This window comes from Adiantum capillus-veneris, chromosome 8 (genome assembly GCF_014529385.1).
Source record: "Adiantum capillus-veneris isolate H3 chromosome 8, ASM1452938v2, whole genome shotgun sequence".
Lineage (NCBI taxonomy): Eukaryota > Viridiplantae > Streptophyta > Polypodiopsida > Polypodiales > Pteridaceae > Adiantum > Adiantum capillus-veneris.
The window spans coordinates 52,873,349-52,945,437 of record NC_140938.1 but is presented as its reverse complement, the minus strand read 5'-3'; positions in this window follow the sequence as shown (position 1 = coordinate 52,945,437).

Below are 72,089 nucleotides of genomic sequence, written 5' to 3'. Positions count from 1 at the left end.
GTCAGATACAGCTAAACGAAGTTGGGATCATTTGATGGGAAAAGGTTGACAGATGTTTTTCCTGGTTTTTGGCGGCCTCAGATAGCTAGCTCGGAGGAGTCAAAATACAGTGAGGCTCGCATGGCTCAAGGCTGACTCAATGAAGATTGGACCCAACTTGGCGGTCTAGAATTGTGACTATCCGGCAAAGCATAGGGGCCGGGTAAAGGCAAAGCCAAAAAGAGGTTTAAAAAAAAAAAAGGTTTATGGGGGTTTTTGAAAAGCCTCGAGGCCATGAACATGGAGCTGCCACATGTCCACTGAGTGGCCCCATATGCGCAGTAAGGCAGCTGTAATGTGCACTTTATAGGGTAGGCCGTGAGGCCTCATAAGGTATCACAAGGGGAAGCGAGAGCTTGGAGCTCCATGAGGCGTGAGCCATGGCGGAAGGCACCACCGGCGCTGCGCAGGTGGCGGTTTTAGGCGGCAACCGACAAGGCGGGGCGGCTCCGCCCGTGCGAAGTAGGTGATGACGTGGCGCCCGCCCATGGGGAAGTTGTTTCTCGCGGACAAATTCGGTCCAAAAAGTTTTTTGAAGGCAAGGTGAGCCCTTAGGGAGGCAACGACGGCGCCGTCGTTGCTCCCTAGAGGGTGCTTGTGTATAGAGTGAAGTACAAAGCCTCGGGATGAGCACAAAGCTAGTCAAAGTGAAACTGAGCCTCCCAAGGGGAGTGCCACATGTCAGCCTACCATGAAAAATGCCTAAAAAGCCAAAAAACGAGCCCAATAAGGGGCCAAATTTTTTTTGTAAAGAGGGAGTTGTGTTTTTGCACTGTACATGAGAGGAGAAGAGAGAGAAGCTCAGAGAAGGATTGTAATGGAGCTTGGAAGCCATTAATGCACACCCCTTTTGGTTTATGGTACTGTCTCGCATCCCCCTTCCCCCTATTTTCTTTGTCGTCTCGTCTGTTGCTAGTTGCGGTGCCGGTGAAGCGTGTGTACGCCCGGATCGTTGGTGCTTTGCAGAGAGAGAGAGAGAGAGAGAGAGAGAGAGAGAGAGAGAGAGAGAGAGAGAGAGAGAGAGAGAGAGAGAGAGAGAGAGAGAGAGAGAGAGAGAGAGACTAAGTGTATGTGTGGAGGGAGGCAGAGCAGGTGCAGTGAGTTGTCAGCTCCTTTTGCGATCCTGGATAGCGTGTGTGCGCTTGGGAACTGAGCAGGTGAAGTGGATTAGGTGTAAATTGTCATTTCGAAGGTGTTTTTCGAGTGGATTGGGGTGCTGTGTTGACCCTGAGCTATAGAGAGGCATTTCTGATCGTGCCGGGTGTCGTCCCCATCCTCCTCTCCAACGACACAAGCAATGTCGAAATCATCCAAAAAGTCGGTGGTGAGATCCTCTCCCTTCTTTCCACTGAACGTGGGAAAAGAAACACTTGCCATGGTAGTGACTCAGGAAATTACAAACCTCTTTTTTTCTTTTGTTTTTTTTTTTTACATTACATTAACAGTAGCAGCTCATAGCGGCTTTTTACAGGTCGTCGGCACATCCACAAGAGGTCGTCGCCTTTCATGGGCTCTACCTTTCCTTCGTTGCTCAGCACATACGGGGTGATGGCGACGCGTCTGACCACTCCCAGCCTCTTGGCTAACAACAATTGTAGGTAATTTCCGTAGTCGGAGTGCTCCATGAATTCTACTCCATTCAATTGCAACTCGTCCCCAGCCCACTGGGTTTCTCCCGTGGTAGAGAGATTCTTCAGGATAAGTTGTACAGGGAGAGGAGAAAGATCCTCCACTCACTTTCCAAAACAGCGAGAGCAGTAGCCAAACCACTCTTCTCTAGGACATGGGAATCTTCTTACTACTTCTTCTTTCGGATTGTCGAAGTGGATTGGTAGCACTCGCATGCGTCGTGCAAATCAGTAGGCGGCCTTCCACCGCTTAGCTTCGGATGACTTCCTCTTTGGCAAACTGGGTACAACCCGGCTTTCTGAGCTTGAAGCACTTGCTTGGCCAGATGGTTCTCCCTTCAGGGTCATGTGTTTCAAAACTGGCTTATCTTCTCCTTGCCTTTGGCTCGAGCAGCCCCTTTAGGCCACTTTGGAGTTATAACTTTGACTGTAGTTTATTTAGGGAAAAGAGGTCTCACCGTTTTCTTCCCTTCCTTGATGTGAATGACTTCTTTGCGATGAATGTCGATGTAGATGACTTCAGCCCTTTCGCTGCCTTCGTTTGCTGGCACTCATTGACAATGTGCCTTGGTTGACAACAGTGATGGCACTTCACCGACCTCTCAACTTATGGTTAGAACGAGCAGCACGAGATGGAGAATTTACCTCTTGAATGATGACGACACTTCAGCCTGGTAGTAGCACCTCAATGAAGGCGGCTAGTGCCTCCTTCGTCTCCTCTTCTTCCGTCCTCCAGTTAGAAAATTCCTTCAGCCATTCATCCATGATTGATAGTGGGCGTCACTTTCAGCATTGTGAATTGAAGGGTCTTAGAAAGCCCTCCTCCATGGGGGCACCAAATGATGGACGCAAAGCGGACCCCAAATCCCGACGGCCTATTAAACACCAAGGATCGAATGGCATGCCTCGAGCCTACGGTAAAGCGAACAGGGGGCACCACCTAGCTTTGAGCGGCTAGGATGCAAACCACGATGATATGAACACCGCAAACTTACACACACACACACACACACACACACACACACACACACACACACACACACACACACACACACACACACACACACAGAAAGAGAGATTTGCAAATGATGAAAACCCTCGGGGGTGTGAGGGAGAATTATTTCTGCATTATTTACAAATGGCACTCCGTGGTGGTAGAGAGGTAGGGAGAGGAGGTGGTGCAAACTACTTGGTGCGTTCTCTAAGACGACTCAATGATTGTGAAGCTTTCTACCAGGAGCGTGTATACGTGTGTGCATCGACCATTGGAGTCGAGACATGGACGTGGTTCCCTTCGCATGGTGCAATTCCCAAGGCAAACCCAACACACAAGCCCCCTCCCCGTGATGGTGATAGTGTCAACTCTTCCCACTACACTCTACCAAGTGTTGACTTTCCATGGACTGCCCCCCCCCCCCTCGATAGTGACCTCTCGTGCCAATTTATAGGTGTTGGCTGCTTGGATTATGGTAATCCCAGTGTGATTAGGGTAAGCTTAATCGGGGAGACAAAGCAAGTGGTGGGCCTAGTGTGGTTGACCCTTGCTTTGTTTTGGGAGGTTATTAAAAGATGAGAATCTCTAGGTGGGCCTTTGTGACCATCACCTAAAGAGAGGATATTTACAAAAAAATGGGAATTTTATAATGGCTCGGGTAAAAAGTGAAGAAATGATGAAAATAACCTATAAATTACTGGAATGACATCGTGGTTGCGTGTTGCCGGCAAATGGTGTGTTGCCGGTGCATCGGTGTCGAGCGTACTTCTTTTCAGGGTTGGCCGGGGCATGCCTTCGGCACATTTCCTCTTTTTGTTGTTTGCGGCGCGTGCTTTGGATCCTTCTTCTCTTTTTTTGTGGTCGTCGTAATTGTGGAGTCCTTCGTTTTCTTTGTATTTCTGGTGCGTATACACGTGTGTGTGTGTGTACGTATGTGCATGTGGGCGGATGTGTGTGTATATATATATATATATATATATATATATGTATATAGGTGTGTGTGCATGAGTGCGTGTGTGTATTTGTATGCGTGCGCAAGCGTGCGGTGGGAACGGGGAGCTTATGTACATAATGTATATATTATATATATGTTTTTTTTTTCCTGTTCGGCGGCCAACGACAGCTATGCATGCTTGGGGTGGGGGGGATGGTGTGTGTATGTGTGTGTGTGGTGTTGAGAGAGAGAGAGAGAGAGAGAGAGAGAGAGAGAGAGAGAGAGAGAAAGTGTGTTGCGCCTCTACAAGCCGAGAGGGAGATGGTGGCGGCTGCTGCCGAAACAGAGCGCGAGAGGGGGAGAGGGGATTGGGGTGTGTGTGTGTGAGTGTGAGGATGAGGGAGAGGGTGAGGATGAGGGGTGAGTGTGTGGTGTGGGAGAGCATGGGCTCCATGGCTCCGTGCGCTGCGCCTTCGAGCTAAAACGGAAGAGAGAGAGAGGATGAGGTGGCTGTAGAGGGAGGGGGAATCCCATAGGGCGGGTGCCCACCGTGGGGGGGGGGGGGGGGGGGGGGGGGGGGGGTTGTCTTATCCTCTGTCTTGCATGCTGTCTCAAGGATGAGAGGGGGGGGGTAGAAGTCAATGGTGTGGGGGGGAGAATGAGGGTGGGCATAGCGGGCCAAGGGGAGGGTGAGTGAAGCCGAGGGGAGGGTGAGGCGAGCGGGTGGGGAAGAGGAGGCGGGGGGGAGGAAAGTGTGAGAGAGGGGGGGGTGAGTGTAAGAATATTTGAGAGCAGGGGTTCCCATGCGGCTCGACACAGAGGGAGCACGAGAGAGGGGTCAGGGTGAGTGCTCGAGGCTTGCGCCTGGCCGAGGGTGGCCAGTAGGGGGGGAAGGTTTAGGAGAGAGAGAGAGAGAGAGGATATTAGAGAGAGGTATGTAGGGAAAATGAGAGAGAGAGAGAAACGGGGAGCGTTATTTCATCCAATGCCCGTCGGGGGGGGATAAACTACGGGGGGAGAGAAAGGGTATCTGAAATCGAGGGCGGCTGGCTAGGCTGGGGTATAGACAAGCGGGGGCCTGAGGGTGATAAGGCCGGCCAATCGAAAGAGGAGGGGGGGGGGGGGGGGGGGGGGGGGGGTGCCACGCCCGTAGAGGTGTTGTGAGGATTGACCAAGCAGTGCCGAGCCTTCCAATAGTGTCGCCAAGGTTCCAGCAGAGGAAAAATAAGTTTTTTTCTTTTTGTTTTCTTTGATTTTCAAAATCGGCCAGCACTAGCTCGACTCACACTACTTCAGAGACTCATTTATATGAGGAACAAATGAAAGAGCTTCAAAAGGAGTTAACCCTGTAGAAGCGGCAAAGACTGATGCTGGCCGAAGGGTCATTGGTGATGCAGAACTGCCTAGAAGAAGAAAATCAAGCCACAAAGAATGAGCTAGAAGCCATCAAGAGAAAGCTGGAGGAGGCGGAGAAAATAAATGCAGATCTAAATGACCTCCTAGTAAACATGGGAGAGCAAGCGGAAGAGGAGAAGAAAAAATTTTAGAAGTAGATAGAAGAGCTGAGAGGCCAGCAGCAAACCGAAGACCAACAGTTTAGCACTGGGCCAGTAGCCATGGAGGGAATAGAGATAGAGAATGTGGCAGATCCAATGGACACCACCATGCAAGAGAAAATCCTTGTGGGACCCTCACAAGAGCCACAAGATTTGACCCAAAAAGAAGAAGAGAAGCTGCAAAAGGCCATAGAAGCGGCAGTCAGAGACACAGCCAAAGAAGCCTTGGAATGGGAGCAGAGGGTCTTTAAATCAATGACTATTCAGAAGATAGATGCCAGTAACCTTCGGCGTGAATGGATAAACAAAGCGGATCAGAGAGGAGCCAACAATGCCATTGTACAAAGCAGACACTTCCAAACCTGAAGGGGTCAAGTTGATTTTCGACTCTCAGCCCAGGTGGAGAAAGGCATGGCTTACAAAATATCCCCAGTATCTAATCCATCTGGTAGAGGCTCCTAAAGCGATCAGAGACAACCTCAGTTTCTGCCCCCTACTAAGGATGAGGACATGGAAAGCCCACAAGTTGTTGCAGAGAAGCCAACCCACTTGGCTAAATTACCCGAAGTTGCCAGGCTCAAAGGCAGGCAAGAGAATAAGTGAGCAATACATGGTGAAAACCCTAATGGGCGCCATCAAATTCTTCACTAGCTCGCCTGACCTATCTTGCATCATGATGAGAAAGATTTATAAAACACTTTTGGCAGTCTTCGAGACCTTCAAACCAGGCTAGGTGACAGACAGTATCTTCTTCTTTCAAGATACATACAGATGTGCATACAATGTGTCTGGTCAGCCTTCTCACGAGGTGATACATGCATTGTATCAAAGGATTATGTTTTTACCATCTTATCACCTCGAGGCCTTTGAAGAAGCTTTCTACACCGGCTTCTTCACAATCAACACAGATATATTCAGCCCGATACTACTAGCTCAACATGCAAGATACTTCTCAAGATGAGAGAAAGCCTACGATGAAGAAGTAGCTCAACATCCATGTCCGGGACGACATGAATAAGGAGGGGAGGAGTGTTAGCAGCTGGACACACCCAACGGAGAATAACTGCTCGGCGGATTATTATTTTTTGTAATTATTCATTTATTGAGAAAACCCTACATTTCACCTTTGTAAATATTGGGGCTTACAGAAGTTTCCAGATTGTATCCCAGTTTTGACATTTAGATTGAGTAGATGGTTAAACTGGAACATTAGGGTTTGAAATTGTAACGTATTTATACCACTTTTTGACCTTAATGAAAAACCTTTGTCATTTTAAAAAAGTACTATCTGTGAGTGAGCGTACTATGCACGAGAGAGAGTGAGAGATTCATCTTGATGCTACGCGCGCACCGGTGGTCGGAATCGAGTGCGGAGAAGTGCAACGTGTTGCCCCCGACGAGAGCTACGCGCCGATACCTACATGGCGGGCGTACGGTCCGGTTTTGCGAGCTCGACCTACGAGCTTCATCTGGTGATTCGGTGAGCATACGTTATCCGTTTTTGCATTTCAGCATATCCACGCGTTCGCATTGAGTAGGCGGCTACACATTAGGCACTTTAGATTTCAGAAACGACGATCTGCAAATTTCGGCCAGACATCCTACGTGATTTTGCACCAGGTGTTTTGGGTTGGGATTTTGGTTCATGGACCTTAGGGAGAGTGACCTATTGGTGTTAGTAGGGTCTCCTTCAAGTTCTATGGCGTTTTGAGACCGTTTGATGGGTATTTGGCTCTTGGAAGCGTTGTAGGAAATCTCCTCTTATGCACTCCTGAAGGCTGTAGCTTAGACATTGGGTAGAGACCTCTGTAGGAATTAGTCGAGAGTCGGTCGAGTGTAGATTGACACCCTATGCTTGCTTCCACGCGCCTGGGGGTCGAGTTTCGTTGTTAGCTGACAAATCTTGTTAGGTGAGTTCTCGCTGTGCTGACATCCATCGCGGTGTATCCGCCAACACCAAGGCAAGAGAAAAGTTGAAGCCGAACCAAAGAAGGGTGAAGGAGGAGAGAGAAGACAGGCGTGAGCCGATAGAGGCAGTCAAAGATGAGCCAAATGAGGAGTGCAAAGTGGGCCTTCCCAAGGGTGGAAAAATAATGAAGGAAAGAAATAAAAAGAAGCCTAGGGGGCAATAGCGACCTCACTAATGCCGCCCCCCCAAGTGCAAAAAAGAGGAAAAATTGAGCAGATGAAGCAAGGCGGTGCCCCCTTCCAAAAGGTGCCAAATTGGGATGCCAGATGGTAAAAAATGAGAGCAGTTTCCAAAATTGAAGACCCCCTACAATAAAGATCAAAATTTTCATCAAATTAGGGGATTTTTTCTGGGCTTTTGTGTGTCGTTTGAAGCCTGCAAAGTGGAGCTCTCTGACAGAGGAGTATGCCTGTCAAAGCCCTTTGTATTTTCTCTTGAAAAATGGCCATGGTGAAGGCGTTGCTAGCCTGTGTACATGTTTTGTGAAGTGCAATCGAGCCACTGCTGCCCCATCTTGTTGTTGTTTCCCCTTCCCCCCTTCTCTTTCTCCTGCTCTGGTGTTTTCCCTCGGTGCCAGCAATGCGGATGCGTGTGCCCCCCCCCCGAACCGGCGGTGTTTTTTGTGTGAAAGTGAGATTGAGCGGCTGTGTGTGCGTGCAATGGTGGAGATAGACAGTGGAAGTAGGTGTGTGTTGTGTGGTGAATTTGCAGAGTGTGTGAGCAGTGGAAATTGGGCAAGCGGTGGTCTGCTGGTGTAAACTGTGTTTTTAAAGGTGTTTTTCGAGAGGATAGGGGTGCTATGGATACCCTGAGCTATAGAGAGGCCCTTGTGTTTGTGCCAGGTGTGTTCCCCCATTCCCTCTCTTCAACATTCAAAGTGATAGAGAATCAACGATGTGCTTCAGAGAGAGAGAGAGAGAGAGAGAGAGAGAGAGAGAGAGAGAGAGAGAGAGAGAGAGAGAGAGAGGGCTACCCCTAGCGACAATGGCTATGGCCTATCCCTTTGCTAGGGTCGTCTTGCCTCCATACCTGCCTTCTCCCAACTTTAGTGACCCTAACCTGCTACCTGAGTGTTGTCTTGCTTGCTGCTATGCTTGTGTTTGCGTAAGCGTCATAGTATGAGTGTGTGTGCGTGCACATGTGTGTGTTGATTAAGGGTTAGTTAGTGCATGTGCCTTTGTGTGTGTGTGTGTGCATACTTGTCTATTGTGACTTTGTGTGTGTGTATGTGTGTGCATGTTCTCTTTTCTATGTGGTTCTACTTCCTATTTTGTGTGTGGGTTTATGTGTTTGTCTACATGCGGATTGGTGTATTTGAATGTGTGTCAAGAATGTATGCCTACTTGTCTGGCTACCTGATGTGTTCATGTGTTGTGCATACATGCATGGCTTCATGGTGTGCTTCTGTTGCTTCTTCAAGCTAGAATTTCCCCAAGCTATTCGCATGGAGTTGACTCCCATTGCTTCACACGCTCTATTTCTTCAACAGTATGAGTTGTCTAGCAAAGTGCTTATCGAATTTGGCATCCGCGACATTGTTATTTTTTCCTCCGTTCTGTTACTAGTTGTTTGATAGTAGGCTTGCCAAACTATTTTCCGTCTCCTCTGTACCTCAATTTGTCTCAAACATTTAGTATTGTAGCAAGTCTTTGAGATGTCTATTGATGCTTCTTCTAGCCCATCCTCCTTCTTGACAGCTTAGTATTCTCATGGCGGCTTGGCAAAAATATGTAGCATAGGTACCCGCTTATCCCTTTCTTGCAGGACTCTTTGCTCGATAGCTACGAGGTGAGTGTCTTCCAGAGGCATCTATGGATACCTTCTCGGTTTGACTCTAGATCTCCACCTAGATCTTAGGGTACTTTTACCCTCACGAGGAGTGTTTTTTCCCTAGTTTTGTTCCTTATTATATAGTTGTTTCTGCCTACGAACATTATGCCTCAAATGTTTCAGTTCTTGATGTGTTGTTGAAAGTACATGTTCTATGCCTTTGAGAAGCCCTGTAATTTGCCTTCAAATGGTCGTATCATATTTACTTCCCTATAAGTAGGCACCCTTTGGGTGCCTACAAGCGTTCAAAGTGATAGAGAATAAACGATGTGCTTCACACACACACACACACACACACACACACACACACACACACACAGGGGGGCTAACCCTAACGACAATGGCTATGGCCTATCCCTTTGCCAGGGTCGTCTCTCTCACACTACCACTGTTGTGTGCCTCATGCCCACCAATCCCAAGAGCTTGCACCTGTCAGTGGCCCTTGCCCCTATCATAGCCTCCCATTCCCTCATCATTGCACGCTACCCTTACAAGAACGTCATCTTGACTCTGTACCTGCCTTCTCCCAACTTTGGTCACCCTAACTTGCTACCCTCATTGTTGTCTTGCTTGTTGCTATGCTTGTGTTTGCGTAAGCATCATAGTATGAGTGTGTGTGTGTGTGTGTGCGTGCACATGTGTGTGTGTTGATTAAGGGTTTGTTAGTGCATGTGCCTTTGTGTGTATGTGTGCATACTTGCCTCTTGTGACTTTGTGTGTGTGTGTGTGTGCATACACGCGCATATGTGTGCATGTTCTCTTTCCTATTTGGTTCTAGTTCCTATTTTGTGGGTGGGTTTATGTGTTTGTCTACATGTGGATCGGTGTCTTTGAGTGTGTATCAAGAATGTATGCCTACATGTGTGGCTACCTGATGTGCTTGTGTGTTGTGCATACATGTATGGCTTCATGGTGTACTTATATTGCTTCTTCAAGCTATAATTTTTTAAAGCTATTCGCATGGAGTTGACCCCCATTGCTTCACAAGCTCTATTCCTATAAGTTGTCTAGCAAAGCGCTTATCGGATTTGGCATCCCCGACATTGATATTTTTTCCTCCAATCTATTACTAGTTGTTTGATAGTAGTAGGCTTGCCAAGCAATTTTCCATCTTCTCTGTACCTCAATCTGTCTCCAACATTTCGTATTGTAGAAACTCTCTGAGATCTACCAATGCTTCTTCTCGCCCATCCTCCTTCTTGACAGCTTAATTTTTTCATGGTCACTTGGCAAATTTGGGTAGCATAGGTACCTTCTTATCCCTTTCTTGAGGGACTCTTTGCTCGATAGCTACAGGGTGAGTGTCTTCTAGAGACATCTATGGATACCTTCTCGATTCGGCTCTCCACCTAGTTCTTAGGGTACTTTTACCCATACAAGGAGTGTTTTTTTCCCTAGTTTTGTTCCTTATATAGTTGTTTCAGCTTACGAGCGTTATGTCTCAAATGTTTGAGTTCTTGATGGGCTGCTCAAAGTACATGTTCTATGCCTTTGAGCAGCCCTGTACTTTTCCTTAAAGTGGTCGTATCATATTTACTTCCCTATATGTATGCACCCTTTGGGTGCCTACAGGCGTTCATAGTGATAGAGAATCAACGATGTGCTTCTGAGAGAGAGAGAGAGAGAGAGAGAGAGAGAGGGCTAACCCTAGTGACAATGGCTATGGCCTATCCCTTTTGTAGGGTCATCTCTCTCGCACTACCACTACTATGTCCCTCATGCCCACCCATCCCAAGAGCTTGCACCTGTCAGTGGCCCTTGCCCCTATCGTAGCCTCCCATGCTCTCATCATTGCATGCTACCCTTGCAAGAACCTCATCTTGCCTCTGTACCTGCCTTCTCCCAACTTTGGCGACCCTAACCTGCTACCCTCAGTGTTGTCTTTCTTGTTGCTATGCTTGTGTTTGTGTAAGCGTCATAGTATGAGTGTGTGTGTGCATGCACGTGTGTGTATTGATTAAGGGTTTGTTAGTGCATGTGACTCTGTGTGTATGTGTGCATACTTGCCTGTTATAACTTTGTGTGTGTATACGCGCGCATATGTGTGCATGTTCTCTTTTATATTTGGTTCTAGTTCCTATTTTTTGTGTGGGTTTATGTGTTTGTCTACATGTGGATCCGTGTCTTTGAGTGTGTGTCAAGAATGTGTGCCTACGTGTGTGGCTATCTGATGTGTTTGTGTGTTGTGCATGCATGCATGGCTTCATGGTGTGCTTCTGTTGCTTCTTCAAGCTAGAATTTTCCCAAGCTATTGGCTGGGAGTTGACCCACATTGCTTCACGAGCTCTATTCCTTCAACAGTATGAGTTGTCTAGCAAAATGCTTATCGGATTTGGCATCCCCGACATTGTTATTTTTTCCTCCAATCTATTACTAATTGTTTGATAGTAGGCTTGCCAAGCAATTTTCCATCTCCTCTGTACCTCAATCTGTCTCCAACATTTAGTATTGTAGAAACTCTCTAAGATGTCTACAGATGCTTCTTCTCGCCCATCTCCTTCTTGACAGCTTAGTTTTTTCATGGTCGCTTGGCAAGTTTGGGTAGCATAGGTACCTGTTTATCCCTTTCTTGCAGAACTCTTTGCTCGATAGCTACGAGGTGAGTGTCTTCAAGAGGCATCTATGGATACCTGCTCGTTTCAACTCTCCACCTAGTTCTTAGGGTACTTTTACCCTCAGAGGAGGGATTTCCCCCCCTTGTTTTGTTCCTTATATAGTTGTTTCAACCTACGAGCGTTATGCCTCAAATTTTTCATGGGCTACTCAAAGTACATGTTCTATGCCTTTGAGAAGCCCTGTACTTTGCCTTCAAGTGGTCGTATCATATTTACTTCCCTATAAGTAGGCACCTTTTGGGTGCCTACATGCTTCAAAGTGATAGAGAATCAACGATGTGCTTCTTAGAGAGAGAGAGAGAGAGAGAGAGAACTTAAATTAGTATTCCACTCTTACTATTACTGGACCTACTTGTGTCTACAATTGTGCATAGTCCCTTACATTTGAGTTGATCAAGTTAGCTTGGCACCGCTAATTATGTACACCATTGTTAGGGTTTTGTTAGAGTTTTGGCATCTCAAGTGAACTGCTTCATGTGATCCCATTATTTATTTTGGTATATATGCAATCCCTTGCCCCCATTGTATTGTACATTCAGTTATTCATTGCCAATGTTAATTGGTTCAAGAGACTCTCCCCCCCCCCCCCCCCGGGTCTCTATGCTTTTGCATTGATGACTTTGACATGGTATCAGAGCCTTGGTGGAGGAGGGTCTACATAGAGTAGAAGACACGTGAAGTGAGAAAGGTCCATCTCCCTCGTCGTTGGCATCCAATCCCCCACTCTAACTCTAGCATTCTTAAATGCTGTTGTACAACGGCACCAAAAACTTCTCTATGCTGCTAGTGTTTTGAAATGTGAGCATAGATTGTTCTTGGTGATCGTCGACGGCCTATTGTCCCCTATAGACAGCATTTTGAAATGCTATCTCTAGCACTTGTGAGTGTTTTTGGATGGCAACCTCACCTCTGCGCTCCTCCACGCCTTTTGAAAGGACACTAGCTATAGCCTTGGTGATGACGGTCCTACTGTGACCCCCTCTCACCTCCCCCCCCCCCCCCCCCCCCCCCCCTCCCTCTTTTTTTGAGTGTTTTGAAATGCCGATTGCTCGCCCTTACTTTACCCACAAAGTGCCACAACATTTTGAAATGTGCGATTGGCCACCCACAAAGAGGCTTGGAGTATGAAGAGAATGTGCAAGGCTACAAGGAGCAAGGAAATTGGATCTCAAGAGAGGGGCATCAAAGCACCTTTCTGCAGAGTGGCTTGGGAGTAGGAGCATAGTGGACCGGCTTGGGAATTGGTACGGAAACCTCTTGGAGTGTAGTAAGGATTCTCAACTTTCAGTTCTTGCAACTTCAACATGCCCCCCCCCCCCCCCCCCCTTTGTGGTACTGCCAGCGACAAACTAAACGGAAATAACTACTCCCATCGAAATTTGATTATGTGACTTTGGTTCTCACAAAAGACTTATGGGATATTGTGGATGGCTCGGAGCCCCATCCTACGAGGGATCGCAACAATAGGTATACCCGCCTTCAAGATGACGATTATCTCGAATCATGTGTCGATTGGGACGATGCTAATGCAAAGGCAATGTCAACCATTGTGAAACCTCTTATCGAGGAAATTTCTCCAGCCATGCAGACTTTGAAGCCTGCCCAATGATATGTGGTTCAAGCTCGTTGGAATGTTAGATCGGGGTTCTACACTACAAGGAGTCACCCGTCTTGGACAATTATTTTCCATCTAGTTTTTCCACGAGGAAGTTCATGCAATCATTTCTTACGAAGGCTAAAGTTATTCATAATCACTATCAGCTATGAAAAGTGCACTGGCAGGTACTTAATTAGCTGCTTTGGTTCTCAAGAAGTTGCCTGAGGCATATGAAACAATGTCTAGGACACTTTAGCTACAAATCATGAAGGATAAGTTGGAAGTTGATGATCTTAGCTCTTTTCTCGAGGAGGATGCCACCACCAGCTTCAACCAAAGAGAGGCTTGGGAGTGGCAGAGAGGGGCAAAAATGCTCCCTATAATTAATCTGGACCCTTGTGTTGGAGTTCAAGTTATCAGTGTCCGAACCCATGGGTTGGAGTTCAAGTTATCGATTTTTGAACCCATGGGTTGGAGGGAACCAATGAGACATATCTTTAAAAAATGCATATGGTAGGAAATTAATGCTGGTAGGAAACTAATGAGACATATCTAAAACCCTAAGGATGAGTGCACCAATCCATTGTTGTTGGTCAGATAATGGACATGATGTGTTCCATAGTTCATTATCTTGGAGTATTTTGGACGTGATGTGTTCACAGTTCACGAATGGGGATTCTTTGATGTAGTGTGGTCTACATTTCAAATTATATAAAAGGAAATCGATGCTCAAGATTGCATTCTTATAAGGTACAAAGTTGAGGGTAGCAAATCTGAGGTGAATCCACCAAGGAGTTTTTGCCGAGGTGTCCATGGTAGCTTCTTTGTCACTATCTATGTCCACTATGAGCTGTAGAGAGGGTGTTAGAGTTTTGGCAATGAATTGCCCAATGTGATCCCATTATTTATTTTGGATTTAAGGTATTTATTTTACTTATATGTCAAAGTTTGGGTAGGGCAATTTACTAAGGTTTCTATAAATGCGACTTCTTGACCCCATTGTATTGTACATTCGATTATTCATTGCCAAGGTTGATTGGTACAAAAGACTCTCTCTCTCTCTCTCTCTCTCTCTCTCTCTCTCTCTCTCTCTCTCTCTCTCTCTCTCTCTCTCTCTCTCTCTCTCTCTCTCTCTCTCTCTCTCTCTCTCTCTCTCTCTCTCTCCCCCCCCCCCCCTCCCCTTTGTCTCTACTCTTCCGCATCATGGACTTTGATAGGTCATGCATCATATTTGTGGTATGAAGTAGGTAAGAGCTAGAGACCATGGTTGTAGAGTAGATATTGCAATGCTCCATCGTAGAGGGACCTAGGCTACATTGATGTCAAAATGAGTGGTGAGGGGGTAGGCATTAGTATGGAAGATGATAAGGTTTTCTCAAGCAACCGGAGCTTCATCCGCTCTTTTGACATAAAGCTTCATTAAAAAAACCTAGTTGTGCACAAGTACTGCTAATGCTACAATGCACTAAAGAGGAATATGGTGGGCAAGGAGTGGGACGTGAGAGAGAGAGAGAGAGAGAGAGAGAGAGAGAGAGAGAGAGAGAGAGAGAGAGAGAGAGAGAGAGAGAGAGAGAGAGAGAGAGAGAGAGAGAGAGAGAGAGATTGAATTATCATCCATGGAGGTTAGCAGATATTACCTACGTGACCAAAAACAAAACATTACAAAGGGTTCCTTCTGAGTGAAGGGGTTGTTGGATACATCTCAGTTAAGGACTTGAGGGTCCAAGAAGGGGTGGAAAAGACAAGTTGAGATGAAATGAACAAAGCCTGAGGAGCTGTAGGGGAGGGGGGAATTGGTTTTAGAGTTTTAAACTCTTGCATAATGGCTTGACCTCTTTGATAGAATGCACTGTTCCCTGCTGTGCATGCTTCTTGTATCTTTTGGAGTTTTTCCTTCTTTTGTTGGAAATAAGTGGGTGTAAGATCTTCTGCGAACCAAATTTTGATGTCCTTGAGAATACTCAAGGAGTTTGATTTGATCTGCCTTGGTCCTGAAAGTGAGGATTGCATGGTTGGTGTGATGTTTGTGTGTAAGAGAGGTGATTGTTGTTGGCTTTCATTGTACCATATGGATTGTTGTTTGGATGCAAGAAAAAGCCTCCTAAAAATTGAGGTACCCCTCCTATTTCCAGTCGCTTGGAAGCCCACCAATGCGAACATTGAGGGCAATATCCTCTTGGCATTGTCATTCATGTAGCATGGATGCCAATCTTCAACCTTGCACTAGATATCTCACCTCTCTCAATCTCAAGCCCAACCCCGAATATACTAACACATGGCCGACGCTTCACTTTGCCATTATAGTAAGTATAGATTGGGGAGCTCAGATGAGTTCGGCTAGTTGACTATAGATGTGAGGGTGATTTTCAAGGCTTGAGAGAACAAGACAAAAACGAGTCAATAGGGCAAGTTTTTGATTATATGCACTACAAATTGCTTAAGCTCTTCATATTGTCCCTTAAAACTAGACACCTTTTCTCTTTTGGAGTATGCAATGAAACACGATTACTATTTTCTGGATTTTTTTTGGTGTGCTTCGATGTATATTTCCTTGGTGCAATGAGAGAGAGAATCCACTCGGTTTCAAAACTATTTTTTGAAGCATAACAGGTCAAAAAACAATATGTTTTGATATGTACAACTCAACTTCATGGAGAGCTGATAAGTTGGTCATAAAGAGAGGTGAGAGGGTGAATTAGATAACTTACAAGCAAGATATGTCAATACAAGCATGCTCAAAACCCACCGGATTTGCACATCCCCTCCCCCCCTAGACCCTTGACGATTGAGAGTGTCAGGTCGCCCTTTTTTGGAAAAAGGACACTACGAGTCCTTTTTTTACTCCTTACACATTTTATTGGCAACCTCTATAGTGGGTCCTAATATTCCCTCATGAGCCCAACTAGTAATTCCTCTCGTTGCCTTTATGTTGTTTAGCTTGCCTCCTCACATTCAACCATCTCCCTTGGTTCACCTAAGTCACCTTTTATGCAGCTCTCACCTTGTACCTAGCAAGCTCCAAGCTCCTTTGGAAGTTGACAAACCTCTTTTTCATGCAACAAGTGCACCCAGCTTAGTAGTTTACTTTTCTCAAGTGAGTTTATCTCCCAATTTTGCCCGATCCACCTTATTATTGGCACGTTAAATGCTATGGCCAACATCCCCGCATGCAGACATGAAGGAACACATCTCCTCATTCACAAACACCTCTCTGCATGCTACCAAGAAGCAGTTCCATAATTTGACTGGGCTCGAGTACCAAAGCCAATATATCACTATAAGAGGAGAACTCCAAAACCATGGTTATTGCCACATATTTAACAAAGAAAAATAGCAAGAGAAAATATTGTACACGCAGTGGCAAAATCCACAGTAGTGGTCCAATAGCAATATGCACGGTAATAGACGTTGATACATATCCATACCCATTACCGTGTTAATTATCGTATCCATTACAATGCATTTTTGTTGCTACAAAGATATTCAAAAATAAAGATGCTCATTTTTGCCATCCAAATTGGATAGCCCAAATGAGCATCTTTACTTTTGACATGCATAAAACATATCAAATATCAATTGCATTTTGAAAAATCTAAAGGAAAAAAAACTTTTAAATTGATAACATACTCTAAATTACATGTCATACCTTACCTGCATAACTTGAAGCACAAAAGAACAATACTGAAACTAAATTACAAATAAAGCCAAAATTTCAAATGAGTTTTATGTACAAATGTTTTTGCACCATTGCTCTCGTAAAAGAGGAATACCAAATAAGTATCAATCTAAGTCCTCTTCCTCAAGGTACATAAGTGTGTTTGCTTGGACTCTATAACAATTGAAATACAATTAAATAAATCAATAACTTGAAATGATTATTACAACATTTATTAACTATACTTATCATTTGTAAAGATTCAATTGCAAAGTCAAATTGCTCACATGAGATATGATTGTTTTCTAACAACCATCGCCAAGTATCAAACTTTTGTCTCTCTTGATACTTGTCTATGTCTCTAGTAGGATGAGCCAGAATGATTTTTTTCTAAGTTAAAGATAACCAAAAAGTTTCATAAGCTAAAATATCTTCTAAAAAAAAGCTTGCATAATTAAAAATTGCTTATATATTTGTCTTTCTAGACTGCTTTGCCTCTTGAAACATAGTGCTTGGGAGTTTGCTTGGCCAAGCTTTGCATTGTTGTCTATATGATGAGCCTATTGCCACTTCATCACTTTTTTCTTGCATTGTCTACTCCCACTTTGCATCAGCCATGTTGCTGCTACAATAGCTCTTCTCTAGATTTGTGATCTTATTGGCCATGACATGTCATACACTTGAGTGCTTACTTTTAAGAAATTTCTTTATATGCCCCTCTAAACATTGCATGGAGAAATTCTCATTGGGGGGTTTCAAAAAGGAAGCATGCAACATTTTCTTGACATAGTGTGCATGATCGGGATGATTCTCTTTAAAATTCACGAAATATTTCTTATATAAGAATTTGTAAGTGGCACCAATATACTCTACTCTGCATAGTGCCAAAATCAACCTTGTCACCATACTTTACCCTAAAGTAGCACCCCTATGTATCTGGCATGGACATGTCATAGTCCTCATCCTCTATAACTGAATCAACATGCTCCAAAATAGGTGACCAAATAACCCCACCACTACCAAAACAGATTCCCCAGCAAGAGTCCCCGTTGCTTCACCTATCACGTCACTCGCTACCTTGAGAGAATCACCTACATGCACTGCTGGAAGGTATACGTTGACCACCCATGGACTGTTGACGAGGCTTGGGAGAAGTAAAGGTAGAATGCAATGGCATAGGTCCTTGTAATGGAAGGGGGTGGATCGACAAAAAGTCATGGCATAACAGGGTCCTATTGGTGCAACACTCTAAACATATGCAATCCCATCTTAGCTTCCCCATCATGTGGTCTACTATAAAAGACCATAAGCCGCTAGTTGCTATGGAGTGTAGTGGCCAAACAAGCCCTGCATTGAATGTAGATACTCCTCTCACAAAGAGAGTGATTATTATAGCTCTAGATCTGTGAGGACTAGCTAAGGAATTTGAGTAGATGGAGTAGCTCCACCAAAACCCTAAGAGAGCCACATCTGTAGACAACAAAATGATAGCTACACTCAAGCTCACCTTTAACTAACTACTTTTAAAACTAAATTTATTTCCTTAACTTACGGTCTCAAGAGTTGGATACATTGGAGGTAACATCCACCCTGGTGGGGACTCATCTGCAATGTGAACCAACCAAAGGAAGAAGACAAGAGCTACTCCCCAACACCTATAAGAGATTAGTTTGTAAGTATTGACATAATATCTCTCTAATCTCCCTATACTTAATCTCTACTCTGTGAACATCTCTCTATCAAATCAATATAACATAAACTCTTCTACCCTACACCCAATTTCTACCCTCTTTAGAAAGAGGTTGTATAGAGAGAGGTATCTCTCTCTCTCCCTCTCCCTCTCTCTCTCTCTCTCTCTCTCTCTCTCTATATATATATATATATATATATATATATATATATATATATTATGTCTACCCTCTCCCTACCTACACTAATCATGGTATCTACCTCTCTCTATTTACTTAATATTAGTGCGTCTGTGTACCTCTATCTCTCTACCCTCTCTATACCTAATCTATCCCCCTCTATATAGAGAGGGTGTAGATAGAGAGATATCTCTCCATATCCATCTACACTTAATCTCTGTATCTCTCTATACCTAATCCACACACCTCTATCTCTCTATCCTCTCTACTTAATTTACACACCTCTATCACTCTACCCTTTCTATACTCTATATAGAGAGGGCGTAGAGAGAGAGAGAGGTAAATAGAGAGGGCGTAGGGAGAGAGCTAATCGTTTTACACCTAATCTTTTGATCTTTACACCTAGAGAGAGAAGTAGATAGAGGTAAATAGAGAGAACAATGAGAGGTAATATCTACCCTCTGCACCTAATCTTTCTATCTCTACCCTCTCTACACCTAATCTCTACCCTCTCTACACCTAATCTCTACCCTCTCTACACCTTACATAGAGAGGAGAAGTAGATAGAGAGGGCGTAGAGAGGTAATCTCTACCCTTTACACCTAGTCTATACCTAATCTCTCAATTTCTACTATCTCTACACCTAATCTCTACCCTCTATATAGAGAGGGTAGGTAGATACAGAGGGCATAGAGAGAGATATAAATAGTCTACACCTAATCTCTCTATCTCCACCCTCTCTGCACTTAATCTCTACCCTCTATATAGAGATGGCAAGTAGATAGAGAGGGCATAGAGAGAGAGGTAGATAGAGAGGGTGAAGAGAGGTAAACTCTACCCTCTATACCTACTAGTCTCTCTATCTCCACCCTCTCTACACCTAATCTCTACCCTCTATAGAGAGGGTAGGTAGATAGAGATGGCATAGAGAGAGGTACATAGAGAGATTAGGTTTACACTCTCTCTCTCTCTCTATGCTATATCTACACCTAATCTACACCTCTTTCTCTCTACCTCCTCTCTCTATATTTTAACCTCTATCTACAACTAATCTTTGCATCCTTTAGCTATCTACATAGTCTCTATCTATCTAATCTCTACACCCTTTATTTATTCACCTCCTCTCTCTATACCTAATCTCGATACAACTAATCTTTGCATCCTTTAGCTATCTACATAATCTCTACACCCTTTATTTATTCACCTAATCTACACTATCCCCCTAATCTCTACACCCTCTATCTATCTGTCTAACCTACATCCTCTTTCTACTCTATCTCTACACCCTCTCTCTTTCTACCTAATCTACACCATTCTCTATCTATTATCTAGATATCTAATCTTTCTCCATATTCTCTATCTATCTAATCTCTACATCCTCTCTCTATCTACCTAATCTACAACCTCTATCTACTCTCTATTGGGGTAAAGATGGTATGTGATTTTCTCCAAGACGGACATCTAGTGTCTGTCGTCCACTAACCTCACTAATACACTCACTTATTGTTTATATACATAGAAGAATAAGGAGTGAGTACTACTTCTTGCCACTCTACTCAACCCCACACTACTCTCTCTCTCTCTCTCTCTCTCTCTCTCTCTCTCTCTCTCTCTCTCTCTCTCTCTCTCTCTCTCTGCACAAGCACTTCATTTGTGCACCCCTTCAATTGCTATCAGAGTGCATGGAGATCATAGGGAGCATGGTAGCATCAAGAGCTCCAAGATGATAACTTGCTTGATCTTGGCAGTGGAGAGATTAAGAAATCTTTGAGGCTTTGTGTGAATGCAATGGGAGCTTGTGAGCTCAGAGAAGAGTGATGTATGCTCTTATTGAAGCTTAGAAAACAATGTGGAAGATAGTGTGTAGGTGAAGGTGCTTCCTTAAAAACTGTGTTTTCATAGCAACACCATTTTGTAGATAATTTTTATCCTTGTAGATTACGAATCTAAAAATTTTATCTCCTAATCTCCTTTGGTTTGACGTGGTCTACAAATTTGCAGAAGATTTTTTTTGCAAATTCCTCACCATTGTGGTGATATTCAACTAAGACTGGTTGTGCACAAAATTTCAGGTTTTTTGTTTCGTGTAGTGAGTGAGTATAATTATGGACTAAAAGCATGATAGGTGCTCAAAGTTGGGTGCATAAATTCTGAGGTTGAAGATGCAATTTCAGCGTATGTAGAGCTTAAGGTTTGAGGTTTTTTGGTAGATTTGGCTAAAGAAGAAGTGGTGGCGGTGATAGCCGTTTTTTCGGCTCTTTGTAATTGCCACAGTGAGTTACCTCACCCTACCAAAATCACCCAAACACTGTGGCTATCCCTACCATTTCACTGTACATAGGCGTGCGTGAGTCACGGGACTTTTCCCATATCTTCTTAAAAACCCTCAGCTAGCTAGTCACTGGGCTAGGTGAGCCAAAAAAAATAAAAAAAATAAAAAAATAAAAGTATATTATGGCCTCTTTGTGTGTAAATATTTCATTGTATATATGGCCTAAATATAGGGATTTTTTATAATTATTTTGGTATTTTATTTAAATATTTCTACTTAGGTGTGTGTTTTATTAAACCTATGTACACCTTCTTTCATCCTCTTACACCATAATTTTATTTTTTGCCAATATGTACATACTCTAACCTCATATTTTTCCTTTATACAAATCACTCCCACATTTTCACCCTCACCCTCGTGAAAACAAAAAATTGATTTCTACTCATTGGTTACTTTTATTATATTATTTACTTGCATACATTTTCCTCTTTCACCCAAAATAATTCAAGGAGGGACCATATCATATGATTCCAATATCTTTCCATATCCATAACTCCTCCATATTTTTATTATTATTTTTACTCATTATTCTAACACCATGTGCTCATTGAGCTAAAGTCCATGAATAGTCCATACACTAGTCCCACCATGTATATATTTCTTATTTCACCAATAATCCTCCTCCATGCATGGGTCAAGGGCAACTTGAATGCTTTGTATTATAATATGACAAAGGAGGGACTCACTCTTGGATGCATTGTACAAATTCAACAAAGGAGGGGACCACTAAAAGACTTTTGCAGGCCTAAAAAACAGGCTTTTTGGTGAGAATTTTGGCACCTATCTCCACTCCGAATTTGGAGCGGTGGTCAAAAGAGAAAATGTAGCCCACGCTCTAAATAATCACCCCAAATTTTTTCATGATTTTTGGAGCTATCAGCTGTCAGCTATGATTTTTTTAGTGGACCCCAGTTTTCCCATGCTATGCAGCCACACTCTCTCTTCCACTTTATCATTTTCCTCTTTCACACACACTTCTCCACTCATCATCCCCATCTCTCTCACCACTCCTCTCTGCACACTACTCACCTTCTCCTCAACCTTGAAGAATAAGAGAAACCATGGTGAACTCATACCTCCCACACACAATTCCATTCCAAAATTGACCACCTAGTCTCATTTTTCCTCCTCCAAATTACCCATATCTATCAAAAAACCACAAAATTCAGCCTCTTCTCTTAAAAGACAGCATCATGGTGGTTGATTACTCAGCTTCAATTACCTTGTCTCCCAAGGAAGGTCAAGAGTGGAGAAAAAATGTACCGTCAAAGCTAGTGGACCGTCAACAAGCGTCAAAATTGGCCCTACTCAAGACACTTGGAGCATCAACCTTGTAAGAAATCCACCTTTTCTTACCTCTTAAGAGTTTTTCTTCCTTATTTGTATCCTACATGGATACTCCCATTGTAAATATTCAATTCCATTTGTAAATTAATACTAACTCTACTAACACTAACCCACTATGAAAAGTCCTATCACCTCCATTTCTCTCCTCTCTCTTTCCCCACCAACTTCTTGATAATTCCAAGCAAAAGAAATTAGATAAATTGCTGAAAATCTAACCCAACCATGGTTAGAGGAGTAACCCTAGCCTTCAAAATTGCTATAAAAGGAGGGTGTAGCTAGCATAAAAGGGGGGAAGCCATAAGCAAGAGCACTATGCTATAGCTTGAGAAGCCAAGCTCAACCTCTCTAGAAGGAGCTCTTGAGTGGAAGCTCATTGTCTTATGCATGTGCATGTGTTGTAATAGGGGATTAGCAAGGGAAATCTATGCCATTGTAAGAGAGAGAGTGATCATTCAATTGAGAGTAGGAAATCTATCATTTCTCCTACTAGTGTAAGCCCAACATTCGCTGAATCAAGGAGGGTGGATTTGGACTAATCTTGGATATTTTGTCTCCCTTCCAACGTGAAGTAATGGACAACAATGATGCGTAAGTGTCTTGGTTTTTTTTTTAAGTTCTTGATAGCTTGTCTCTGGTGTTGTCATCAATCTAGCCATAAATCCCACATACTGTAAGAGGGCGACAGGGTGGAGAGGACTCCCCTGGCCTTAAGACAGTGATTGGGGTGGCTTTTCTAGTGATGTGTTGTGGTGAAATTTACGCAAGCTATGTTGAACAAGTACTAATCTCACTTTGATTTGTCATGACAGATTTGTAAGAAGGTATTAATGCAACAAGCACCCCCTCCCCCTTTCTCTCTCTTTCTTAAATATATTGTTGTGTTTGCTTGATCATCGCCGATACGTTTCAAAGTAGCCCGAGCACTATCTCTCTCTCTCTCTCTCTATCTCTATCTCTCTCTCTCGTGTTTTAGTGTGTGAGAGTATTCCATTGGTGTTAGGGTTAGTGTAATTCCTTGCTTGTTTGTTGGTTGCTCTAACGATTCTCCTCTTTTGCGTCCTAGTTCGCTCTTAAACTAGGTGGTGCCCCTTGTGTAGTTGGGATTTGGCGGTGGGTTTGTTGTTTTGGTTTGTGTTGTGTTGTGCCCCAGCCCCATTGAGCAGCACGGGAGCCTTGAAGGGTGTCTAGAGGCCACTCTTCTTGTTGCCCGCCCTGGACCGCCTCAAATTGGTGCCCCCACTGAGGAACGGCTTGTGTATTTTTGTGTAGAATCAACCTTTAGCATAGTCAAGTAGTTTGCATGAATCACGAAGCTTTGTATGATCCCTTCATTCCCATTGCAAGGCAAAAGGTACACATAATTGTTAGTACTAAGTTGCAATTTCAACGTGTCATTCGTAGAATTTTAGGTCCTCTTAGGTTGGCCGAGATAAACGCTTCAGTAAATCCTTTTATTTTGCCTCTCATTAGGTACGACCTTAGTTTGGACGTCTATATTTTTGTTTTGTTTTAAGCATTAGGACATGCATAGGCCATGGATAATGGCCCAGGAATAGAGGTTTTTCCCTTTCATTTTACTCCACACATTAGAATAAACGTTGCAATTAGTAGAAAGATCCATTTTCAACAACGAATGGTGTTCATGTTTGGTGCCCAAAGAGCAGGAGAAATTCTTGCATCACCAAACCCTGTCATTCTACCTCTCATCAACTACCACACTTCTTTTGATGTACATGTGTTCATTTTATTTTAAAATGAAGTGCAGCCCGGCAAAGTAGTGTGTATGTTTGTTTTTTCTTTGTCCAAGTTGTTACAAGAAACAAAAAAACGATCATTTGTTCTAACTGGGAATGTGTGTGCAGTGAAAGTTCAATCCTTAGAGATCTAGCTCTATTACCAATTGAGTTGCAGGAGCAAGTAGTAAGGCGTCTCCCTCATAACAAGAGGGTGGTGAAGTTAAGACAGAAGGTCCTACGCGTTGATTCCATTTTCCTCTTGTTGTTGGGCACTAAGGAAGACCGCGCATTCATCCAACTAGTGTGTGCCCTAAGATTGGTAAATAGAGTGAAATTTGGCGTTTGGCGAGTGCATTTCACCATTGAGGAAGACTCTTCAGGAAACTTGCGGCCAGAGTTCATGCTTCATAGACTCACATTTGGTGAATTTTTTCCTCATTTGCGTCTTATTAATAGTCTTCCTTTCGCTTTCAACAAAGGAGATAGGGAGCTATTCAGAGCTTGTCTTAATAAAGAGAGCATAGAGAAGATTGCAAATTTGTATAAATTCTCATCCTTCTCTACTTTCTATGACACTTTGTTCATAGAGACATTGTAAATCTCTTTATGCTTTTGAATGATTTAACCATAATCCTAAGGAGTTTTTGTCCAGGAATTTTGTAGCACAAGTGGAGTCTTTAAATCTTGCAAACTTGATTGGACTTGATGAGGATGTTCTTTATGAAATTGTGAGAAGGTTGCCTCACTCCGACTGTGTGGAACTCGAAGGAAAGGAGCTCCGTAGTCAATTGCTACTTTCTCACGGCCTTCGACGAGCATGAAGATCTAGTTTTTATACAAACCGCTTGTGCATTGGGAATTGTAGAGCAAGTGCAATTTATCACTTGGGACGTGGTTGCTCTTTTGGATCCAGAAAATGAAGTTCTAGAGATTTCTGTTTATCGCCTTATCTTTGAAGAATTTCAACCCTTCTTAGAGCTCATCAATAGTCTACCCTTTTGTTTTGATCAAACAAATCGAGACCTTATTGAAGCTTGGATAGCTGAAGAAGAAAACCTAGAGTGGTATTTTCTCACTTCTTCATTTGCAGGCGAGTGGTTCTAGATCTCTATTGTATCCCTTATTGTAACTCGTATTGTAATCTTTCATAATAATGGAGAGCCAACGCCAAATGTCTGGATATCCTCTTTTCTTTGGAGAGCCTGGAGAGGATGCAGAATTATTTTTAGCAAATTTCAAGATGTCTTGCCGTATCAAGAGGATAGTAACCGATCAAGAACGTGTAGAAATGTTTGAGGTGGTCCTTAGGAAAGATGCTAGTACTTGGTTTGACTCTTTGCCTGAGGAAGTTAAGGGGAATTACACAGAAGTTTTGAATCGTTTTAAGAGATACTTCTTTGATCCCCAAAACACTCAAAAACTATGGCAAGACATTGTTTCTCATAAGCAAAAAGACTTAGATGACTACTACTTGTACAAGCAAGAGTTTCTACGTCTTTGGGCTCTATGGATACGAAATGTTACTAACCCTGGTGATGGTGCAGAATTTTTAAAGAAGGAGAGGTTCATAGCCGGACTCTTTCCTGACCTTAAGGTAAAAGTTGAGGCGGGTGCACCTGCTACTTTTGATGCAGCTGAAACTAGGGCTGCTGAGAAGTATAGGAAACTCAAGTGCTTAAGGGGAGAGGTTCCAATAGAAGGTCTTAGACCCAAAGGTAAGTCACAAGCATCAACATCGAGGGAGCTTCCTGAGGTAACGGCGGAGGTAATTGAGAAGTTAAACGAATCTTTAAGCAGCCTGTCAATTCACCTTGCACAAGCTGTAGGTCCAAAGGGACAAGCAAAGAAGTCTGAAGAGCGAGATCCACGACCTAGGAGAGTCTTGCAATGTTGGAATTGCGGAGAGTCTGGACATGGGATGTATAATTGTCCTTGGCCCCGTGGGGAGCCAGGGAGGCCTAACTTGAATTACCCAGTGATGAATGCAGGTGAAGGAACTGGTCAACAACCAAGGCTTCTACAAAGGCCAAATGGACCAAGACCACCTCCACAAGGGGTAGAAGGAGTTCCACCTTTGCCAGATCCAAATGTGCATGTGGTAGAGGTGACAAATTCAAATGAGGTTGCATGGAAGCCAATGGAATTAAGCGTGGCCGAGGAAAAGGTAAAGAGAAAGAAGGAGTCACATCACAGAGTGACCATGGACAAGGCAAGAAGGCAAAGGGAACCAAGGAAACCAAGAGGACTCGACGTCGTATCAACCTCCAAGACTTCCCTCTTGGACATGGTATGGCTCCGTACAACTTGTTGGAAGACATGAGAGGTAAGGGTCCTGATATTTCATGGCCTCAATTTCTTGCATTATGTCCACAAGTTAGGAGGGATTTAACAAGGGCAGTTAGCACTAGAGAAAGGTAAAAGAGAGTGTGCCTGTTGTAAAAATTGCACAAGCTGAAATGAATGAGGACATTACACCGGTGCTAGACTGTTACATCAAAGGAAGATTGGTTAGGAAAGGTCTAGTGGATGGGGGTGCACAAATTTGCATCATGACAGAGGGACTCATGCAAAAACTAGGCATGCACATCCATGAGACACCTGAAATTAGGGTCAAGATGGCAAACAATAGCAAGGCTAGGTGCGTAGGCATTTGTAAAAATGTTTTTGTGGAGGCCTTTGGCATTAAGAAGGCAGTGGATTTCTATGTCATGTCTACCAAGGGAAATGGTTACCCATTTATCCTAGGAAGACCATGGCTAATGAAAATGCGAGCTTTGCAGGATTGGGAGAGTGGAAAGCTAATTTGCAGGAATGACAATCACAAGAAGGTTGTCTTTGACATGAAGGAGCAACGCCAAGAGGAGCTCCATGAAGAATCATCTCAAAGTGAGACGGAAGAAGGTTGGACCGATAGCACTTCAGAAGAAGAAAGTAGCGGCAGCATTACTGAAGAGGAGTCTTCCATCGAAGTCATGGGGGTAAGGTTTAAGCCAAGCAACCAAGAGACCTCTTGTCAAGGGTTGGAGGAGGTAGGTCCTCAAGAGAACGAAGGTGATCAAGATGAAGGGATGTTGGAAGGTATGCTATCAACAACACTTACAAAGGATGAAAGAGAGGAGTTCAAATGTGTGCTAAGGAAGTTTCCTAGGCTTTTTGCGAAAGACTACACCGACGTGCGTGGAATAGATGTTGTTCAACACAAGATTGAGTTGAAGCCAGAGGCCACACCTAAGGCTCAAAAGCTACGAAGGCTAGGAGTCATTAAAGAGCAGGCTCTACTCAAGGAGGTAAGAAAGCTTCTAGCAGCAGGGTTCATTTATCCAGTGGAGAATTCAGAGTGGGTCTCTCCTGTTGTTGTCACTCTTAAGAAGAACGGCAAGTGGAGGGTGTGTGTGGATTACCGTCCCCTCAATGAGGCAACAAAGAGAGATCACTTTCCCCTCCCATTCCAGGATGAGATACTAAATGAGGTAGCTGGTCATGAGAAGTACACTGTGTGCGATGGTTACTCAGGTTACTTTCAAATAGGGATTGCACTGGAGGATCAATTGAAAACAACCTTTATCACTCCTTGGGGTTGTTATGCTTTTAGAGTCATGCCATTTGGTCTGACAAATGCTCCTGCAACATTCCAACGTTTCATGAATATGGTGTTTCAAGCATTCTTTGGAAAGTCAATTAGGGTGTTCATTGATGATTTCTGTATTTATAGCTCAAAATCATTGCATCTACAAAGGGTAGAAGAAGGTTTAAAGAAGCTCTACGACATGGGAGGTCAACTCAACCCCGACAAGTGCCATATAGGTGAGGATGAAGTAATCTTGCTTGGTCATAAAGTTTCTTACAAAGGCATTGAAGTGGATCCTTCGAAGGCAAAGGCTCTTATTGAGCTACCATCACCCAAGAGTCTTAAGGAGGTCATCTCATTCATTCAAAAGGTGAAGTATATGTCACGCTTCATTCACTTAGCCTCGGAGTTACTTCACCCTTTGCAAAAGTTGACACAACAAGTAGAATTTGCATGGTCTGATGAGCTTGAAGAGTACTTTTGTAACATTAAAGTCATTTTGTCAGAGCTACCAACACTCATGCCTCCTTGTTGGGAGTACACATTCTTTGTTAGCTCTAGTGCTGGGAAAGAGACAATTGGTGCTGTGTTGCTACAACAAGATCCCCACAGTACAAGGATGCGACCCATCTACTTTGCTAGTAGGGTCATGAATGCTTTGGAGAGAGACTACACATAAGCAGAACTCATGATGCTTTCTCTCATGTTTGCGGTGAGAAAGTTTAGATCCTACCTGCTACCAAAACCTTTTGTAATTCTCACTGCAGAAAATTTGTTCCCTTGGGTGTCATCTCAAATGAATCTTAGTACTAGGATCTCAAAGTGGATTATGGAGTTCAAGAGTTTCAATACTCTTTCAAGGTAGAAGATAGTGTGCGTGCACAATTGGCAGGGATTCTCACTTATAGGGTGCACGAAAAGGAGATTAAGGTGCCTGAAGTAAAGACCCTACCATTGCCACCACCAAAAAGTATTCCTAATGCTTTTACTTTGTTCTTTGATGGAGCTTTTCGTCGAGCCACAGGAAAAGAAGGGGGAGGGCTAGTGTTGCTCAACCCAAGTGGAGAGGTGGTCATGAAAGAGAAGTTCAATCTACCAAGTTCAGCTAGCAACAATGAAGCAGAATATGACACTCTACTTCAAGGTTTGAAGATGTGCATTGGCCAAGGGATACAACGCCTCATGGTAAAGGGAGATGCACTTCTCATTGTTAAACAGATTTTAGGCATTTGGGCATGCAAGAATGAGAGCTTACGGACAAAAGTTCATGCCATTCGTAGATTGTTTAATCAATTTGAAGAAGTGCAACTATATCATATTCCTAGGAAACAGAATGAAGATGCTGATTTACTTGCACAACAAGCCGTTGCATGTGTAAAGAAAGAAGTGCAGGTCATCATGGTGGCGGCTGCTGTGAAGCAACCGAGGTACCAGGGATTGGAGTCATTGGCTCCCATCATTGGCTACATTTTGGAGGGTGAGTTTCCACCAGACTTCACAAAAGCTCAGAAGAGGAGACTCATGAAGAAGGCAAGCGTATATCTCTTCCTAGAAGGCTCCCTCTATCAAAGAGGGAAGGATCAAGTGTGCAGACGAGTACCAACTATCAAGGAAATTCCAGCCATTCTAAAAGGTTTGCATGAAGAGGCATGTGGTGGTCATTTTGCCCAAGAATTAACTGTGAAGAAGATTTTGTTTTCGGGGTATGTTTGGCCAAGTTTGCATGTGGATGTTCAACATTGGTGTAAAAGCTGTCACACTTGTCAGATAAATGGAAATAGAAGGTTGGTGCATGGCCCGAGGCAAATAGTGCTTGCAAATGGACCCTTTGAAAAGTGGGGCATTGATGCTATGGGTCCTCTGCCTAGGACAAAAAATGGTAAACTCTACATTCTAGTGGCTGTAGACTATATGACTAGGTGGGTGGAAGCACAAAGTGTGGCAAAGGTAAATGAGAAGACAGTGAGCAAATTCGTCTACACTCACATTTGTTGTAGATTTGGCACACCTTTGGAGATTGTTTCTGATAATGGTCCAGGGTTTAGAAAAGGATTGCTCACAGAAGTTTGTGAAGAGCTTCACATTCTACATCGTCATAGCACACCATACTACCCACAGTCAAATGGTTTGGTGGAGAAGGCTAATGGTGTCATTGCAGGAATCATTAGAAAGATGGTGCAAAACAAGACAAAATTATGGGATGACTTCTTGGATGGTGCCTTGTGGGCATATCGAACCACATATAGGGAAGCCACGGAGTTCACACCATTTCACTTGGTCTATGGTCAAGAGGCTTTGCAGCCTATCGAGCTCAACATTCCAACAATGCGACTTCATGGCAAAGGAGCACAAGATGATCAAGAGGTATGGATGGATCGACTTCTTACGTTAGTGGAGCTTGAGTGGAAAAGAGAAGCAGCATATGAGTGCTACAAGAGGAAAGCCACACAAGCGAAGGAAACGCATGACAAGAAACTGAAGGACAAAGGCATCAAGGAAGGAGAGCTTGTGCTAAGGTATGACAATCGACTTGACAATCGTTTTGATGCCAAGTTTGAAACAAGATGGCAAGGGCCATACATAGTCAAGAAGGCTTTCAATTCAAGTTACTATCAGCTTATGGACTTGAATGGTAAAGAGCACTCCAGGAAAGTAAACGGGTATCGCTTGAAGCCCTATTTGAGTCGCCTTCTACGAAAGGATCTACCAAAGATCTGTCCAAAGGCCGCTGTCTTATGTAAGTATTGTTACATGAAGCATGAGTGTAACTCCAGCCAAAATTCTGAGGGGCTAAACAATGAAGATCTCGTCAAGGACTCTGAAGCACTCTCTTTGGAAAAGATGCTCTATGATGGTACATGAATATACCATCATCCAGGGGGAGGGCTAATGATAGCCGTTTTTTCGGCTCTTTGTAATTGCCACAGTGAGTTACCTCACCCTACCAAAATCACCCAAACACTGTGGCTATCCCTACCATTTCACTGTACATAGGCGTGCGTGAGTCACGGGACTTTTCCCATATCTTCTTAAAAACCCTCAGCTAGCTAGTCACTGGGCTAGGTGAGCCAAAAAAAATAAAAAAAATAAAAAAATAAAAGTATATTATGGCCTCTTTGTGTGTAAATATTTCATTGTATATATGGCCTAAATATAGGGATTTTTTATAATTATTTTGGTATTTTATTTAAATATTTCTACTTAGGTGTGTGTTTTATTAAACCTATGTACACCTTCTTTCATCCTCTTACACCATAATTTTATTTTTTGCCAATATGTACATACTCTAACCTCATATTTTTCCTTTATACAAATCACTCCCACATTTTCACCCTCACCCTCGTGAAAACAAAAAATTGATTTCTACTCATTGGTTACTTTTATTATATTATTTACTTGCATACATTTTCCTCTTTCACCCAAAATAATTCAAGGAGGGACCATATCATATGATTCCAATATCTTTCCATATCCATAACTCCTCCATATTTTTATTATTATTTTTACTCATTATTCTAACACCATGTGCTCATTGAGCTAAAGTCCATGAATAGTCCATACACTAGTCCCACCATGTATATATTTCTTATTTCACCAATAATCCTCCTCCATGCATGGGTCAAGGGCAACTTGAATGCTTTGTATTATAATATGACAAAGGAGGGGCTCACTCTTGGATGCATTGTACAAATTCAACAAAGGAGGGGACCACTAAAAGACTTTTGCAGGCCTAAAAAATAGGCTTTTTGGTGAGAATTTTGGCACCTATCTCCACTCCGAATTTGGAGCGGTGGTCAAAAGAGAAAATGTAGCCCACACTCTGAATAATCACCCCAAATTTTTTCATGATTTTTGGAGCTACCAGCTGTCAGTTATGATTTTTTTAGTGGACCCCAGTTTTCCCATGCTATGCAGCCACACTCTCTCTTCCACTTTATCATTTTCCTCTTTCACACACACTTCTCCACTCATCATCCCCATCTCTCTCACCACTCCTCTCTGCACACTACTCACCTTCTCCTCAACCTTGAAGAATAAGAGAAACCATGGTGAACTCATACCTCCCACACACAATTCCATTCCAAAATTGACCACTTAGTCTCATTTTTCCTCCTCCAAATTACCCATATCTATAAAAAAACCACAAAATTCAGCCTCTTCTCTTAAAAGACAGCATCATGGTGGTTGATTACTCAGCTTCAATTACCTTGTCTCCCAAGGAAGGTCAAGAGTGGAGAAAAAATGTACCGTCAAAGCTAGTGGACCGTCAACAAGCGTCAAAATTGGCCCTACTCAAGACACTTGGAGCATCAACCTTGTAAGAAATCCACCTTTTCTTACCTCTTAAGAGTTTTTCTTCCTTATTTGTATCCTACATGGATACTCCCATTGTAAATATTCAATTCCATTTGTAAATTAATACTAACTCTACTAACACTAACCCACTATGAAAAGTCCTATCACCTCCATTTCTCTCCTCTCTCTTTCCCCACCAACTTCTTGATAATTCCAAGCAAAAGAAATTAGATAAATTGCTGAAAATCTAACCCAACCATGGTTAGAGGAGTAACCCTAGCCTTCAAAATTGCTATAAAAGGAGGGTGTAGCTAGCATAAAAGGGGGGAAGCCATAAGCAAGAGCACTATGCTATAGCTTGAGAAGCCAAGCTCAACCTCTCTAGAAGGAGCTCTTGAGTGGAAGCTCATTGTCTTATGCATGTGCATGTGTTGTAATAGGGGATTAGCAAGGGAAATCTATGCCATTGTAAGAGAGAGAGTGATCATTCAATTGAGAGTAGGAAATCTATCATTTCTCCTACTAGTGTAAGCCCAACATTCGCTGAATCAAGGAGGGTGGATTTGGACTAATTTTGGATATTTTGTCTCCCTTCCAACGTGAAGTAATGGACAACAATGATGCGTAAGTGTCTTGGTTTTTTTTTTAAGTTCTTGATAGCTTGTCTCTGGTGTTGTCATCAATCTAGCCATAAATCCCACATACTGTAAGAGGGCGACAGGGTGGAGAGGACTCCCCTGGCCTTAAGACAGTGATTGGGGTGGCTTTTCTAGTGATGTGTTGTGGTGAAATTTACGCAAGCTATGTTGAACAAGTACTAATCTCACTTTGATTTGTCATGACAGATTTGTAAGAAGGTATTAATGCAACAAGCACCCCCTCCCCCTTTCTCTCTCTTTCTTAAATATATTGTTGTGTTTGCTTGATCATCGCCGATACGTTTCAAAGCAGCCCGAGCACTATCTCTCTCTCTCTCTCTCTCTCTCTCTCTCTCTCTCTCTCTCTCTCTCTCTCTCTCTCTCTCTCTCTCTCTCTCTCTATCTCTCTCTCTCGTGTTTTAGTGTTTGAGAGTATTCCATTGGTGTTAGGGTTAGTGTAATTCCTTGCTTGTTTGTTGGTTGCTCTAACGATTCTCCTCTTTTGCGTCCTAGTTCGCTCTTAAACTAGGTGGTGCCCCTTGTGTAGTTGGGATTTGGCGGTGGGTTTGTTGTTTTGGTTTGTGTTGTGTTGTGCCCCAGCCCCATTGAGCAGCACGGGAGCCTTGAAGGGTGTCTAGAGGCCACTCTTCTTGTTGCCCGCCCCGGACCGCCTCAGCGGCAAAGGCACAACATCAATGGTTTGAGATCAACATTGACACCATTATCTATTGTGCTCTCAAACATGGTCACGAAGGCATTTACAAACCCTTGTAGTGGTCTTTTGAGAGACGTGGTTTTCCATGCACACACCTGCTCGGAGGCAGAGTCTTTTGCATCAACAACACATGTGGAGAGGGTGGGAGTTTCAACCGAGGTTTTCTACTCATAGGTTGTGTTTTCCAATGTGAATTATGATGCATAGGCTATAAGCTCATGTATGATTGCGTGGGTTACTTCAAAAAGATTTCCAGCATGGTTTTATGTGGTTTTTTGCTATGTATGCATATGTGGATACCAAGTGAGCTAATGGATATCAAGTGAGGTAGCGGATATCAAGTGAGCTATAACTAGCTTTCAAGTGGTAGATTCATACGTTTAGAAGGATTTTTAACATGTGCAATTATCCATAGAGCTGTTCGTTTAGGAGTGAGCTAGATTGGCAAGATTTTAGCAGTTTCTATATACCATATGTGGATTTGCTAATGAGTCATTGAGTGTCTATTTTTGCTTTATGTGGTTTTAATGAGTTTTTTGAGATTTTGCTCAAATTTCTAAGGATAATCTGTTCAATTTTTTGGGATTCTTGCCATGTTTTCTACGTATCTATAACTTAAACTCTAATTCTTTAGTGGTCAAGATACTCCCACTTTGATAGTAATGGAGTTTTGACTCTTATTTTAATAGGTTTTGTCAATTTTGGACACAGATTGGTGTTCTCATACCCACTCTCATGGGAGTGATACTTTTGTATGCTCATTGTGTTAGGAAATAGGATGTAGCTAAGTAGATATTAGAGTAGTTTACTTAATGAAGAGAGATAATTTTCACACGCTAGAAGTAGGTAATTATACCCTTAATGGAGCTCCTGCCTTGCTTCACTCTCACCACCTCACATAACCTTGTTTCATCAACTTCACAATGCATTTTGTGTATAGAAGAGGCCTCCTTTTATAGGCCAAAAGGGTTGTTGTCTCTCATGAGAGGAAGCCATGTGTAGCCACCCTTGTGTAAACAAGTCCGAGTTGAATTGTCCCATGTGCCCATGTGTGGCTGCCCTTGAGAAGACAAGTCCGCCTAGAAATTGACCATCGGCTATTGAATTTGGCCATTGGCTAGAGACTTTTTCCCACTGGCCATCGGCCGTTGACTACCGGCCACACCGACGGCCAACAGGCCATATTCCGACCACTTTTTGGCCGTCGTCCGGCCATAATATTTCGGCAAAGCTCGAGACTGGGTGTGAATTTTTATTTTTTTTGGTGAGTGATTTTTCTTACGCACGATGGCTTCTCCTCATAATGGGGGCCTTACAAATGTGCGTTAATGAGACTGAAAGTTACAAGGGGTAAATTAAGCTCCATACTTAACAATCTTCCACTTGGAGATTGATCACACCAAACCTGTGATTGCTTTCCATCTTGGCTTCTTATCCTTGAATGCCGATTGAAGATGAGAAAAAGCTCAAATTCTCCTTGTTGACCACCTTTGTAAACATGTCTGCATGATTCTCACTCGTGTGCACCTTTCCTAGCTTTAGTTGTCCCTCTTCCAAAAGAGTACGTATGATTCTCACCTCAATGTGCTTTTTCCTTGAGTGAAAGACTGAATTCTTTGCAAGATGAATGGAAATTTGACTATCGCTATATAAAAGACAATTGTCTTGCTTGTATCCAAGATCCTCGAAGGATCTGTGAAGCCACAAAATTTATTTGCTTGCCTCCGTCATTGCTACATATTCTGCTTCCATCGTAGAAAGTGAGACCACTTTTTGCAACTTTGAATCCCAACTTACTGTTGTGCCTCCAATTGTGAAGACATAACAAGTAGTGATCCTTCGAGTATCATTGTCACCTGCCACATCTGCATCAGCATACCCTTGCAAGAAAATATTAGTGCCTCCAAATACAATGCATTTGTTGTCGTCCCTTTTAGATACCTAAGTATCCACTTCATAGCTTGCTAGTACTCGTTACTTGGGTTGTCCATGAATCCACTCACAACTCCCATTGCATGTGCAATGTTTCGTCTTGTTTAGACCATAGCATACATTAGAGAACCTACCACTGTAACTTTAGACGCATAGGCTATCTCCTCTTGTGTCTTTGGACAGATATCCTGGCTAGTATAAAGTGACTAGCCAAAGGTGTAAAGATTGATTTTGCATCTTGCATTGCAAACCTTTCTAGTACCTTCTTCATTGTAATCCTCTTGAGATAGCTTTACTCTCTTCTTTGTCCTATCCCTTCATATCTTCATACCGAGTATCTTCTTTGCAACACCTAAATCTTTCATTGAAAAATATTTAGACAGCTCCTTTTTTAGGCCTTTGAGATCCTGCATGTTAGCACTTGCAATCAGCATGTCATAAACATACGACATTAGGATGATGAACTTCCCATCTCCCAAATTCTTCGTGTAGATGTAGTGATCTGAATTGTATCTTTTGAATCCATGATCCAACATCCATTGATCAAACTTCAAGTACCACAATCTTGATGCTTGCTTTAGACCAACAAGCTATTCTTTAATCTACAAACCATTTTCTCCTTACCCTTTAGTTCTTACCCCTTTGGTTGAAGCATGTAAATTTTCTCCTCTAAGTCACCATGAGGAAACACCGTATTTACATAATAGCCACAAGTCTTAGGACAAGCCTAATCAAGTTCATTTTAACAACATGAGAATATATGTCATTGAAGTCAATACCTTTCTTTTGAGAAAACCCTTTTATCCCAAGCCTGGACTTGTACCTTTTCTTCCCACCTTCTTCTTCTTTTAGCTTGTAAACCCATTTGTTTTGCAATACTCGCTTACCTTTAGGCAATTCAATCAACTCCCATGTTTGGTTGCGATGTAATGAGTCCATGTCCACTTGCATGCTCTTCATCCATTCTTCTTTGAATTTGTGCTGCATAGATTCTTCGTATGATTCCGACTCTTTAGAATTTGAGACCAAGAGATGGTTGAAGGAAGAAACGAGCATTTCTATAGGTCTACTTGCTCTTGTAGATCTTTGGGGCATAGATTGAGGCTCCTTATTTGATTGACATTGTCGCACATTGTCACCGCTTGCACTCCTTGAGTCTTCACCGTCCTCAAGCTCCATGTACTCATCACCTGTATCTTTTGTTTTTTTTCTTTCCAAGTAATCTTTGTATATATTCTGTTCATTGAAAATTACATCCCTACTTCTAAAGATTTTACTTTCTTCAGGATTCCATAGGTGATACCCAATGTTAGCTTCTCCATAGCCAATGAAGAAACACTTTTTGGACTTTTCATCTAGCTTTGACCTTAGGCTTCTATCTATGTACATGAAAGCTTCCCACCTAAACACTTTGAGAAATGCATAATTCACCAGTTTACTTGTCCATGCCTCTTTTGAAACTCCCCCATCTAGTGCTGTTGAGAGTGACTGATTGATTAAGTACACAAACGTACTTACTCCTTCCACCCAATGCTCAAACAGAATGCCTGCATGTAGCCACATGCTTCGTGCTTGCTCCATGATTGTTATGTTCATCCTTTTTGAAATGCCATTTTGTTGAGGTGTCCTTGGGTTTGTCCTTTACCTATGAACGCCATTGCTAGCACAAAAGATTTCAAAAGCTTGGCTGCAATATTCACCTCCATTGTCGGATCTGAGACATTTAAGTTTGATACTTGCTTCATTATCCACAAAGGCTTTCCACCTTTGATATATGGAAAACACATCGGATTTATTTTTCAATACATGAACTCATTCCTGTTTGCATTGTCTATGAATGCTACATAGTACAATGAGCCACCAAGGGATGGTGCACTTGCAAGACCCCAAACATTAGAATAAACCAATTCAAGTTTTTATTTTCTCTTTCATTTCCTGTTTTTTGAAATTTTACCCTCTTTTCTTTACCATAAACACAATCTTCATAGAACTCTAAGTCCACTTCTTTCAAACCTGGTAGAAGCTTATTTGATTGAAGGATTTGCATTCCTTTGGCACTCATATGCACTATAGCTATTGCAAAAGTTAAAGATTACGTGCTGACAGTACACAAGGAAAGTGTTCCAAACTTTTCTCCTTTAACAACCACTAAAGATCCCTTTGCTATCTTCCACCGTTTGTTTTTGAATGCAATGTTGTGACTGTCATCGTCCCATCATCCTGTAGAGATCAAATTTTTGCAAAGAGAAGGAACATGCCTAATATCTTTAAGCTTCCATATATTTCCATTAGTAGTTTTGACACAACCTGTACCTTTGCCAAAAAAATCACAAGCTTTATCATCTCCCAAGTATACATACCCAAAATTACTTTTGGTGTAATCTTGGAAATGCTCCTTGTGCACTATTGCATGAAATGAATCCGTGGAGTCTACTATCTAGGAATTAGACACATTGTCTAATGAGAGAACTAGAGTATCTTGCTCTACTTTACCTGCCACATTGGCCTCCACCGATGTTGGCTTGTTGTCTTGAGACTTTGTCTCCTTCTTCTTCTTCTTGGACTAGCAATCCTTCTTGAGGAGGCTCCTTGCCGTAGTTCCAACATTCAAGAACTGACTTTGTGTGTGACTTGCTCCGCCTTGAGCGATCACGACCCTTTTGATTTTGAACCTCTCCTTCGATCTTCCCCTCGTTTTCGTTGATAGTGCAACTTTTGATGATTCGCTTGTGCTTCTCCTTTGCACTTCCTTGCTTAAGAGAACACCCACAAAATCATCAAACTTAAGAGTCTTTGTGTCAAAGACAGAGTTACTTACAGCCATCACAAGGCTATCCCAACTATCTGATAATAGAGATGATAGTATAAGGAGGGCTCACACTTCATTGTCAAAATTGACCTTTACCAATGAAGTTGACTTATATTTGTTTTAAAGTTGTTTAGGTGTTCTGCAACTGAACCACTCTCTACCATTTTAGATTGAACAAGCACTTCATGAGAAATACCTTATTGGATGCCGATGGTTTCTAGTAGAAGTTTTCGAGTGACTTCATCAAGTCCTATGTGGTTTTCATCTCCAAAATGTTGAACGCCACCGTCGATGCCAGGATTAGCCGGATTGTTCCTAATGCCTTTCAATCAAGGACAATCCATGCTTCATCTACCATTGTTGCTGGCTTCTTTGCAAAACTGCATAGTAGCAAATAAAGGTCCTTCTAGTAGAGATAGTTTTCAATCTGCATCTTCCAGTGTTGGTAGTCTTTTTTGTTGAACTTCTTGATCTTGAGCTTACCTTCCTCTGTGTAGAAGAGGCATTTTTTTATAGGCAAAAAGGGTTGCCCTCTCTCATAAGAGGCGGCTTTGTGTGTAGCCACCTTTGTGTAGACTAGTCCGAGTTGAATTCTCCCATGTGCCCATGTGTGGCTGCATTTGAGAAGACAAGTCTGCCTAGAAATCGGCCACCCGCCATTGGATTCGGCCACCGACCAACCATATTTCAACCACTTTTTGGCCGCTCTCCGGCCATATTATCCCGACAAAAAAGGGAATATTTTGGCGAACCCAGTCTCGAGAAAAGCTCGAGACTGGACGAGGATTTTTGGTTTTTTGGCAAGTGATTTTCATTTGCACACGGCTTCTCCTCATAATGGGGGGCTTACAAATGTGTATTTTTAGACTAAAAAATACAAGGGGTAAATCATGCTCCATATTTAACACAATGTGGCTATAGGATACAAGTAGTCATCACAGGTTATAAGTTCTATAGGTTGTAGAAATAGTTTATACACAATTTTTAGATTTTGCATACAGATTTGTGGGATGTCTATTAAGCATCATATTTTCTCTCTACTTATGCATTTTATGCTCTGGTGAGAGCTAGTTATCCTAGTATTGAGTCCTTTCTACTTATTGTGCTTGCATTATCACTTGGCCTTTGTTTATGCGCTAACTTTGCTTGCTTTAGAGCAAGGACATTGCTACTATACATTGCTTTGGTAGAGCTCCATTGTGCATATGCAAGCATCACATTGATGTAGTATTTGAGTGATCTCCCATTTTGTTTCCATTTTTCATGGTTTATGGTTGAGATTTTGTTGGAGATCTTACTCAACTTACATTGGAGACTCTGTCTGATTTTTCCCACGATTTCTTGCTATAATTTTGGTTTCTTAGCATCTCTCTCTCTCTCTCATTCCCTCTCTAATTTAACATATACATCTTTCACACTTTTTATCTCTCTAATTCAACATGAACCATTTAACTTACAACATTAACCATTAACCATTAATCAGTTAATAGTCACCATTATTCTCTCTATCTCCCTCTATCTCTCTCTATCTCTCTCTCTCTCTCTCTCTCTCTCCTTCCTTTCCTTCCTTTTTCCCTAATCACACGCTTGCAACAAGCAAGCACCTACAACAAATATGCAGGAGGTATGGAATCCTTCTCTCTATCTTTTCTATTGTGTGTGTGTTTATGACAATAGGGCGGGGTGTGTGTGTGTGTGTGTGTGTGTGTGTGTGTGTGTGTGTAGAAGTTCACTTCTTGTGGTTCTCTTGCAATCAATCCCTCTTGCGGTCCACCGCCCTCTCCTCTCCGATGACTACGTAGTGAACAAGCTCTCCACAAAAGATTGATTGATTGTGTGTGTCTATAGGCACGATGGGAGGAGAAGAAGAAGAGCGAGGCATGATGCAAAAATGTTCCATACCTTGATTTTTTTTTTTAAGTCACCCAATTATTACCATGTCTCTTACTTTGAAAAATACCGCGTCTGTTATTGTTGGTATTATAATGTTGGGATTTTTTAAATTGTCAAGAAAGAAATTTGAGGTTGTAGATCTAACCATTATTCAACCACCACTCAATGTGACACTACCTATTACTATTTTAGCCTTTTTAATTTTTGAAACTTAGTTTACCTTTTCACACAGTTATGAGTTTTTTTAGAATTAATGCTTTAGTAGTTAAAGTTTCTGCTTCCTTAGCCCTGTGCATGTCTCATGGGTAAGGGTCCCGTTGAAGGCCGTTGTTGCCACCTCGGTGACACATGCCTCATCTCAAGCGCTCTCGGCACCAGATGCGTGGCGGTTGCCCTCGCATCAGGGATCTACTTTGGGCTGGGAGGATCTGGTTGGTGATGATGTTACCGGCTCCCTCCCTCTCATACCTCCTCCATTTTTGGCAAGCAGGGCCTGGTGGTGGCCTACCCTTGCACCTATAGGGGAAAAAGCTTGCCATGTTCATCAAGGATGGTTCCGTATTGGTTTGGAAGGTTGTCTCTGTTAGGAACAACGGCTATGTCGGGTGCTCCCGATGAGGATCCATGGCAAGCTTGTGAGTGCAGCAGAAGCGAGAAAGAGAGAGAGAGAGAGAGAGAGAGAGAGAGAGAGAGAGAGAGAGAGAGAGAGATACTTCTTGACATACCTTGAAAAACACACGCTATCTTTTGATTGAAGTATAGCCTTACGTATAAAGGCAAAAATTCCATGCATGACTTAACTTACCACTAAAAGTGACTTGCATGCTATATAGCTTGTACCCACGAGCTAAGACACTACTGGGCTTGAATACCCAACAACCCCCCCCTCAAGCCCAAACTACTGACAATGGACTCGAGACATACCATGGCAAAGTCCAATCACCTGAAACCATGAGTAGAAGCCCCCCCCCCCCCCCCCTTGACTATAGAATAGGTGTGTGTGTGTGTACTTCCCTCAAACAACCATCAGTGTGAGAGATACCAGAACTCGACCAAACAACAAGGGTGGTCTTACCATTTTATTTTATGGCAGTGTCTATAACCCATACAACTTTTGACGTAGCATGACTGACAACAAATAAGGTAAAAGAGGCTTTGATTGGAAAACATAATTGTGTGGACAAAACATACAGATCTATGACACTGAGGGAAAAACAAATTTTTGTATTTTTTATTGAGGTACTGAGTGCTTGAAGAAAATCCATCTTCGTTGTTGGGACCTTCGATATGTCGTAATCCTTGGACAAGATAAATATTTGCATACACACCAAGACGTGTAGGCATAATACCCACATAGCCGCAAGAGTCTCCACAACACTCCCATGACCTTCACAAATTGCTTGAAATGAGTACCTCTTGATGCCTCTTCTAGCAACTCTTCCACCATGTGCAAGTCCTTTGGTGATAGCATTTTGAAATGCTTTGGAATTGCCTCCATCGTTGCTATTGGATACTAACACCGTAGACAGCATTTTGTAATATGTAGTATGCAGGAAGGCTTCAAAAAACTTGATGAAGTTTTGCAACTCGAGAGCTGCTCAAATATTGTCTTAAATCTTTCGAGCTTCGATCTTATGTTCTGAAAATCGAGTACCAAGGTGTGAAGACGCTCTAAGGAGCAAGGATAAAAAATTTTGGCCGCTTTTTATAAAGTGTGAAAAGGGAAATTATGGCGAACTCATGCAAACTCTGTAGCAGATAGCGCCGAAATGGAGGTTTTGCTTCACAGGAGGCTGTAGAGGGAGCTTTAACAAATAATCCTGTGTCAAAGTTTCATCAGTATGCCAAGGCGATCCTACTCCTGCTGATTACGGGCAAAAAATTGCAGGTTGACAGCGCCTCCTTTCTCTGTGCAGGCGATGGTTCTCACGCTGTTGAGTCGAGGGTCGAGATCGATGCGTGGCTCTGATACCATCTCTTAGGAACGACGGCTATGGCGGGTGCTCTTGATGAGGATAGCTTGTACCCATGAGCTAAGACACTACTGGGCTTGAATACCCAGTAGTCTCAAAGCTGGTGCATTCACCCAGTTCATGGGGTGGTTGCATTTTAGTTTTTGCATTCATACTAGATGGTTTTGCAGGTTTTGGGTGATGGATTATAAGGTCTGCTACTACGGTGGATGCGTTCTGAGATGCTTCTCTATCAAGGCTTGTTTTGGTTCAGTCTGTGGCACACCTTGGCTGCTTGTGTGCAAATATGGGGTCAATGGTGTCCTGGTGGAAGTGGGAATGGCAGTGGGAAGGTGTGAGATTCTCCGACATCAAGGTGGCAGTCCACTACTATTGGGGGTTATGTTTGATTGCAACATTTTTGGGGTCTTGGGCTCTCTCGGACTCCAATTCATATTATATTTTGGATTGGTTTTCTTGGGACATGTGGATTGCAGTGGCAATATCATCTATATGGTGGCACCTTGAGTGGTATGCCGGTGATGGGGACCTAGGGCCCCGCCCTTTTGACATTACGGATTATGCATTAGTGGTCTTTTGTTTTTGCTTGGAGGACATGGTGGAATGGGGTGGCAGGCCACCCACCATGGTGGCATCCCCATTCACCGGTCGGTGGCATTGTATGGGTGCATTATGATGTTTATGGTTCTTGCTTGATGTATGACAAGTTGTGGCTCCTTGTAAAAGCCAGAACATTGAACTTGTGTATTTTATTGGACATGGCTCTAGTGGAGCATGGTGCTATTGTACTTGTTCTTTTTCTAATTAACCTCTCACATTAATACCCTATGCCCATCATCTCTATGCAATGTGCGAACCGCTCTAAGGCTAGGCTCTTTGTTAGAGCACCGCTAGGTTTTCATCCGTGTGAACTTTGACTAACTCAATGTGTTTGCTAGCCAAAATATCCCGCACCACATGATACCTGACCTCTATGATCTTCAAGAAACTACCACTCTAACGAACAAGAAAATGTAGCCAAATGTGGGTCGCCTAGTGTCCACACAACCTGCATAATCCGAATCAATGTATCCAAATGTGGATGCATCACTATTTCCAAAGCGTAAGCACTTGTCAGCTGAGCTCTTGACATATGTCAAGATGTTCTTCATTGCTTCCCAATGCTTTTTGCCTAGATTTTCCATAAACCTGCTGACCACTCCCAATGCATATGCCATGTCTCGCCGTGTGCTAACCATGGCAAACATGAGAGTGCCAACTACCGAAGAATACGGCACCTTTGCTATCTCTGCCTTTTCAGCACTCGATTTGGGACAATCATGCTTGCTAAGTTTTTTGTATGCTGCCATTGGGGTACTCAATGCTTTTCCCCCTTGCATACTAAAACATTGCAAGACCTTGTGGACATACTCTTCTTGTGAAGTTCAAGTATACCACATTTGCAATATCTCTTAATACGCATATCAAGAAAGTGATATGCATCGCCCAAATATTTCATAGCAAACTGCTTGCTTAAGGCATCCTTGAGAAGTGTAGTCTCATCTTTTGAATCCCCGGCTATGAGCATGTCATCCATGTAGAAAATTAGAATGATGAGGAAACCATCATTTAACCTCTTTGTGTACAAGGAGTGATCCTCTTGGCTCCGTATGTAACCCTGGGACTGAATGTACCTATCAAACTTGTTGTGCCATTGCCTTGAGCCCTGCTTTAATCCATACAAATATTTCTTGAGTCTACACATTAGATCTACCCTTGTTGGCTTCTCAAGCTTTATCGCAAAACCCTCTGGCTCTTTCATGTAAACATCCTCTTCAAGATCCCCATGAAGAAACTCTATCTTCGCATCCATTTGGACCAATTCCAAGTCCTCAATGGCTACTAGTCCAAGTACAATACGCAATGTAGTCATCTTGATCACTGGAGAAAATATTTCATCAAAATCCACACCTTTCGTTTACTTGAACCCATTAGCAACCAATCTTGCCTTATACTTAGTCTTGGGATCATCTGTGATATACTTCTTCTTGTACACCCATTTACATGGAAATGCATGTTTATGCGCATGTAACTTTGTCAATTCCCAAGTTTCATTCACTAAAACCGAGTTATACTCAAATTTCATAGCCTCTTCCCTCTTCACGCTATCATCCATTTGAATGGCCTCCTTGTAGCAAGTGGGTTCACCGCAATTAGTGACTAGCAAGTAGTCCAATCCTGTCTCAAAACGCTCACGTGCACGAGATGTATGAGTAGACCTCCGAAGTGCCTAACTACTGGATTCCGCTCTCTCTGGAGCCATGTCACTTGCGAAACCTTATACTTTAGTGGTGTACTAGGTGACTGATTGTTCAAGTAAACAACCGTTGTAACAACTTCTCCCCAAAATCCTTGAGGTAAGTTGGCCGTAGACAACATAGAAGTGACCCATTCTTGAATGGTTCTATTCATCCTCTGAGCCACACCGTTTTGGACGGGTGTGAGCGTGGTAAACTGTCTTCTAATGCCTCTTTTACTGCAAAAGGTTTTTGAACTTAGAAGAGATGTACTCGCCTCCATTGTCACTGTGCAAAGCTTTAAGCTTTCTACCCGATTGGTTCTCAACCAATGCTAAGAACTTCTGAAAGACACTAAAGACGTTGCTCTTCTGGTTCAAGAGATAAACCCATACCTTTCTAGTAGATTCATCTATGAATGTAAGGAAGTATAACGCTCCCCCTAGAGACTTGACTGGCATAGGTCCGTACAAGTTGCTATGTATGAGATCTAGAGGACTCCCTAACTATTTGTCCATAGTCATTGATGTTAACCTAGTCTATTTTCCATAGATACAATGCTCACATAAAGAGAAGTTAGAATAATCTAACACAGGGATATAACCAAAACGCTGCAAGACTTTCATTCCCTTTTGAATCATATGTACTAGCCAGCTATGCCACAACTCTACAGACGGTAGTTCGCCTACACAAATAGAATTCTCTTTCACATAAGACACATAAAGTGAGTACAATGAGCCAGAATTCTGGCCTTTAAGCATGACCAGATTTCCCTTCTTGATAATCCAAGAACCATGAGCAAATATGGTAGTGTAACCCAAATCATCTAGTTGTCCAATTGACATCAAACTCTTTGTCAATTTGGGTATAGGTCTGACATTATGTAGCATAAACTCAATGTCATTATGCATAGAAAACTTGATGTTGCCCACACCGCATATATCAAGCTCATAAGAATTGCCTAGCTTCATTGTGCCATGTGTGGCACAATGAAGCTAGGCAAAACTTGATGCTGCCCACACCGCATATATCAAGCTCATAAGAATTGCCTAGCTTCATTGTGCCATGTGTGGCAATGTATGTAGAAGACCACTCCTTGTGAGGAGTCACATGAAAGCTAGCACCTGAGTCCACAATCCAATTCTGTGCATAACACTCATCATGAGCTAGCAATGCATCAGGACTCAAATTCGATGTAAAAATCAACGCATCATTTGACACTTCAAAAACTGTCTCAATGGCTAGATACTCAACCACATTAAGCTCTTTAAGTTTGTCAGACTTTTCTTTTTCCTTGCCCTTATCATGCTGCATTGTGTGGAAATCTTTTTCAAGTGTCTCTTTTTATGTTAGTAGTGACACTCTATATTTCGCATGTCTTTGCCATGACTTGCTATGACCTTGCCTGCAATTCTATGAACGATCGGGGCTACGACCACACTGCTTTTTCTTGTCATGATTTCCACTAGCCACATATGCATCACCATTCCCACTCGCAGATTGATGTCAAATCTCCTCAAAGAGCAATGCACTACTGAAATCTAGCTTTCCATTGGGTGCAGAATTACTTACGGTTGTGTTGAAAGTATTCCATGATGATGGCAGCGAACATAGCAAGAAAATGGCCTTCATTTCATCATCGAAATTAAGATCTTTTGAAGTAGGTTGTGAAAACACGTTGTTGAACTCGTTCAATTGAGAATTAACATTACTGCCTTCTTTCATGTTCATGCGCATCAATTTTTTCATCAAGAAAACCTTGTTTGAGGCATTGTTGCCATCCCAAGCCTGACATAGAGAATCCCACAAATCTTTGGTGTTGGTCTTATCCATTATGGTAAAGTAAATGGATTCATCAAGGTGCAAGCGAATGGTCTCCATAGCACGCTCATTCAAGTCATCCCACTCATCATTAGTGTACGCATTCTCTCTTCTTGCATGCAAGGGTGCTATCAAAGCCTTGATCAAAACATCTTGCATACGTTGCCGCCAATTGACAAAGTTTGAGCCATCAAAGTTTTTGATGTAGTGCTCTTCCCTTTTGAAATCACTACTCGTAGCCATGATTAAGAGAATGTAGTAAAAAAACTTCATGGCGAATTGCCTGGGACAATTTCGGCAGAGTTCCCTAGAATGGGAGCAAAAACTCAAACCAAAATGTAGTACAATCACTGTGTAAGAACAGCTAGAACTGCCAAGAGCGCATAAAACAAACTCGCTAGAAAAATCCAACAGAGTCTCCCTTGTATGAGGGGTCAGAACTCAACTCAACAATGCATAAACTACTTAAAAAGAACAATAATCGGGCATATACTGCACAAAACCACTGCAGTGTGATCGCCAACTCGGCATCAATAACAATAAAACCACTGCAGTGTGATCGCCAACTGGGCATCAACAACAAAAAAACCCATCCAGATACATGTCCTATGGTGAGGGTACCGTAAAGGGGAGCTCCAACTACCTGTATCATAGAAGGTATCTCAACATTTGAGAATACCCCAGCTCAAAGAAAACCTCACTCTATCGACCCTCCAAAGGCTGATGCAGACACAATAAGACTAGCCACAGTCTCAGAAAGGGCTCTTCCGGTCCGAGTCTTTGAAAAATGACCAGGAAAAACTGCCAAACTAGCCAAAAATGGCTCCACATGTAGTATAATGGGCAGTGTCCGCAACTCGACGTACATAAGTGATTGCACTTAAACAGGTACCAAGAACTATTGCATGCAGTAAAAGTGATCCTTGTGGGGATATCTACTCTCAAAAGATCTCAGTAGCACTAGGTGTGCTCACACAAAAATGCATCTGCCATCAACGCATCTATCCGCAAAGAAATTGTTGTCAAAAAGACTGCTAAATCGTATGTAAAAGCGCTGTGTTTGGAAACCTGGAGTATCTGTGTGTAAACGGGTTGAAAAGCCCCCTATAACCTATAATATGCACGTCGCTATTGCTCTGTGCCGATTTTTGCTGTCGGGTGGAAATGCGCTAGTTGAATAGTCACCAAAAGTGTCATAGTAAAAAATCGTGCCAATAGAGTGCGATCAGTGTGCTCAGTGCTGATGCCGGGTGTCACTCCTCTATGGTAGAGACACCTCACCCGTACGTGTGGCAAGCACAACCGTCAATTGCGGGAAAATGTCGGTTGCGTGAAACCGGTGTCTGGTCGGATGTCAAATATCCGCCAATAATGCATTAGGAGAAATATTGACCTTGCATGGGCCTTGTAAGGAATCCTAATTTTTGGGGATTAAGGCTAATGTTGTGTAGGGTTAAGGGGACAACGGCATTCAAAAAGCTAGTTTTGAGTAAGCTTTTCTAGCCTTTTTTTAGGAACATGTAGGATGTAGACCTATTAGGTCACCTTCTCTCTCTAGCTTTTTGAAAGTGAAGGGAGTAAAGAGGTGTGGCCACATCAGAAAAAACGTAGGTCACTAAGAGCCAAAATTTGATTTTTTTTCAAAAAAATTATTTTTACTTCTTTTTAACTTAAAACTCTCCCCCAACATATATACATATCATTACAAGAAAGTATTGCCTCTTCAAAGAGGGAGGTTGAAACTCTCCAACAACAATTGTAGGAGAAGGATGTGTACATTATGAAGCTTGCCAATACCATCACATATTTGAATAAAACACCCCTTTGTGCAAGGTAACAATACCTCTTACTTTTGGTTGTGTTCTTCTTGTTTGCAAGAATGGTTCCCACTACACCAAAAATCATTATGCTAACATGGAGAGATCCCTAGTAGGACAATGCAACAACTTTTCATCAGCAGCAACACATCCTTTTCTAACATGAGGGCACTCCTACCAAATATATTTTTATGTGATAGGTCACCCCATGAGCATACCATGTCATGGAATGGATGTAAAAATTATGACCGCACTACTCCTTGGAAGTTGTTCACGAATGTATGTTTATCAAAGTTAATGAGAAGAAATTTGGACTTTTTTGTTTGTTGATGTGTAAGAGCACTCTAGGTCTACCATATTTTAGAAATTTTGAAAACTTAAATAAGATTTGTAGTCATTTAAAGTGTAAATTTGTTTTTGTTTGGTAAGATTGTACATGAGAAGACATGATAAAGTAGAAGAGATCTTGACGGAATTAGATTCCTACCATGCAATTGTGACACCAAACCTCTCCTTGAACCCTTTGATTTCTATCGTTGTGGGAAGTTCAAGGGTGGTCTATTTTCAAATTTTTAGCAATAACTTTTTTTAAAGGAAATGCTGGTTATTTTGAAGTTTGTACACAGTCTAGGAGTTCATTCTGATTGTTTTCCTTCAGTTTCAATTTTTGATTGAGGGCACTCCTTGGAAGCCACTTTTGAAGGTGTTAGGGCGAGATTTTGAGAAAGTTTTGTATGTAGGAAATACAGTTTTTAACACAATAAAAAACATTGGTTCTTTGAGTATTTTCAGATTCCATGGTTTTAATGCTTGTTCGAGCCCGTAGATTAAGAAAAATGTAAGAAATGTCTGTTTTACATTAGTTTTTTAGAAATTGTCAACTTGCACGTTGATTTTTTGGAGAATCTGAGCAAGATATGATTTTTTTGCATCACACAATGGTCGAAGAGCACGACGAGATGAACAAATTTATGTGAGACAAGCCCATACAAATTCGAAGCCAATTGGAAGCTAGAAGCTCTTGAAAACAACCTAAAAGTTCCACTTGAATCATGGCCATGCATAAAAAATATGCCTGTACTTGCCATTTTAAGGCCCCAGGGACCCTCAACAAGAGGGGCCACAAGGGCGTGCAAAATGGCCATCCAAAATTTTTGGATGGCCATTTTGCACGTCCTTGTCGCCCCTCTTGTTGAGGGTCCCTGGGGCCTTAAAATGTCAAATATAGGCTTTTTTATGCATGGCCATGAGATAGAACTGGGCAGTTTAATGTGTTCATAGCAAACTCCCCCCGCCTCCCCAATGGCAAATACCTAAACCTTGTGTCATGCTTATCAACCATTTTTTACTTCCTTGCGTCCATCCCCTGTTCTTGGAAATATCTTGGTCCCGATTTTTCCTTGGATGGCTATGCATCAAAGGTATGCTTGTACTTGCCATTTTAAGGCCCCAGGGACCCTCAACGAGAGGGGCAACAAGGGCGCGCAAAATGGCTATCCAAAAATTTTGGATAGCCATTTTGCGCGCCCTTGTTGCCCCTCTCGTTGAGGGTCCTTGGGGCCTTAAAATGACAAATATAGTTTTTTTTTATGCATGGTCATAACATAGAACTTGGCAGTTTAATGTGTTTATAGAAAACTCCCCTCCCCTCCCCAATGGCAAATACCTAAACCTTGTATCATGCTTATCAACCATTTTTTACTTCCTTGTGTCCATCCCCTGTTCTTGGAAATATCTTAGTCCCTATTTGTCCTTGGATGGCCATTTTGCGCCCTTTTGGCCCCTCTTGTTGAGGGTCCCTGGGGATTTAAAATGAAAAATAAGGGCTTTGTTTTAATGTATGTCCATGAGATAGAGGTGTAGTGTTTGATGTCTAGAGTATTCCTTATGTAAAATTTTCCTATATCATGTGCGTTCACCACAATGGATTAAAAGTACCCCTTATAGGCCTTACCTACACATTTTTCTGTAACTTTACAAGAATATAAATTCCCTTCTATTGAACGCATATTCTATGTTACATATACTTTAGTGAACTCCCCAGGTCAAAGGCCTCATAAATTCTGTGCACTTAACATTTAGCACTAGAAATCAACCAAACAAGGAGCCAATTTTTACTTCCTTGTGTCACCTCGTGTTCTTGGGAATGTTTTGATTAAGCCATTTCTTTGGTATTTGAAACTACATGTGACCCCTACAGCTATAGTATCCAACCAAAGGTTTCTTGATTAGCAGTTTGCATACGCTCGAGTGATACATATCTTCTATGTTAACAATGCATGTTCTATAATTTATGTTTACACTTTCTCTATCCAAATGAGCTAAAAAGTAAAATCAAATCCCTAATTTAACAATTAAGTTCACAAGGTGATAGCTATTGGTATTATCTTTAGCAATACCTAAGAAATAGCTACCAATAGCAAATGAATAGGGATATTTAAGAAGATTTGATACCAAAAACTTGTCAACACGACTCAAAAAGGTGGAAACTCAAAGGATTTACAATATATGTATGATGAAACACGAATCAATAATAAGTCACCACTATACATCGACACCTCCATCTCAAGTTGTCATTTCTCTAAGTCAAGCTTGGCATAGGCATAGTATGGAAACAATAACATGTTGGAAAGCAAGAATTTAGCTTTCTCAACTTGTGAAATGTTGCTAATGATATATATTAAACATCCCCAAATGAGGACATCTTGACAAAAGTTATGATCCACTTTATAAGAATAACCATCAATGATTAAACTAAAATCAAAATATTGCATGAATTTCTTCATGGTGGAATGATTAAGACTTGAGACTTGATACATCTTACAGGCAAATCAAAATATCCATAAAAATCAACAATATTTCTCAAATCTGTATGAAACTCCAGTAATCTAAATTAAATACTCTCACTCAATGCGACAACATTTAACAAAAAGACATATTTATATTGTATTTATAGAGGAATCCAGCCTCATAAAAATAATTACAAACGAAGACAAGGTTGTTGCTGTGAGGCTTCTCTTACAAGTATTTGTCTTCCTCATCTAGAGATTCATATACACTTGAGTATTTGTGTGTCTATGACATTAGAGAAGATAGTAGTACTATATGGAAGGCTTTTCTAAGAGCTCCTAGAGAGTACCTATTGGTTCAAGATTTTACAAAAATCCTATTATTTTTATCAAAATCTTTTAACATGGTAGTGAAAGGTTCCTCTCACAGAACAAAGTAGGTTGATTTTTCATCTTTGCACATGGTTGCTTGCTCATGTCCTCTCAAAACAAGTTGACTCTGTAAGTAAACAACAGATTATGTGCGCACAAAGTTATAAAGTACAAAATGATATCATTCTAATAGTCTAATGACAACTATACAAAGAATAAATTATAAGAAAAATCTTTGATGACTCTCCATAGATAACACAACTTACTTGCATTGTGAGACTCAATCACATGCTACACAACTATAGATGGAGTACCAAAGCCATCAACAAAATAGCACCACCCAATGTTATGAGGTGTGGAGCCTAAACATTGAAAGCCATAAAGATGTTAATTCTCTCCAACATGATAAACTTAAAGATGGAGATGATGTTAAGCTTTGAATGTAAGCTACAAGGGTAGTTTTCTCACCATTCTATCTTTATGTTGGAGATGAATCCTTGCAATGTCCACACACTATTCACACCTCTTGTTGTTGTGGTATGCAAGTCATGTGAGATCATGCTTTTTCCACCTTCGGGAGTAGAGGTTTCCATGTAGTGCGAGTGAATGAAAGTAGAAGGAGTAGAATCTTGTTTCATGATGTAATGAAGGTGATAGAAGAGAGAGGAGCTAGCTTGGTGTGAAACTATGTGGTGGGCAAGGGGAAGAGATGGGGGACAAGCTTGCTTGGTGCTACAATGGAAATGGGAGAAAGCTAGCCCTGAGTCTACTACTAGGAGGTAAATGTGATGGTTCCGCTTCGAACCTTGGACCTGGAGTGGTATACGTGGGGATTGCAACTGCACTACCTCGATTCGTATCCATTGACTCTCTGGAATGTAATGATCCCATTGGTCCGGGCTTCGAGTACTGAGGTTGACTGAAAGAGTCAGCAGCTTGAGTTCTTTGTCCTCCTGTCGTCATTGGGTTTTGCACTCCATTTGTTGGTGCTGGTCTTTGTGAGCTAGAAGTAACATAATACTGATGTAGTGGTCCCCCAAAGTATGTATATCCTTCTAATTCTTTCTTGCCCATTGTTGAGTATTGCCTCCCATACTTGTCGTAAGTGGCAATTTTCACTTCCGATCCCTCTGTGTAGGTAAAGACATAAAGTCTTTTTTGGTCTGTCAACTCTCCGGTGTAGGGTTCTTCACATCTATAATAGAGATCTTGCTCCCCATTATTATATTTGTATAGCCCCACATAGATGTTATCAGTGTTGATCCTTGTAGTTTCATTCTCTCTTCTTAACCTCGCATCAGGGAAGTTCATTATTGGTGCTTTCTCCTCGAGTTCTTCATCTACTTTGGCTTTGGTGCCCATCAATCCCCACTTGTCCACAATGTTAGGGTTTAGGACTACCAAGTACATGGTACCCTCGTCATCTAAATATCTATCTCCGCTATAGCTCACAGGCACTAAGTCCTTGAACTCACTAGGTCTATCTTCTATCTTTACACAATAGCGGTCCATTCCATCTTTGTAGATCTTGGCACCTTGCTCATTGTCGTACTGATATTTATGAACAATAGCTTCATTGTGGCGGAAGGGTTTCATGATCCTGCTGCCATATTTTCTCTGTTGTTCAGGTTCAAGTGTTCTAAGTGTTCGGTGAAAATCTCGTAAGATCTCTCCGAAGAAGTATCAGAAACACTTCCTTCAAAGATCGGCTCTAATGGTTGCACCCAACTTTGGTTTACACTTCCCTCGGTTAATATGACACTTGCTTGTTCCCCTTGTTTTGGTTGGTTATTCTGGAGATTCCTGCCCGATCTCAAATTCATCAATTCCCCTAAAGGACTTTAACTTTTCTGTCTCGGCAATTTGTTTTCCCAAGTTTTTGTGGTCAGAATTGATCCAAACTGATTGATACTTGGTCAATTGTTTAATCTTGTCAGTTGGACAACTTCTGTTTCATCAAGTGAGAATTTTGTTGCTGTTATGCTGAAAAAGACATTATACGCGTATGATGTCTTTTTTCACAGATTTGGACTATTTTGGTTATGCTCACTCTCAGTAGCCCCCTTATGCTCTGTCCACTCACAAAATTCAGTTTGAACTCTGTTTGAGCAAGTTATGGCTAATTTAGGCTTTTCTTGGCAATTTTCCGCTTTTGACTTGTTTTGGGTCAATTGTGATCCAAATGGGATGAAACTTGAAATATAACCTCTAGACAGCTATTACAATGGATCTGTGTTGGCAAAGTATCAAAATATGTTCAAAATTAGGTCAAAGACATTATACGCGTATGATGTCATTTTCATCAATTTGGGTCAAGACTTGATATTTATGCTTTCTACAATGTTTGTAACAATCTTGGCAGGTCAGATATCAAAAATAAGTAGTGGATGTGCTAAAAGACATTATACGCGTATGATGTCTTTTGTCCCACATTTGACTATTCTTGGTTTTAAGCCTTCTCCAATGTTTATAATTGAGTTTCAAGTGTTTTTGTCAGGTTTGAATGTAAAAACAAGATCTGAATCCAAAATTTCCTATTCTTTGCGTTTCTTGGACTTCGGCTTGTCCTTTTGGGTTTCTTTGAGTGTTAATGCTCTTGTTTTAAGTTGAAATTAGGGTATAACCCCCCCTTTGAACACTCTAGTAAAGTTAAATTTTCTGTTTTGGTCTCTGTTTGATCATTTAGACATCATACGCGTATGATGTCTAAAGTTGCAGATTTCCAGTTTTTTGGCACAGAATCCTTCCTAAAGCTTTCTCAAGTGCTCAGCAGCTCCCAGATACACAGAAAATTTCTCTGACTTTTTTTTATTGCAAGTTTCACCACTAACTCGACGGTTTAGTGATCTATCATGCAATCAACCATATCAAGCAAATACTTCGATGATTACTAGCTCCAGATCATGATCAAATGAAGTCCTACCTAAGCTATTCCTAATCATAAAATGGGTTTGGTAATTGTGATTTTAAAGATATCCACTGTCACTCACGGACTAGCAAATTCTTCTTCTATCAACAACTACTCAACACCAACAAAACAACAATCAAATCTAAGCTAAACTAAAAATACTGTCAACATGAAAGACCCAGGAATACCCCACTTCCTAGTATCTCTCGAGATCTTCGGAGTCCACCACTCCTAGATCTTTTCTAACTAAAGTATACAAAGTAGTTTATACGACTCACCTCGTAGGATTAGTCTAAGGTCACCTACTTAGGGCTCTTGTCCCGGCGGCGGCGCCAAATGTTAAGGCGGTTACGCCACTAGCGGAAGCTAAATAGCGAGAACTCAACCAACAACAGAATTTGTCAGACGAGGACGGAGCTTGACCCGCAGGCGCATGGAAACAACTAGGTGGGTGTCAAATCACCTACTCAACCTTCTAATGACAATCACTACTAAGGAAATCAAATCTAAGTTCTAAAATACGCAAGTGACTGAAATCCGTACTACGAACGAATGCTTTACGAAACAGGATCTAGAATCATTGAATCGATCTCAAACTCAAGGGGAAGTCTATACACTAGGTAAGAACAACACCCTAAAGACTTGAACTGCAAAATCAACCTATAACCAGTCCGTGCGGTAAATGCGTATGAAGACAGGTTGAAAAATACACGTGATCGAAACTTGACCCCGATGGTACTAATGTGTAGCTCTACTCGTTGTGGTTCTATAGATATGCTGCACGCTCCATTCCGACACACGAGTTGGAAGAAAACTCACACCGAAGCTCGTAGGAACTTACCACACATAGAAGCCGATAGCGCGCACTCTTGGTATCTGTGCGTAGCTCTCGCCGTTGCTAACACAATGGCGGTGTTGCTTCTCCAATGGCGGCTCCGTAGCTCGCGTAGCAAGTAGATAAGACTCTCTCTCTCTCTCTCTCTCTCTCTCTCTCTCTCTCTCTCTCTCTCTCTCTCCCTCTCTCTCCCTCTCTCTCTCTCTCTCTCTCTCTCTCTCTCTCAGACACAGTCACGGCGCTCAAAAACTCACTTTGATTAATAATCTGCCTCCTTTAGGTTACAAAAACTTTGGCTTATATACCTCAGCCTTGGAGGTGAGAACATCTCTAACTAATTACATCAGCAAGTGAAATTACTTCGGAATTACAAGCTGGAAACTCAATTGAGTCCCGTTACTTAATGAATGGCTCAAATCAAAATTAGTGTTGGAAAGACATTTATTACAATCAATGGTTACAAAATGATGAGTGTGAGCAAAAATGTGGGTGTGATCCTCTGCTGGCTCAACACTCGTCCCCCTCCGCGTTCATGTCGTCCCTGACATGAATTTTATGCTTGGTCAATAAAGTCCTGTTGTCTTGAGCATCTGCAAATGTGATTCGTATCGTAGGTTGCCGATGGTCAAGGTTGGGCCGAATATTTTTCTTTCGTGGGTGAAAAAGCCGGTGTAGAAAGCTTCTTCGAATGTTTGCATGTGGAAGCTAGGCAAAAACATAATCCTTTGGTATAAGAGGTGTAACACTTTTGGAGAAGGCTGCAATGAAAGATCGTACATCATATCGGTCACTGTGTCAGCCGTCGATAGTAGACTCGAGGTCGTGGCTTTATCTGGCGCGAACACTTCAATGCAAGCTAAGAGAGTCCTGCAGATTTTCTTGAGCATCTGACATGAAAGGTCAGGAGTGCCAGTAAAGAGCTGGATGGTGCCCGTTAGGGTTTTCACCATGTAGGCTTGACCTATTCTCTCTCTTGCCTTTGGTCCTGGCATCCTGGGATAATTAAGCCAATTTAGCTTCTTTTCTGCAATCCTGCCATGCTCTTTCCAGTTTCTGACTCTTGGCACCGGGCAGAAGGTTGCATCCTCCCGAATCTCCTTTGGTGTCTCCACCAAGTAGATGAGGTAGGCTGGGTATTTGTTCAGCCAACCTTTCCTCCATCTAGGTTGTGAATCTACTATCTTCTTTGATTGTTCCTACTTTGTGATGTCGCCTCCTCCTCTATTCTCTTTTTCGTCTTTAGCACTTCAAATTTCATCAAAGGGAAAGGCAGGCTGGGTTGCATCCACTGTTCATGGAGTACTTTTGTGTCTAGTCCTTGAAGTCTAATGGAGATTAGGAGTCTCCTCTCCCATTCCATTTCCGCCTTGGCACTCTCCTCTGCTGACTTTTCTATTTGGTCATGGAGCCTTTGTTCTTCTTCTTTAGAGATTCTTGAAGTCGAGGCCACCTCTTGAGCTGGGGCTGGATCTTCAATTGTGGTTGCCTCTCCAATTTCTGGTAGCTCTATGGTTGCTCCACCTGGTTCTTCTTGTGGTGTCTCTCTCTCTCTTCTTTGTTGCTCTTGTAGATCTTGGATCTGTTTGCGGAGGGCCTCATTCTCTGTCCGTAGTGTTTGATTTTCTAATGTGAGCCTCTCCTCTACGGCCAATGATCCCTCCGCAATGTGCAACCTTTGCACTTGCTCTAATCTCAGCTCTCTTTGTAAGCTTCGAACTTGGTCTTCCAAAGCTGGTATGATAGCTCCCTCTTGTTCGGTTCCTGCTCTGCTAGCTCTAGGGGTAGTCCTGAGTCTAGTGATTGTTCTTTCTTGGAGCTCGACTCTCTCCCTTAGCTCAATGAGCTCATCCTTGTCCGCCTCCAACTCATCCTCTATCCACTCCCTTGCTTCCTGTGCACTTGTTACTTCTCTTGAAGCCTCGGCTAGCTGGAGTATCAAGCCGTCTCTCTCGTTTTCCGCGTCATAGAGTGATGCTTTATGACTTTCAGATTCAGCCATAGCATTCTCTAATTTTCTCTGCAACTCCGCTTCCCTTTGTTTGGCTGTCTCAATCTCTACTTCCTTTGCCTTGGACCTTTCTTTTAGCTTGCTGAGTAGTTCATGCACCATGTGCATGTCTTTTTCATCATCATCTGTCAACTCTAAAGCTCTTTCCGCCACCACCTCCACTAGCTTTGGCTCTTCTAGTACTTTCGGTTCGTCCAGTTTCTCTTCACTTTCTTTTTTACTCTTTGTTTTTTTCTCCGTTCATCTTGTTTTTGTAGGGTGATCCCATAAACTGCCTCAAGGGCCTCTTCTTTGTTGTATCCTATCTCTACCAGATCCTCATAATCATTTCTCTTTTGCTAAACTGAATCTATCTTCTTTTCTTTGGTCTCGGCCTCTGGCTTTTCCAAATCATCTGTGTCCACCTCTACTGTGGTCTCCTCCACAATTTTTTCCGTCTTCTTAGGGCTTGGTACATCAGTCATAGAGGGATATCTATCCTCAGCTTCCTTGGCTTTCCCTTTGTCGGCTTGCCCATCTTTCTCTTGAGGCTTAGTAGACTCATCTACTTTCCTTTTCCCCTTGTCGTCTTTTTTCAGCTCAGCTTTTAATTGCTATACCTCCTCTTCAGTGTATGGCTCGACAGGTTGCTGCTCCAGAATAGCCTCTGACTCCTCATAAGCTTTAATATATTGATCGTATTGATCAATATGTGGCCTGGCTGAGCTAGTTCCGACTTTAGTGGGGTCTGGCACCCACTTTTCTTCAAAGTCACCCTTTAGAGCTCTTTCCGCTCTAAACTGCTCCACTAGTCTTTCCATTCTTGCTGCTTTCTGACTTTTGGTTTGCTAGGGAGCAACCTTCTTCTTTAATTTCTTCTTAAGCGGCTCGTCCACATCCTCTGCAGGTTTTGAAACTACTTCTAGTTTCCGGTGTGCTCTTGTGGATGCCCTCTTGGATACTTCGGGCTATTCTTCCTCCTCGTTGGCTTCTCTAAGCCACTCATTCTGGGAGGGAACCTTTGGCCACTGATCTCTAGCTCCAATAGTTTCATAAGCTATTCTTGTCAGAATTTCCGCTCCTCCTATGTACTTTGGCTTCTCGTTGTGCATGGCAATTACTTGCTCGTGGATGTGTTGAGCGTAATTCACCTCTTTTGGCATATTGCTCTTTAATGCCCATGTGATGGTGGTCGCAATGGCATGGGGTGGTGTCGTATACTTTTGCGGTCTTTTACTGCAAACATGAAGAAATTGGTTGTACAGTCGGCAAAGGGTTGCCGCTCTTGGGTCCGCCATATCTCCATAGGTTGCATTTTGCTTCTTGAGCCCATAGACCTCTATGGCCTCCCTTCTTTCCCTGACCGAGCTCCCTTTGTTGTGCAGCTTCAATGCGTCTGCAATGAGCTGTGGAGTGATATGTACTTCTACTTTCTCTCCATCCATGGCTGTCAATGTGGCTTTTCCATCCTTCTGAATGGATGTTGCCAACTCGTACACTCTTCTTGTATCCACATGTGATGGTCTCGAGGTGAAGAAACTATGCAAGTCTGCCCTTTCCAGGTACCTGCTGATGTCTTCTGACCTACTATAATCTACCAATTCCTGTGGGATCATCGGTACATCCACCGCTTGCCCTTGAGGATCTCTGAAAGTCCCCTGGTAGATCTTTATTCCCTCTTTCTCCAATACTGCTTCCTCCACCCAAGTTTTGGTTGGCTTGAGGGTTTCTGCTGGAATGTCAAAGGGTTTCGCTTCTGCAAGAGCATGTTTGATTGTCAGTCTCTTTCTCTTCGTTGCCGATGACTTGGCGGAATCCATGGATCCTGTAACTCCAATTTCAGAAGTTAGCGTCTTTTTAGTACTGAAAGCCGAAGTGAAGCTTTTAACTATTCAAATGACTTGAAAATTGAAACATGAGCTATTCAGGGCCTAAGGATGCAAGGTAGGTGAAAAAATATGCAAAATGGCTCAAATTCATGCTGGAGACATCATACGCGTATGATGTCTTTTGTGTCATAATGACTTCATATTGGTTGTGCTTGTAGCTGATAGTGTATACATGAGTATCATATGCTTGGATTTGAGTTTGGATCCCATTTGGTCAAGTTTTGGCCAGTTTAGTCCAGTTCCGTCTCTTGGCGAAATTTTGAAAGGGATTTGGATTTTATGATCCAAATTGGATGAAACTTGGTGGTTCACTTTCAAATGGCATGTAGATCACTTCTGTTTGGTGGTTGAAGCCTTGAGGTGCCAAAATCACATAGTGAGACATCATACGCGTATGATGTCTTTTAGTGTATTTTTGGATCAAATTTCTCTATAAGCTTGGATTTGGCTTTAGATAGGCTTATTCAGTGGATTTATGAAGTTTGGATAGATTTTGGGCTAAAAATGGCTCTGGAGACATCATACGCGTATGATGTTTTTTTCATCAATTTTGCATGGGATTGGTTCTGTGGACTCCCCATGTACTAGTGAAGGATTGTTTCTACTAATCTTGGTTTGGACTTGAGTATGTTGGATTTGGGCCAAAAATAGGCTTTAGGTGAAGGATTTTCCCTCAATTGGGCTAATGGGGTGATCCTCTTGACCAAATGGTTCCAAATTTCATATGTAGCATGTATTAGATATATATAATGGATGTATGATGACAAATGAGCAGTTTTGGCTCTGTAAGTGCAAATAAACATCATAGGCGTATGATGTCTTTTTTGTCAAAATGGTGCTTTTTGGTTCCAGATAGCTTGTAGATGTGTTAATCAACAATCCTACAAAGTTTCAATGAGTTTGGAGTTATTTTGACAATATTAGGACCAAAAATCAATTTTATGGCCTACTTTACGTCTTTTTGGTTTTCCTTGGGTTTTCTAACTCTAATTCTCATGATACTTGGTTCATAGGATGTGATTAACATGTGGAATGAGACTATGCACTCAAATGTTGAAATGGATGTGAAATTCATGCTGTGAAACATCATACGCGTATGATGTCTTTTCTTGAAATGTTGGTCTTTTTGTGCAAAGAATGCTTTGTGATAGTGCCCTAAGCCCTGCTAACTAGTTTTCAACTTAAAAAGTCATCAGTTTAGCTAAAAAGCCCCCTAATAGGCATTTCAGTCTTCGAAGTCGTCTTTTTGCCTTGGAGTTGAATTTCTTCAACTTTTCTTCTCGAGAGTTTCATTTCCAGCTCATTGGATATGTTGTGAAGCCATCTATTTGGTTGAACTTGACTTTGGCTCCCCGTTCTCCATCTTTCTCCTTTTGGTTGCCCAAAAGCGTCTTTTTCACCATCGGTAAGTGAATCAGCTTTCTTTTGGGTTTTGCTTGCAAACATAAGTCATCCATGTATATTTGAAGCTGCTTGTGAAGTTTCATTTCATTCGGTCGTCAATTTCAGCCGTTATGCCAAAATGACGCTTTGTGTGTCTGTCGTCGAATCGGTTGTTTTGACCCACTTTTGGTGGTCCAAACCTAGAGATACTTCATGGTTGCATTGCCCTCGATGTTGTTAAGCTTCCTGAGAAGTTTTGTGTCGTTTCGACAACTTTTCCTGTTTGCCTCTTGCAGGCTCTGTTGACCTAGGGTTTTTTCAGTCGTTCTTTCTCGAGCTTTGAGTGTTAGAAACCCATCTTCTATACTAGGGTAACCCACCTATAAGTTCTTGCAAGGTTTGGTTAGGCGGTTGTGCCACTACCTAGCATTCTACCGCATTCCCCGTCTGCTCTTGTTTCTTGGTTTTGGTCACTTTTCGCGACAAAAGTTAATGATAAGCATCAAAAGCTTATGGCAACGAGTCTACCTCTCATGTCTGGTGTCCTCTGAGCTCTCGTAGCAATCGTAGAAGGCTGTAGAAGGTTGGATGCTCCTGTGTGCTCTTTGCTCTCTCCAAGAAGGTAATAGTGGAAATGAGCTTGAAAGTGATGTGAAAAATACTTAACTTCGGACTTCCCGGATCACTTGTTACCAAACTTGACATGTGCTCCTATCTCGTCGTGAAATGCACTTTAGGATTTGAAATTTCTCAATTTGGACTCCGTTTGACCTGTTTCCGAGAAATCTGTCTACTTTGCCAAAATTCTGTCATTTCGGGCTTTCCGCAACTTTTCCCGAATTGTACTCAATTTTTACCATGGGTTGCCCTTGTCATTAGGATCATCACCATCTATTCTATTCTTTTTTCTGATCTCGTTTCACCTGCTTTTTTATTTTTCTTTTACTTTTATCAAGAAAATCATAAAAAATAAAGGAAAATAGCAAATTGAAGCCAAAAAATTCCAAACATACACAATAAATAGCTGGTAACCCTGTGTATATGAATATACACTTATTTGTGATTTCTGGACTTGGATTACCACTTTTTAGCTCCAAAAACACTCTTATTTAGTGATATTTACACGTCTAGATACCCAAATTCATCATTTGATCTCTTCTTGTTGCAAAACAAGGTATATAAGGGCATAAATATTATCAATATCCGCAATCAAACATAAAAATTGCGAAATCATGTAAGACACTTCCCTTGTAATATAATTTTTGTTTTTCTTTGTTTTTGTCGCTTGTAGCTGCTTTGTAGCTCCTGTATACCTGTATACCTCCCCCCCTCCTAGTCTGAGTCCTCCTGGACGACTATGAAGTGTCTGTGGACGAAGCATTGTAGTTGTTTTGGTCATAAGTTCCCAATGCAAATGTAGAGCGATGATACAACAGTCTTTCCAATAAAGTTGCTCTTTGTTTGATTGAAGGATTGGTGGTCGGGTTTTGGGTTGGTTTTGGCACTTCGGTAGTAGAATCAGTAGATGGATTCATCTTTACCTTGTTGTTCTTTTTCACAATCCAAATCTGCTTCCGCTTCGCTTGTGCTTGCCACAAACTCTTTGCGACCCAAACCTGCTTTGTTCTTTGTGTTGATTTCCTCGCCTTGAAATACCTAGGAGTTTTCGTGGATTGTACTCAAGGGAGTTCCTGTTTACAAATCCTTGGGATCCAAATTTGCTTGCTATAGCTTTGTGCCGTCATGAACTTCTGTGGAATCCAGATCTGTTTCACTGTCCTTGATTGTCTGGAATCACTCTGTTGTCTTGTATTGAAGACTTTGTTTTCCACCTTTGTGTTCTCTGGCACAACCTTTTTTGGTCTCCATACCAACTTTGACTCCGTTTTTTCCCAAGGTTGAGCTGTTATATTATTGCTTGTCTTCCTTATCCAATGTTGAGAGTTCCTCGTCGGAGAGCAATCCAGTTGTATAGAAATTTTTGGTTGCCATTGCTTCTTCTTTTTCTCTGGTTGTTGTTTACCTTTGTTCTTGGATTCTTCCTTTGGAGTTGTCTCTGATCCTTTGGTGAACTTAACTGATTGACTTTCACCTTCGTATTTGATAAGCACTGATTTAGAACTCCAGTCAATCATTGCATTGTATTGCTTCTGCCATGGTTGTCCTAGCAATAATGGATGTTGTGTAGCTTGGTCTTCAACCACGTAAAACATATTAGGATACACATACTGGTTAATCTGTGTATGTAAAACTGTGCATCCGACAGTTTTGATTGAATTCTCAGAGTAACTTTTTAACTCTTGCTTGGCAGTTTGTAATTTAGTGTCATTTGTCAATTGTCTGTACAAACTGAGTGAAAGTAGGTTAGTTTGAGCTTCTGAATCCAATAGTGCTCTGGCTTTGATTTGATTGGTTCCTACTTTGCATTCAATGATCGGTTCTTCTTTGTCATTATCCATTTCTGTTATACTGACTACGTTTATTCGTATTGCTCCTTCATTGTGCTGTTTCTGACGTAGTAGTCTTCTTTTCTCCATTCTTTCCTTCTCCTCGGCTTGCGCTTCCTCCACAATCTTTTTCTTTTTCTGGACACGCAGCTTTTCTTGATGTATTTTGAGAAGCATGTCTTGGGTTAGCGGCAAAAGATACTTTTTCACTGTGCATCCACTAATCCAATTGGGCATTTCTTCTCCGTCTAATGTAGCAAGCTTGACGGCTCCACTTGGTGATAGATCTTTAATCACCAAAGGTCCCATCCCTCACTTTTTAAGCTTCTTAGCATGCTGTTTCAGAGTGTAAACTAGGACATAGTCCTCAACCTTAAACTCTTTAGTCCGCACATGCTTATCAAAAAATTCCTTTTGTCTCCTTTTTTGAGCGTAGATAGAAGCTACTGCTTTTAGGCGAAGCTCGTCTAGATTTTCCAGGTCATCTATTCTATCAGAAAGCTCGTGCCCTGTCCACTCTAGATCCTTAGCCACCCTTAAGGTTGAAATCAAGAATTCTATTGGTAAGATAGCATTTAGCCCAAAAACCATGTTATATGGGGTCGTTCCTATTGATGTTTTATATGCTACCCTATATGCCCATAATGTTGAATGCAACTTCTGGTCCCAGTCAGTTCTCGACTCAGATACAATCTTCGTAAGGACCGTGCATATGGTTTTGTTTGTTGCTTCAGCTTGTCCGTTTGCTTGTGGATGATACGGGGCTGATTTCCTATGGATTACCATGAATTCATCTAGAAGGATCTCTATCACTTCATTTATAAAATGTGTGCCTCGATCACTCACAATTTCTATTGGCAATCCATATCGTACAAAGACGTATTCATATAGAAATTGTGCCGTGGTCCTGGCATCTGCTTTTTGAGTTGCCTTTGCTTCGACCCACTTTGTTAGATAGTCTGTAGCCACAACAATGTATTGTGCATGAGTCTTATATGCAAGAGGTGAAATGGGTCCGACATAATCAATCCCCCATTTTGCAAAAGCTCTTGCCCCCATCATTGGTCTAAGCGGCATATCATCTCTTTTAAGTGGTACTTTGGTTCGCTGACAGTCATCACACCGTTTAACGTATTCCTCAGCGTCCATATGTAATGTTGGCCACCATATTCCTGCGGCTAAGACAAGTTTTGTTGTCTTATCACCTGAGAAATGGCCTCCACCTACTCCTCCATGAGCTTGCTCCAGGATTATCACATACTCAGACTCTGATGCGCAAATCCTAAGCTGGTTGTCTTTACCTCTCTTATAGAGTTGATCTCCTATTAAAGCGTAATCTCTAGCTTCTGTCTCTACAGATTTCTTACGAGCTTTTGACGTTCCTTCTGGGAAAGTTCTATTTGTGAGATATTCAACAATATACTGACTCCATTCCGGAGCTATCATTATCTGATATAATGTCGAATACTTTGCTGGCGGTTTTTATGAACATACAATACATACAGTGACATATTCATGTACGCTTTCTTTCATTCCTGGCCAATAGACTCCCAATTGTAACAAATTCCTATATGTGTTCCTTCTTGAACAATGAAATGCACATTCCTGAACATGTGAGATATTCAACAATATACTGACTCCATTCCGGAGCTATCATTATCTGATATAATGTCGAATACTTTGCTAGCGGTTTTTATGAACATACAATACATACAGTGACATATTCATGTACGCTTTCTTTCATTCCTGGCCAATAGACTCCCAATTGTAACAAATTCCTATATGTGTTCCTTCTTGAACAATGAAATGCACATTCCTGAACATGTGCTTCGCGCAGATATATATTATATTCCTCAGGATTGATGCATAGTCGTAAAACATGATCATTTCCCAATTGATACAACCTTCCTGCAACCAATTGAAGATTCTTGGATTGCTGAATAGCAATATGTTTCTGGTTGTATTCTCTTCTATCAAACTCTCCTCCATAGGTTAATAAGCTAACGACATTTTGAGACCACTTCGGTATCATTTCTATGTTGAACAAGTACGCGTCTGGCATGTCATCATCTACTCCTATAGGGTCTTTCCCATTCGTCAATCACGAAAGATGATCAGCTCTAAGATGTGTTTTTCCTTTCTTTACTACTACCGTGAAGTCGAATTCCAGTAAGATAATGAACCATCTCACTATTCTCCCGGTATTGCATGGTTTATTCACTAGGTAGAGCAAGGCTTGGTGATCCGTAGAAAACACAAACTTGTTGGCTAGAAGATAATGCTGAAATTTCTTCACAGCATATATCATTCCTAATCCTTCTCGTTCTGTTGTGGTGTAATTCTTCTCTGCATTGTTGAGCTGTCGACTGGAGTAACAGATAGGAAAATCCATGTTTCCTTCTTCTGGCTGAGCCAGAATGCATCCTATTGCATATGCCGAAGCATCTATATGCACATGGAATATCTTCTTCCAATCTGGTGATTTCAAGACTGGAGCAGTAATGAGTGCCTCTTTCAATTTCTTGAATGATTCCTCACACTCCTCTGTCCATTCAAAGTTCACTATTAGCCTGTAAAGTGGTTGGCCTATTATAGCGTACATGTAAATGAATCGTCTATAATATCCGCAATGTCCCATAAAGCTCTGTACTTGTTTTGCATTGGTTGGTCTAGGCATATCCACTATAACTTTTATCTTCTCTAAATCCGTGGATATTCCGTTTTGTGAGACAATATGTCCCAGAATTCTGCCCTGTCGGACCATAAACACACATTTCTCAGGATTGAGACAAATGCGATATGTTCTACATTTCTCAAATACTTTTCTTAGGTGTTCTAGATGCTCATCTCTCAGAAGAGAATGTACACATAAGTCATCCATGTATATTTCTAGAAACAACCTTAAGTATTCTTTGAAAGCATGCGTCATCAGCCTCTGCAAGGTTGCGGGAGCATTGGTTAGACCAAAAGGCATAACCCGATAAGCATAAATTCCCCACTCCGTTGCAAAAGATGTTTTATGTTTATCTGCCGGTGCTATGGCTAGCTGGTTATATCCTGAAAAACCATCAAGAAAGGAGTATGTTGTTTTCCCTGATACACGCTCTAGAACATGATCAATTATCGGCAAGGGATAATTGTCCCTGATACACGCTCTAGAACATGATCAGTTATCGGCAAGGGATAATTGTCCCTGATTGTTGCAGCATTCACTTTCTTTAAGTTGACACACACTCGGAGTTTTCCGTTCTTCTTGGGTACCACCACAATCGGAGATACCCAATCGGTGTGTTCAATCTTGTATATGAATTCAGCTTCCATTAGCTTATCTATCTCTTCTTTGATTCGCTTAGCAAACGTATCATTATATGTGTATGGTCTCTGTCTGCTAGGCTTTGCATCTTGTTTTAGTGGGATTGTGTGTTGGCATATCGATGGGTCAACTCCCCTTAAGTCCTTATAAGACCATGCAAACACATCCCTGTACTCTCGGAGAAGACTCAAAAGTCTCTCTTCCTCGCCTGGAGACAAATCTGTGGCTATGTACACCGGTCTAGGTGTCTCACCTGGAGCTGCTAAATCAACTTTCTTTGCATCCTCCGGTCCGTCATAAGATTCATTCGCCTTTCTCTCTCGAATAGGTTGGGTTAATACCACCTTCCTATCCTCTATTGTGAATTTCTTGTAGTGAGAGGGAACATCCATGTTTTCCTTGATTTTGGCGTTTTTGTCCTCTCCACTCTCAATTTCTGTCGTCCAAACTTCTTTCAGAGTTTTCTTGAGCTCTCTGTACTTGTTTCTACGTTCTAACTTGGACTCCGTGTGTTCTCTGTTGCGCTTGTTCTTTTCTGATTTTTTCTGTTTCAGATTTCGTTTCATTCCTTTGAACTTGATTTCTTGAGCTTCTTTTGTCTTTTCGTAAGCTCTTTTGATCATTGCCTCTCATTCTTCCAGAAATCTTGTCCTTAACACAATCTTCCGCCTTTACTAGAATTAGAAATTGATTTTTTCCTCTTATTCTAGGCATCGGATTGGTTCTAACCCCCTTTGTTTTTCTCTTTGCTCTATAGCGTTTCTGGCATTGTTTAGTTTGGTTCGAAAAATCATAAAATCTGACATCCGTTATAGTTTCTTCGTTTCCGCTTGAATTGTCCGTTGACTCGTTGTCTGCTTCATTTCCCCACTCTGGATGATCGGGAGTTCTTGGTCCTCCTGTCGTCATTGGGTTTTGCACTCCATTTGTTGGTGCTGGTCTTTGTGAGCTAGAAGTAACATAATACTGATGTAGTGGTCCCCCAAAGTATGTATATCCTTCTAATTCTTTCTTGCCCATTGTTGAGTATTGCCTCCCATACTTGTCGTAAGCGGCAATTTTCACTTTCGATCCCTCTGTGTAGGTAAAGACATAAAGTCTTTTTTGGTCTGTCAACTCTCCGGTGTAGGGTCCTTCACATCTATAATAGAGATCTTGCTCCCCATTATTATATTTGTATAGCCCCACATAGATGTTATCAGTGTTGATCCTTGTAGTTTCATTCTCTCTTCTTAACCTCGCATCAGGGAAGTTCATTATTGGTGCTTTCTCCTCGAGTTCTTCATCTACTTTGGCTTTGGTGCCCATCAATCCCCACTTGTCCACAATGTTAGGGTTTAGGACTACCAAGTACATGGTACCCTCGTCATCTAAATATCTATCTCCGCTATAGCTCACAGGCACTAAGTCCTTGAACTCACTAGGTCTATCTTCTATCTTTACACAATAGCGGTCCATTCCATCTTTGTAGATCTTGGCACCTTGCTCATTGTCGTACTGATATTTATGAACAATAGCTTCATTGTGGTGGAAGGGTTTCATGATCCTGCTGCCATATTTTCTCTGTTGTTCAGGTTCAAGTGTTCTAAGTGTTCGGTGAAAATCTCGTAAGATCTCTCCGAAGAAGTATCAGAAACACTTCCTTCAAAGATCGGCTCTAATGGTTGCACCCAACTTTGGTTTACACTTCCCTCGGTTAATATGACACTTGCTTGTTCCCCTTGTTTTGGTTGGTTATTCTGGAGATTCCTGCCCGATCTCAAATTCATCAATTCCCCTAAAGGACTTTAACTTTTCTGTCTCGGCAATTTGTTTTCCCAAGTTTTTGTGGTCAGAATTGATCCAAACTGATTGATACTTGGTCAATTGTTTAATCTTGTCAGTTGGACAACTTCTGTTTCATCAAGTGAGAATTTTGTTGCTGTTATGCTGAAAAAGACATTATACGCGTATGATGTCTTTTTTCACAGATTTGGACTATTTTGGTTATGCTCACTCTCAGTAGCCCCCTTATGCTCTGTCCACTCACAAAATTCAGTTTGAACTCTGTTTGAGCAAGTTATGGCTAATTTAGGCTTTTCTTGGCAATTTTCCGCTTTTGACTTGTTTTGGGTCAATTGTGATCCAAATGGGATGAAACTTGAAATATAACCTCTAGACAGCTATTACAATGGATCTGTGTTGGCAAAGTATCAAAATATGTTCAAAATTAGGTCAAAGACATTATACGCGTATGATGTCGTTTTCATCAATTTGGGTCAAGACTTGATATTTATGTTTTCTATAGTGTTTGTAACAATCTTGTCAGGTCAGATATCAAAAATAAGCAGTGAATGTGCTAAAAGACATTATACGCGTATGATGTCTTTTGTCCCAGATTTAGACTATTCTTGGTTTTAAGCTTTCTCCAATGTTTATAATTGAGTTTCAAGTGTTTTTGTCAGGTTTGAATGTAAAAACAAGATCTAAATCCAAAATTTCATATTCTTTGCGTTTCTTGGACTCCGGCTTGTCTTTTTGGGTTTCTTTGAGTGTTAATGCTCTTGTTTTAAGTTGAAATTAGGGTATAACCCCCCTTTTGAACACTCTGGTAAAGTGAAATTTTCTGTTTTTGGTCTCTGTTTGGTCATTTAGACATCATACGCGTATGATGTCTAAAGTTACATATTTCCGATTTTTTGGCACAAAATCCTTCCTAAAGCTTTCTCAAGTGCTCAGCAGCTCCCAGATACACAGAAAATTTCTCTGACTTTTGTTTATTGCAAGTTTCACCACTAACTCGATGGTTTAGTGATCTATCATGCAATCAACCATATCAAGCAAATACTTCGATGATTACTAGCTCCAGATCAGAATCAAATGAAGTCCTACCTAAGCTATTCCTAATCATAAAATGGGTTTGGTAATTGTGATTTTAAAGAGATCCACTGTCACTCACGGACTAGCAAATTCTTCTTCTATCAACAACTACTCAACACCAACAAAACAACAATCAAATCTAAGCTAAACTAAAAATACTGTCAACACGGAAGACCCAGGAATACCCCACTTCCTAGTATCTCTCGAGATCTTCGGAGTCCACCACTCCTAGATCTTTTCTAACTAAAGTATACAAAGTAGTTTATACGACTCACCTCGAAGGATTAGTCTAAGGTCACCTACTTAGGGCTCTCGTCCCCGGCGGCGGCGCCAAATGTTAAGGCGGTTACGCCGCTAGCGGAAGCTAAATAGCGAGAACTCAACCAACAACAGAATTTGTCAGACGAGGACGGAGCTTGACCCACAGGCGCATGGAAACAACTAGGTGGGTGTCAAATCACCTACTCGACCTTCTAATGACAATCACTACTAAGGAAATCAAATCTAAGTTCTAAAATACGCAAGTGACTGAAATCCGTACTACGAACAAATGTTGTACGAAACAGGATCTAGAATCATTGAATCGATCTCAAACTCAAGGGGAAGTCTATACACTAGGTAAGAACAACACCCTAAAGACTTGAACTGCAAAATCAACCTATAACCAGTCCGTGCGGTAAACGCGTATGAAGACAGGTTGAAAAATACACGTGATCGAAACTTGACCCCGATGGTACTAATGTGTAGCTCTACTCGTTGTGGTTCTATAGATATGCTGCACGCTCCATTCCAACACACGAGTTGGAAGAAAACTCACACCGAAGCTCGTAGGAACTTACCACACATAGAAGCCGATAGCGCGCACTCTTGGTATCTGTACGTAACTCTCGCCGTTGCTAACACATTGGCGGTGTTGCTTCTCCAATGGCGGCTCCGTAGCTCGCGTAGCAAGTAGATAAGACTCTCTCTCTCTCTCTCTCTCTCTCTCTCTCTCTCTCTCTCTCTCTCTCTCTCTCTCTCTCTCTCTCTCTCTCTCTCTCTCTCTCTCTCTCTCTCTCTCTCTCTCTCTCTCTCTCTCTCTCTCAGACACAGTCACGGCGCTCAAAAACTCACTTTGATTAATAATCTGCCTCCTTTAGGTTACAAAAACTTTGGCTTATATACCTCAGCCTTGGAGGTGAGAACATCTCTAACTAATTACATCAGCAAGTGAAATTACTTCGGAATTACAAGCTGGAAACTCAATTGAGTCCCGTTACTTAATGAATGGCTCAAATCAAAATTAATGTCGGAAAGATATTTATTACAATCAATGGTTACAAAATGATGAGTGTGAGCAAAAATGTGGGTGTGATCCTCTGCTGACTCAACAATAACCCACGCTCTCCCTCTCTCTCTTTCTTCTCCACACACATACACACACACACACACACACACACACACATAGGAAGAGAGGAAGGAGAGCCAGGTATGCTCCTTCCCTCTCCTCTCTCTCATGTTCCCTTTCCCTCTTTCTCTCTCTCTCCCTCTCTCTCTCTCTCTCTCACACACACACACACACTTTGTGTTTTTGAGAGAGAGAGAGAGAGAGAGAGAGAGAGAGCACATGCATAAACAAAAAACACACACGCACACACATATGTATAAACAAAGAGTGCATACACATAGACATTGAGAGAGGAAAAGAGAGAGAGAGAGAGAGAGAGAGAGAGAGAGAGAGAGAGAAGAAGAAGAATAAGAAGAAGAAGAGAGTTTTAACGTCATAGGAAACTATCCCAAGAGACCTTAAAGATCTAGCCAACGAGGAGTTGAACTCAACCTTGTTATTCAAGAGGGAAATGGCATAACCAATCTACCACACTTGGGTGAAAGAAAGGTTATACCATTTTCCTCTTTTTATTGGCATACACACCCGAGAAGAAGAGAGTTTTAACGTCGTAGGAAACTATCCCAAGAGACCTTAAAGATCTAGCCGACGAGGAGTTGAACTCAAGACCTCTTATTCAAGAGGGAAATGGCATAACCAATCTACCACACTTGGGTGATAGAAAAGTTATACCATTTTCCTCTTTTTATTGGCACACACACACGTCCACACACACACACACACACACACACACACCCGAGAAGAAGAGAGTTTTAAAGTCGCAGGAAACTATCCCAAGAGACCTTAAAGATCTAGCCGACGAGGAGTTGAACTTAAGACCTGTTATTCAAGAGGGAAATGGCATAATCAATCTACCACACTTGGGTGATAGAAAGGTTATACCATTTTCCTCTTTTTATTGTCACACACACACACACACACACCCAAGAAGAAGAGAGTTTTAACGTCGTAGGAAACTATCCCAAGAGACCTTAAAGATCTAGGTTATTTAGGGTTAGATTAGATTAGATTAAAGTTTATTTACGTTAGATTAGATTAGATTTAGGTTTATTTAGGTTAGATTAGATTAGATTTAGGTTTAGGTTTATTTACGTTAGATTTAGATTTACGTTAGATTAGATTAGATTTAGGTTTATTTTGAGTTTAAGATTAAATTAGACCTAGATTTATTTTCGATGGACCATGCGACTAGCAATTCCAACTGCATGTTCGACTGCTGCTGCCAAGAGAGAGAGAGAGAGAGAGAGAGAGAGAGAGAGAGAGAGAGAGAGAGAACGACGAATTTGAAATTTAAAATCATGTTATAAAGTGAGGCCCATTCACATCTACGCAGCTAGTAGCCCCATTGGTATGTCTTTTACCCTTCAATGGAGCGAATCACCACATGTTCAATTAGGTTAGATTTAAGATTAGATTTTGGATTGATTTTTTACATTAGAGTCTATCTTCGAGATTATGGTAAAAAACTTAGAGTTAGATGAGCGGTGATCCCTCTCTTCCTCTCTAAGGATGCGACCTTAAGTTGGAAGGCTTTCAACAACATGATAATCAGATTGGAGGCCAACATGTAATGTGTTAAGTAATCCTTCGAACAAAGATCTACTGTGAAAAGATGTTAAGATGCTGTGAAATGATACAACTAGAGAAGAGGCAAAGGGCCACTACATGTACTATCATGTAGATGTGGGTGTGTAGATTTCTTGTACCCACAAATATAGGCATTGACCAATAAAGACGAGATTATAACCCGTTGGTTTTGATCTCTGTGCACCTCTAGACCGAGGTATGTGGGGATTGGACATGACTAAAGAATGTGAGGTAGTTTACAATGTGAACAGAGAGAGAGAGAGAGAGAGAGAGAGAGAGAGAGAGAGAGAGAGAGAGAGAGAGAGAAAGAGAGAGATAAAAGATAGAGAATGCCAATAGAAGATTAAATTTGTTGTCCAGGTTATAAGGTTTTACCCTCATTATGAGTAGTGACGAGGATGTGGAGTTGTCCAACCGAAACACCTATCTCTCAACGAGGATCTTATGTCCTTATAATCAATGCAAGCATGCTGTGCGACGGACAAGACGCATTTC